The sequence below is a fragment of the Megascapheus bottae genome, chromosome 3, assembly GCF_031878675.1.
Source record: "Megascapheus bottae isolate mThoBot1 chromosome 3, mThoBot2.hap1, whole genome shotgun sequence".
Taxonomy (NCBI): domain Eukaryota; kingdom Metazoa; phylum Chordata; class Mammalia; order Rodentia; family Geomyidae; genus Megascapheus; species Megascapheus bottae.
In genome coordinates this window covers 14,909,961-14,982,049 of record NC_143511.1, presented here as the reverse complement: position 1 = coordinate 14,982,049, position 72,089 = coordinate 14,909,961, and the positions used below count along the sequence as shown (strand labels likewise).

General features: G+C 40.8%; 1 protein-coding gene across 4 annotated transcripts; it reads left to right on the top strand.

Moving 5' to 3' along the window:
• Positions 1–28,921: 28,921 nt before the first annotated feature.
• Positions 28,922–61,739, top strand: LOC150065003 (spermatogenesis-associated protein 31D4-like). Of its 4 annotated transcripts, none has more exons than XM_090329579.1 (5): positions 28,922–29,081; positions 31,010–31,121; positions 56,772–56,814; positions 57,213–57,273; positions 57,524–61,739. In XM_090329579.1, exons 2-5 carry the CDS (start codon positions 31,092–31,094, stop codon positions 61,686–61,688), a joined length of 4,299 nt encoding a protein of 1,432 aa, XP_090185705.1. In that variant the 5' UTR covers positions 28,922–29,081; positions 31,010–31,091; the 3' UTR covers positions 61,689–61,739. The 4 variants fall into 4 exon arrangements, with proteins under 4 accessions (XP_090185705.1, XP_090185704.1, XP_090185702.1 ...); XM_090329578.1 differs by having other exon boundaries at positions 31,010–31,130; XM_090329576.1 differs by lacking the exons at positions 28,922–29,081; positions 31,010–31,121 and adding an exon at positions 53,589–53,807.
• Positions 61,740–72,089: the final 10,350 nt, after the last annotated feature.

The following is a 72,089-nucleotide window of genomic DNA, read 5'->3' as shown; positions in this document are numbered from 1 at the left end:
GCTTACTTTGAAGTGTATTGTTTGCTAAGAATTTACAATAGCAACAACTTAAACATAGAAAAAGACTATTTGATGGTTAGATATTGACTGGGCAAGCAACACTGTGGCTTAATACTTTTGACCTAGAAAAACAAGAGCACCTATTGGATAACAATGGGATTAAAATGAAGTAGAAGAAATGAGAAGACTCAGAAATACAAAATTAGAACCTCTTCCTTCCTGCCTTCCACACATTAGTAGACGGCTGATAAGGTTTCAGAAGAATATGAGAAAGGACATGTAACAAAAAATCTATGTTGCAGAAGGAATGGCAAATGTGTGCAATTCAGGAAAGATAAATCTGATAAGACAAAATGTTAAGGGAAAAATATTAGCATGAACACTGATTTCATTCTGGGTGTCAGGTTTCCCATCTGTAGAATGGGGAGACCATTTCTGACACTCCTCATTATTAAGAGTCTGAGACTTAATGGACACAGGAAATGAGATTGGATATTGACTCTGCACAAGTTGAGATAACACTCTACTAGAGTAAAGAGCTATGCTGAGGATGCATGGCAAATGCAGATCAGCTTGGGGCTGGTATTTTTATGTTTGCTCTGAGGCTTATTTAAACTTAACGTTCGGCAGAGCTTTGCAGAGTTACTGCCTTCCAGAGGTCCTTTATTCATCATGGTGCTAGGTAGTAGAATAAACTAAATCTATGAGGTCTGGCTCAAAAACAGCCAAGCAACATGGTCCCCACCAGCCTGGTTCATAGGATCAAGTTGGTCGGGGCTATGTTTGGAGGCTCTACCCTGTAGATGAGCCATCGACTGTGAAGGGCACACACACCTGCCCAGCAGTTCGTCTTTAAGCAAGGCCACAGTGTGCATGTGAACAGCAATATTAGAATGCTGTTGCTAGGTGAGGTTCTTGCCTATTCCCAGGTCTTTCATGTGCAGAAGGATGTGGGCTCTCCCAGGAACCTGCTGCTGGTGAACCTCACTGCACAAATGTGGTCACCAAAGCGCAAGGGACCCAGTCACCTGTCATCGATACACAACTAATAAACATTGGAGGGACCGAGTCCAGGAAGCTGGTCTGCAGCAGCTCTGCCTGCAGTACTGTGCTCTAAGCAGGGCCAAACCCCAGGTGGAATTTCACTGTGATTGAAGGTCAAGCTTTGATTTGAAAACAAGTCCATTTTTAGTTTGGATCACAAAACATATAGACCCTTGCAAAGAGTCTAAGAACCTGCCTTCTTTGACAGAGGATATCAACGAGTTACAGGGCTGTGGTCAGAGAACTATTTCTACTAGGCAATTTGGGTCACTGAAGAGAAGCAGAGGCCCTTTGCTCCATTACAATAATGTCTGTATTTCCAAGTAAAGCCACCAACAAGGACAGTTTTCAAGTGCTAATAAGATCCTTGTGCCAAGGAAAAACCATTTTCAAAATACCAAGCCCTTTTCCAATATATACACATACATATACGTGTGTGTGTGTGTGTGTGTGTGTGTGTGTGTGTGTGTGTGTGCGTGGTCAGTCCTGGGGCTTGAAATCAGGGCCTAGGCACTATCTCTGACCTTTTGTTGTTCAAGGCTAGTATTCTACAACCTGAGCATAGCTCCATGTCTGGCTCTTTTGGGTAGTTAATTGGAGTTAAGGGTCTCATGGACTTTCCTTCCTAGCCTGGCTTCAAGCTGTGAATCTCAGATCTCAGCTTCCTAAGCCAGTGGCTCCTGGCTCCAGGATGTTTTATTGCATGTTATTGCATCCTAATTGCTCTTCATTCAGTTCATCTCTGCAGTCAGTAAACCAGAGGCGTGGTTGGACTGGAAAGCTTACTGGTATACCTAGAAAATGACTGAGGAAAGGCTGTGTCACACAGGGGGAAGAGAAATCAACCAGGGAACATAAATATTCTTTCATTTAGGAATAATGGAAGGAACTGGATACCTCTATGTTAGTCTCACCATGAGTCATTTTAATAGTGCAAAGATCCCATTTAATTAAATATAACACACACACACACACACACACACACACACACATCATCTTCCTTCTCAGATATTTTGTTGTCAGCTTAAGTCCTGAGATAATGAGTCTTCCAAATAGAAGTCTATTAACTGCACCCATTGGGCTGCATCTGATATGACAGTATCTATGCAGGGGTTTGATATGGTACCAGTCTAGGTTACATTCCCAGTCTCTTTATCTATCAGCTGTAAGAACAAGTATATTGCCTGAGGTCATCCGCATGCAAAATCAATTCAACAATTCCTTTTTTCACAGGGCTGCTGGGAGATTCCAGTGTGATTCTATGTCTAAAGTAGCTAGCCCAGAACTCACCACATTGGATTAAAATAGTGATTTTTCGAATAACCTAACAAAGTTATTGACATTCTGTCAACAACTCTGATTTTGCTGAATTTAATTGGGATATAACGCTGTATAAACATACTTCCCAAGACATGGTAGTAGACTCAACAAATAGAAAGGTATTTAGAGTTAATGAAATTGGCCGTTATCTTGCCAGTTTTATGGGCCAGTTCAACAGGAATTACTTTCATCATGAGAATGAAGCAGTGCTAGACATGGGTAAAATCCTAGCTACTCAGGAGGCTGAGCTCTGAGGATCAAGTTTGAAGTCCTCCAGGGTAGGAAATTCTGTGATTCTTATTTTCAGTTAACCAAGCAAGAGCTCCAGGCCTTGAGTTCAAGCCCAGTGCTCTCACAAATATAAATAAATAAAAAAGAACAAACGGGTACAGGCAACTCCCCTAAACTGTGGTTGTATTGTCCCCCAAACCCAGACTTTCCTTTGCCCCATTTACTTCCTCTATTTCTGTAGATGAAGCCAAATCTATGTATGTTTTCATTCTCAGTGTCCTTATATTTTGACTTTTTCTCCCAACTACTCCAAACGTAATGAGCTTAAGAAAAGTTCAATTAAAGTGAAGCATAAATATTTTCTTTCTTCCTGTGTCATTAAAAACTCTCTCCTCACTCTCCAAAGGTGGTTGGCACCCACTCAAAGGAAACATTTTCTCCTTATGCCCCGCAGTGTTTAAAGTATAGAGGAAACAGATCTGCTTAGTCTGTCTCAATAGGATCCTGACATAGAGGCAGGACAAAAGAGATTTCAAAGGACTGGAACACAAAGTGCAAAGTAGAAAAGTAAGTGAAAGGAGAAAAGATGAGGATGAAAGCTGAAGCAGAGAGAGGTAAGAAAATGACATGGAAGAAGCCAGAATGGACAATTCAATGGTCAATGGCATTGACCCTGGATTTTAACGCATCAAGAAATGCTCCCTGGTTAGGTATGACCTATTGTTTCAAAACAGAGTCTTATTCTGGCTGTTTCTCATCTATTTCCACATTATTTCCCAGCTTGTACTTCAAAGGTTTATCTTAACTTGTGGAGGTCATTTTCACTGGGAATGAATGTTTACTAAGTATTTACAGGATGCTGTGTTGATAAGATAGATAGAGACAGTCAGACAGACATGATCTTCTTCTGTATTTCAGATTGGATGGGAATTTATGATTCTCCTGCCTTAGACTCCTGAGGGCTGGGATTACAGGTATGCAATATCATGCTCATTTAAGATCTTGATTCCACCAAAAAATAATCATGCAAAGTAGATACTATTGTATTCCTTGTGTGTGTGTGTGTGTGTGTGTGTGTGTGTGTGTGTGTGTGTGTCTTTCTGTCTATCTGACTGTTTGTACTGGGGCTTGAACTCAGGATCTTGAGCTTTTGTTCAGCCTTTATACTCATGGCTGGAACTCTGTCATATGAGCCATTCCTCCAGTTTTGGCCTTTTGCTGGTGAATTGGTGAGAAACGTCACAAAGATTTGTCTATCAGCCTGGCTTCAAACTGAGATTCTCAGATCTCCTCCTTCAAGCAGCTAAAGTTATAGACGTGATCCAGCTATAATGCCATTTTTTTTAAGATAGGAAACAGAAAATTTAAAGAGGTAACAACTTGTAGGTTATTGACCTTGGATTTAAACCCCAGCAGTTGGATCCTGGAGCTCATGCCCTCTTTTATATTTTACTATAGATCCCTAATTTTTGGGCACCTAATATTCTGCTTTAACTCATTCTCCTCCTTTTGTCCTTCCTCCTCTGCTCACTCTTGTCTGCCTTCCTCTCTACATAGATCTTGCTCAGAGTCGATTTCATTTTGTGAATGCAGTTCATAGTAGTTGGATTTTGCACCATTCAGTTCTGTTTCTATCACTGGACTAATGTCTTCCTACCAGACAGTTTTCCAGCAGTTGTTAATCCAGGGTCCCAGTCACCTTTGAAAATTCAAATACAGGGAACTGCTCCATCTAGAGTTTCTTTGTGCGCATAAATTGCCTTTTCCATTCAGTGTCCTTCTTACTTCCAGTATCCCTCAGGAGACCCTATCTTGTCTGAATCTCTACAATTTGACTTCCTACTCCAGCTTGGGCTTCAAACAATCCCATGTGTGGTGACAAGCACCAAAGGGCATCCTGTACTTTGGGGAGAAGATATTGCTTTCCATCTTCTTTCAGCCTTTCTTCCTAGGAAAAGGGCTCTTCTCTTCTTTCCACACTCTGAGTTCTCTTTCTTTCTCTTCCTTTTCTTTTTTCCAGTTCAGCTGGTCTCTTAGTTTCATGGATAGCTGACATGATCATTTGAAAACAATGAGGTGAAGATGGAGCAGGGTTTACATGATGCTCAGCCAATCCTTTTGTTCATGAAAAAATTGCATCTTGAAAGTGTGAAACACATGTCACCGAAATACAGATAACTCTCTCTCTCTCTCTGTCTCTCTCTCTCTCTGACAACCACATTAATAAACAAGACATAGAATTTCCTACTTTCAAAGCCCAATGATAAACAAGATAAATCCCCAACCCTTAAAGGTGCTTGTAGGTAAAACTTTGAAAAGCAGATGGGTTAAAAGTTTTCCAGAGTAGATGGGCTGCTTGTGGTATAACACTCATAATACCTCTACAAGGGTAGGTTTTTTCCTTAAGAAAATTATCTTTAAGTAGTTGTTCAAAGGAGTTGCCATTTAACAAATGTTTATGAATATATCTTGACCAATGTCACACCTTTCAGCATTCTCCATTCTCAACCATCCTGCCCCAACTCACCTGTTCCTCATTCTTATTTTGTAGGATATACATTGGATTCTTTTTCATTCAATTGTATTTTATTGTCAGGGTGATATGTAGAGGGGTTACAGCTACATTAGTCAGGTAGTGGGTACATTACTTCTTGAACATACCCCTTCCAATGTTTTTTTCCAGTTTTCCTCCCCCCACCCCTCCCAATCATCTTGTTTCCCCCCTTCTCTTTCCTATTTCAAACAAACAATAAATGTATATGTAATACACCAGATTAAAAGTCAGATACAGTGACAAAATGAAATAAACCATGAGGAGCGAGACCAAAACAAAGAGGGAGGGAGAGAGAAAGAAAGGGGAGGGGGAAATAACCTCACACAGTAGGTTGAGGACAACACAAAAATAAAGCTATTACTTCCATAACTTGGAGTTCATTTCACTTATCCTCATCTTAGGCATTTTCCCTCTCTTCTCCTTTTCATTTTATTCACCTTTGTCGCTTGACCATACCCCATTCATTTTGAGGAATTCTAAGAAATTACACTAAATGAGTTCTCCATTGAATCTACTGTATTTCAGTTAATACATTTGTATACACTTGCATACCACTCAACCCATATACTTATAATTATATAAGCTACATCTAGCTTCCACATATAAGGAAAAACATGCAACCTCTGTCTCTCTGGGCCTGCTAGTCAAGGCATTTTGCATTTCCATTTGTGAGCTTTTGAGTGATCATTTTGTGGCTCATTTTCTTCATCCATGAAGTGGGAATAATAAAAATAATTACCTTATAGAACTGATGTGTGAAATAAATTAGTATGTATGTATGTCTGTTCACATCTATCTTAGAATAGCACCTAACACTGTAAGTCACCTATTATTATCATCCATTTAAGAGTCTACCTCTTCAGTTGTATTTTTAGCAATTTCAATTTGTCACTAAATTTATTCATTAATTTTTCATTCTAAATGTATTTATTTAATACCTAACAAGTGCCACTATCCTCACTTCTGGGATACAGTGATGGTGCAAAACTACAGCCTCCACTTGTGAGGAGTTTACAGTCTAATAAGTAGAGATCACAGGTAAATATATTAGGGCACATTCTCTGAAGGGCTCACAATCAAGACCTAATTGAAGTTGTGAAAGCAGTTTATACAAGATGATTTGGCTAAGTCTAGGAGCAGAGAAAGAAATACTTTCAGAATGGAAGAATAAGTAGCCAAGGAGGAGGCGTGGTGAAGACTGGAGGGAGGATAGCTCTAGGCAAGGAATGTGGTTGTAAGGGTAGGAGGGGAGGGAGAGGAAGGACGATGGAGACACAGAAGAAAGGAGTGACTGAATGGTATAGAGCCTCTTGGCAATGCCATCAAAGTCTGTGGAGCAGTGGAGAATTCAAAACAAGTTGAAGTTAAGTTTTTATTTTATTTTTATCTCAGTCCAGGGGTTTGAACTCAGAGCCTGAGCACTGTCCCTTAGCTTTGCCCTCAAGGCTGACTCTACCATTTGATTCACAGCTCCACTCTGAGGTTTTTACTGGTTAACTGAAGAGTTTTATAGACTTTCCTGCCTGTGCTAGCTCCAAACTGGGATCCTCAGATCTCAGTCTCGTGAGTAGCAAGGATGATAGGGATAAGCTACCGGTACCTGGCAAAGTTAGGTTGTATGTGTGGGTATGCGTATAGGTGGGGAGTCAGAGTTTTATTAGTAGTATTTGAATTTCTTAAATTTTAGTGTAGCTTCAGTGCAAAGATTGTGTTTTGGTGACTAAGAGGACACCAGGATATAGGTTAGATACAGTAATATGGGGACGGAATAGTGTCAGCCATGGAGAGGGCAGGATGGTATCTGGAGAGGAGTGAAGCTGAGGATGAGACTCAACCCATTTCTTTTCTTTCTCTCCATCATTTTACAGATCTGTAAGTTGGCACGTGGGGTCTTTTACCAAATCAAAACAATCAACATTGCCAGAACTATTTGCATTACTGTACTTGCTTAGGCATGCTGATGACCAAAATCAAAGCAGGAAGTTTACCTCCACTCCATGTCTTTGCTTTGCTTCAGCTGCAGAAATGGTTTCATGTTGTTGTGTGATCCGGGTCAACACTGTCTCTCTCTCTTATTCCTTGGAGGGCCGGCTCCAACTGCCTATATTTTCACTTGGACACGATTCTCCCTGACACTAGAAAGTTCAGCACCCAGACCAGCAGCTGTGAAAATACTTGCTCCTCTCCAGAGCTATTAGTACTCCTGGGAATCATGACACAGTGCCAACCACTCGCTAGTCCTGAAGTGACCCTGTTATTTTGGGAGGTAGTAAAGGAAATAGCATTTTAAAAACCCCATGTGGCCCTTGGTTTGGGCACTGGAAGCTGTAAGTGATAAAATGCTCACTGTGCTTCTAGACCAGAGTACAGACAGAAATAGGATCTCCAGAGACATACCAAGACACTCTCTCTCTCTCTCTCTCTCTCTCTCTCTCTCTCTCTCTCTCTCTCTCTCTCTCTCTCTCTCTCTCTCTCTCTCTCTCTCTCTCTCTCTCTCTCTCTCTCTCTCTCTCTCTCTCTCTCTCTTTCTCTCTCTCTTCTTCTCCCCTCCCCCCGTTGATGATTCCATAAACCATATATTCTCTTCAGTTGAATAATCAAGCAACTGAAGTGGTCGGTGTAAAACAGTTATGTTTCTCTGCCTGCTTGTGGGTTCTGGTTACAAAGCCAGCAACAATCCCCAGGCCAATTTGAGGATAAGACAGCTAGATTTTAAACGGCTGTGAGCAGAACCTATATTTTATTCGTCTCGGTACCCTGAGCACATCCACAGGGTCTGTCATGTAGTTGCAACTCAACAGATGATGGTTGAATAAATGATTCATCTATATTTTCATGGGATATTTATATGGCATGGTGAGTTAAGCATTTTCTTTTGCCTCATTCAATAGAGATGGACACCTCCCGTGATCCTTATTCATATTGAACTTGACTATAAAGGTATTTTCAAGTGAAATAATAGGGAAATCATTTTTTTTCTTGCTGTTTTATATTGTTTTACATCTATAGGCAGATACATTTGCAGTCTGGATGCAGATGAAGATGCTGTTGAAATCTAAATTGTACTGGAAGGATTATTGGTGTGGGAGGAGGCAAACTAACATAAACTCAGTTTATTTTCTAGGCAAGATTGCTGTGTGTGTGTGTGTGTGTGTGTGTGTGTGTGTGTGTGTGTGTGTGTGTGTGTGTTCTGAGGCTTGAACTCAGGGCACAGGCACTGTTTCTGAGCTTTTGTGTAAAAGGATAGTGCTTTACCACTTGAGCCATAGCTTCACTTGCAGCTTTTTACTTTTATTTTTGGCAGTTATGTAGCTTGAATTCAGGGCCTGGACGCTTTCTCTGAGCTTGAATTCAGGGTCTGGACGCTGCTCAAGGCTAGTGCTCTATCACTTTGAGTTACAGCTCCATTTCTAGTGTTTTCCAGTGGTGAATTGTAGGTAAGAGTCTCACAGACACTGGGCCAGGAGATTGGCCTAGTGGTTAACTTGCCTAGCATGCACCAAGACCAGGGTTCGATTCCTTGGTACCACATATAAAGAAAAAGCCGCAAGTGCTTCTATGACTCAAGTAGGAGAGCTCTAGCCTTGAGAAAGCTCAAGGCCAGTGCTCAGACCCCGAGTTCAAGCCAAGACTGTCAAAAAAAAAGTCTCACAGATTTTCCTGCTTGGGCTGGCTTTGAACTACAATCCTCAGAGCTCAGCCTCCTGAGTCACAAAGATTCCAAGTGTGGATCACCATTGCCTGGCCAGGATTGCTATTTTGAAAATGAATTTCAAGTGCATCTTGTGAGCCTGGCACAGACACTGTGGGACTGAAAAGTAATTTTTAATAAGCCAGAACATTGTATACTACCCTGTAGTCATTTGGTCTGTGCTCTTGGGTTCTGGTTTGTGTGTGCATCAAATCATGGTTCTCCTCTTGTGGTCTATCTTGTTGGGACAATATCTTTACCTCCATGTTTCCCCTCTCTAGTCTCCAGTTCTGTGGCTAGATTATTTTTTGTTAGTGCTTTACCATTTCTATCCCCAGCCCAGCATTGTTAGCACCACCTGGAACTGTATTAGAAGTGCAAATCCTCACTATCCCATGTGAACCTAGAAAGCCATTTTTGTCCATGAGGATTCAGCAATTAGGTTTTTTCCATATATTTTTATTGTAATTAATAGAAGGGTTACATTATATTCACCAGATAGAAGGTGTATTACTTCAAAAACATTGATACCGTTTCTCATGTCTTGGTCTCCATTTCCTTTCCCCCCCCCCTCATCTTGTTTTTCCCCCTTCCCTATCCTAATTCAAATAATCAAATAAACATACATACGATATAGCAGATAACAAGGTGAAATACTGTAACAATATGAGATAACCAAGTGACAGCAAGAGACATGAGAAATAACATAGTAATCAAGGACTACAGTCACTCATTATATGGCTTTTGTTTCTATATCCTGGAGGTCCTTACATTTATCATACTATATGGCCTTATGTATGTAGATTTTGTCTATTGTGGATCTCTGCTAGGAGAGCCCAAGGTTTCTACTGATTATGACAAATGAGTGAAACCATTGAGCCCATGTTCGAGTCTTTCTTACTTCACTTAATATGATTTTTTCTAAGTCTTTCCATTTCCTTACGAATGGAGGGATGTCATTCTTTCTGACAGCAGCATAGAATTCCATTGTGTATAAATACCACATCTTGTTGATCCAGTCATCAACTGAGGGGCATCTGGGTTGTTCCATATCTTTGCTATGGTAAATAGTGCTGCAATGAAGATCATTGTGCTAGTGGATTTAGTATGTCCTTGTTTCTGGACGATTGGGTAAATGCCAAGTGGTGGAATTGCTGGGTCATAGGGGAGCTCTATGCTTAATCTTTTGAGGACCTGCCATACTGCTTTCCATAGTGGTTGAATGAGTTTACACTCCCACCAACAATGTAGTAGTGATCCCTTCTGGCCACATCCCTGCCAGCATCTGTTGTTAGATTTCTTGACCATGGCCATTCTAACTGGAGTGAAGTGGAATCTCAGTGTTGTTTTGATTTTCATTTCTTTTTTGGCCAGAGATGTTGAGCATTTCTTCATGTGTTTATAGGCCATTCTTATTTCTTCTTCAGAGAAGTCTCTCTTTAAGTCTTTGGCCCATCTTTGGTTGTTTCTTTGGAGATTAGTTTGGAGTGATTCAATTTTTTGAGTTGTTGATATATTTTAGATGTGAGGCCTTTGTCCGTTGTGTGGTTAGTGAAGATCTTCTCCCACTCTGTAGGCTTTCTAGTTAGTTTGCTAACTATGTCTTTTGCCATACAGAAGCTCTGCAGTTTAATGCAGTTCTACTTATCCAGACTTTCTCTGATTTGTTGTTTCTGGGTCCTCATTAAGAAAGTTTTGACCTGTGCCAGCCAAGGAGACCTAGTGTATCTCTGATTCCTTCTTGTAAAGTTTTCAGTGTATCTGCTTTTACCTCAAGGTCTTTGATCCATTTGGAGTTAATCCTGGTGCAGGGTGACAAAGAAGGATCCAACTTTAGTTTTCTGCAGGTGCTTAACCAGTTCTTCCAGCACCACTTGTTGAAGAGTCTTTCTTCCATTCTATTCTTTTTTTTTTGCTCCCTTATCAAAGATTAGGTGGCCATAGATCTGTGGGTTGATTTCTGGGTCTTCAGCTCTTTTCCATAGGTCCTCAGGCCTGTTCTTGTGCCAGTACCAAGCTGCTTTGGTTACTATAGCTATGTAACAGAATCTAAAGTTTGGTATTGAAATTCCTCCTGCACTGTTCTTTCTGCTAAGAATTGTTTTTGCTCTACACAGAATATGTTTGGATACTACCTTTTTCCTGGCTGTATTATGGTTTGCGTGTCTTCATTAGCAGATACCCTCATCCTTGTGCTATATCTTTTGGATGAACTAGATAAATGGTAAGAGTCCAGACAGTGGAACCTGTATTTTACTTTCTCTGCATCTTCCCAGAGATGTGCACAGAGCCTGAAGCCCAGTGTCTGTAAGTCAAGGGGAGGGGGTGTGCATTTAATAAAGTAAAACATTTCCCCAAATTTGAAGTCCCATGGTATTACCACAGAATTATGCACTTGTAATTCCTTTGCTATGTGCTTTCTGACACCATTGTGGAGAACCGAGACCCTGAAGCCAAGATTAGACTAGCCAATGTCCTGGATGAGCTCTTCTGAGACCTTCAGAAAGACACTTACTGGCTTGGCTTTCCTTTTTTTCTTATTCATAAAATGGTGACAATGATATCAGAGGACATTGTTGTCCCAAAGATTAAATACAGCAATACATGTTAGAAATGTAATTATTAGGTTGATTTCTTATCATTGAAAAACAAAAAGGCTGTCTACTTTCTGATTATACACAAGAGTATAAAGAACATTAAAAACAATCTTTAGCCGGGAGCTGGTGGTTCGTGCCTGTTAATCCTACTTACTTAGGAGACTGAAAAGTCCGTGAAATTCTTTTTTTTTTTCGGTGGGTCATAGGGCTTGGGCTCAGCCTAGGTGTTGTCCCTGAGCTCTTCAGCTCAAGGCTACCACCCTATCCTTGAGCCAAGCCCTACTTCTTGTTTTCTAGAGGTTAATTGTAGATAAGAGTCTCAGGTCCTTTTGTGCTCAGACTAGCTTTGAACCTTGATTCTCAGATCATAGCCTCCTGAGTATCTAGGATTATAGGTGTGAGCCACCAGAACCTTGCAAAGTATGTGAAATTCTTATCTCCCATTAATATGCCAAAAGCCCACAGGTAGAGATGTGAAACAGGTGGCAGAGTTCTAGCCTTGAGCAGAAAAAAGCCAAAGGAGAACAGGAGGACCCTAAGGTCAAGCTCCAGCACCAGCACAAACTAAACGAAAACCACCTTTAAATAATAAGAATAATAAAAAATTATATTTTTGAGGAGGTTTTTCTTCCAAAAACAACTGAATTAATCCCCCCCCCTCCAAGGGAGAATTATATTCTCATTGTCTGAAATATGAAGCCTGGAATTCAAATGTTTATTACCATTACCCTTTTTAACTTGTTGACAAAATAATTACCACTAACCTGTCCGTCGTTGACTACATCTCAAACTTAATCTTGATTTGATGGAAAAAAAAAAATAACCAAAGGTAAGTTTTCTTTGGTTGGTTTTTTTTAAGTTTGTATTTTTATCGTATTTATTTTTTGCATGTTTTTTTATGTACAGAGGAGTTACAGTTACAAAAGTCTGATAATGAGTACATTTCTTTTTGAAAAATGTCACCTCTTCCATTATTTTCTCCAAGCTTTTTCCTTCCTGACTGGCAAAGTGTCTAGTACACCTCACTTCTGAATTTGCTCACCATTTGTCTCACTGTTTCTGGACTTCCCTTTTCTCTTCCCAAATTAGGTAAACTTACATACAAGACAAAGGGTACAGAAATTTAAAAAAAAAAAGTGACAAAGGGGGAAAAACAGAAAAAGAAACAAAAAACTTAAAATAGAAACCTGTTGTTTTCATTTCTTCTAGTTCATTTTGAGAAGCATCATTTTATATCATCATATCAAAGGCAAGTTTTCTTAAGCCCTGTCTAGGCATACCTATTAGAAAAAGTCTGAGCTCCTATTCTATCGAAACTAATTAAACCTTAAATGTATAACCAACTTTCAATTACTAAGGTTAATGGGACTACATGCATACATAATTATATCTTACATTTATCCAGTGCTTTTAACTTCTTCAAAGCCCTTTTCAAGGCACTGCATAATAAAACACATGTTTTTTTTTTAATTCCACAAATAAGGTGGAAAAGGAATTCTGGAATCAATCATTTCAACTGAGCTATTAGAGAGAGTGAAATTGCTTAAAAGGAGATCCACTGCTCTCTTCTCTTTCTTGCTTCTCTCAATATAAGGCAAGAAATGAGTGGAAGATCTGGCTCAAGAAGGAGAGGAAGCCAAAGGAACCTGAGCCTTCCATAAACTAGGTAGTTAGCTCTGAGTTCATTAAGAATAAATGATTTGGCTCAGTGTTGGTGGCCCACACCTGTCATCCTAGCTACCCAGGAAGCTGAGATCTAAGGATCAAAGTTCAAAGCAAGCCTGGGCAGGAAAGTCCATAAGATTCTGATCTCCAATTTCCACCAGAAAACTGAAAGTGGCACTGTGGCTCAAAGTGATAGAGCACTATCCTTGAGGGAAAAATCTCAGAGGCAGCACCCAGGTCCTGAGTTCAAGCCCCAGAATCAACCAAAAAAGAAAGAAAAGCGAAAAAAAAAAATCGACGATGTGGGAATGTACTTGGAAAAGGCCAAAGAGATGGTAAATCACATGAAATGGGTGAATAACTGTAGTTACAGGACTCTTGTTAATGTTATGCACTCAGCATATCATTGTTGAGCATCTGGCATGCACAGGGTCAAATAGATTAGTGAACAACTCAGGCAAGTGGATCACCACTACTATCATTGAAATGAGCTGTGAAGACAGAAAATAATCAAGAGCACAGATACTCGAACAACATAATCCCCAGTAATGTAATATATCATGGAGTCCGTAGAAAGGAGAGAGATATCCATGAATGCCTTGGGGGAGGGACTGCTGTTGTTTTATTTTATATCTTTCACTTCACTTTATTTTAAATAATAATAATGTTTTTATGCCAGTACCAAGGCTTGAACTCAGAGCCTCATGCTCTTACTTTTACTCAGAGTTGGCACTTTACCACTTGAACCACACCTCCATTTCCAGCTTTTTGAAAGTGAATCAGAGATAGGGGTCTCTTGGATTTGTCTGTCCAGGCTGGCTTCGAAACTATGATCCTCAGCTCTCCGCCTCCTGAGTAGCCAGGATTACAGGTGTGCGCTACCAGCTTGGTGGGACTTCTATTTTTCAACAGGGGTTTCAGGAAGGTCTCTCCGGGGAGGTGATAGGTGGACTGCAATCCACCAGGGAAGGGCTGTTCACTGGACTGAAGGAAAAATGTGAACCAGCCAATAGCCTAGGAGAGCCTAGGTCTGGTTATTCATCCTGTCCTTCTGTCGAGATTTCTGAACCCACCTGTCAAGATTTCAGGACCCCTGAGTGATTGCCTCCGTAGTGGGCACTCCTAATGCAGATACAGGGGCACTCTGAGGAATAAGAGGTAAATAAGTGTGCAGAGCTATAACCATGCTAAAGAACGAGCATGGTAATATCCTTTTATTCCAGTCAGTCCTGTGATAGGCAGCTCACATTCGGATGCGTTGGCAAATGTAGAAATCGACACAGCAGCTCCCCACACAACACAGCAGCATCCTTTAACATAGAAAAGAAAATGAGCCAGTAATCACGACATTCAGAGTGCTTAGTGATCAAATGGGTATCTTGAGGGAAGGTGGGTGTGTGAGGTGGGAGCGGGAAGCAGCGAGCTCAGGGCAGCTGGCAGCAGGTAAAAGAGGACTAGTTAGAAGAGCACACCTAGATGCTTGTTGCTGGGGATGGGAGCAAGAGAAGGGCCAAGGCCTTCCCCCAAACAGGCGCTGTCATCCCTCCCCTCCACCACAGCACTGGCAGAGGGAAAGTGGGAGGGGAAAGGAAGAGCTGGATCAGCAGTGCCTTTGCCAGCAGCCCCATCTGGCCCTCTTGGCCTGGCTAAGTCTCCCCTGGGTGAGGACTGAGCAGCCAGTACCAAGGGCCCTTCCTTGGAAGGACACCAGGGAAGTGGAGAGCAAGTGGGAAGATGGGAGTAAGTTTTCTGGAATGAAACATCCCAACGCTTAGAAACACTTCCCAGCAGAGCCTCCCTATCAGGTCCCCATGTGAGCCCTCCTTCTGTGCCTCCTTTTTCCTTTCAAGTCTCCCCAGAATACACAGCAACAAAATAACATATTCTTTTTTCATCTTTCCTATCTCTTTGATCTTAACACTCAAAATTCTCTCCTATCTCCTGTTTAGCCATGTGTAGGGACACACACACACACACACACACACACACACACACACACACGCACAGGAAAGAAAAGAATGTACTTTATGAAATTGTTTTCAATCGAATTGAGGTGAATTAAGATCTTTAAAATATATGACTCCACAAGGGGTGTAATTTTAAAATGTTAAATAGGCTAAGATGCTGTATTTAGAATTCTTGAAGCTAGCATGATGCAAGGAATGTATTAAGTTATCAGAAAACTTTCTGATGGTTACAGGCATGGTCTTAGTTTCAGTATCCCAGGATGATGGGCTACTTAAACTTGGTTGTTCACATCCTTTTCCCCTCCAATTTGTTAAAGAAGGAATCTGCGAGAAATTGGATAGTACCTTGTATCTCACTCAGGTCCTTTTTCTCTAAAGAATTATGGGGCAAGAGACATGGGAGCAGAGGCAACATTTCTCTAAGAGTGAGTATAAGGCACAGAAAATATATAAATTGTTGGTTAGCTGTTGGCAGATTCACAGCTGGAAGGGTCACTTTATGCCATGTGAAGGCTGGTTTACCATCTTTTCTGTGGAGGAGATGGAAGAGGAGGAGGAGGAGGAGGCAGAGATTGAGAGTACAGACTTCTCAAAGCAAGAGAGAAATAAGTGGGGCTTGGAAATCGGTAGCCCTGTGGTAGAAGTTGGTAGATTTGTGGGATCCCTTTGGACAAGTCTTGGCTGCTCTGGCACCTGACTGGGTCACTACCTGCCTCACACCAAAGAAGGGGCATTTGTTCCCTGTGTGAGTCTACTCAAGGGTGGCCAGGAGCTTTGCTTCTGTCCAAGCCATTATCTTGGTTTTCTATGGTCTTTAGATTGTGTCCACTGAGCTGTTGTCTCCGTTTTCTTGTCTGCAGGAAAGTCAGTCGCAAATCCATCTCAGGAGATGCCATTATCATCATGGTCAGCTTCATGTGAATGAGCTACCAGATGTGCCTAAATGGCTTCCAGATTTTGTTTGGTGTTTGGGTTTGGTCCATGACCTGTCGATAAGGTGGGAAGGAACCATAAATAAAGAGAAAGGTCTCTACCAAGATCCCATGCTTTTAAATTAAGATAAACCAGACCCAATAAACTATGGTACTGCATCCCAAGGAATGATTTCCAAGGATTGTCTTGGCTCCTTTAGCTCATCTTGATCTTACCTCTTCTTTTTTTCCTTCTCCCAAGTTTCTGTGTCTCTTATTGATCTGGTGCTGGGCTGAACATACCTGGCTCCCATTAGCTCCTCAGCCTCTGACTGTCCTCTATCCTGGACTAAATGACTAATTGTGATTGTTCTGCTTTTCATCTTTGATTCCTTGAAAATGGGTTGTGTCTATATTCTTGCTTCATAGAAGCTTGGCCCTACTCTGTAAAGTTTTTATCACAAAACCTGCCTCTGTGGCATCCATCTGGGGCTCAGCTCTGACAAATTGGAGAAGAGGGGACCAGAGGGCTGGTCAAGTGAGAGAACAGGAAGACCATTTGGCTCAATGTGGAATCTGCAGAACTGAGAGTGTACCTCTTGTTCTTGCTCTGTTTCTTCTCTTCCTACCACTGACTTATCTTTCTCTTTCAAATTTTGGATTTTGTTATACCTTACTAACAAATTTATCCTTTTCCAGCATCCTAGTGAGTCAGTGATATCCATTAGCCAAAATAATTTTTCCCCAAATAAATTTTAGAATTGAGAGCTCATTGCTAGTATTAGTGTTTTTAGATTGACTTCATTCTTTAGAATTCATTTAGTGGTTGGTTATTCATTTATAACTGAGACACTATGGGAGACTTTTTTGATAATACCTAAGGGTAAGGCTATTAAAGTTAGAGCTTGGCCTTGGTAGCTCACATCTGTAATTCTAGCTACTCAGGAAGTTGAGATCTGAGGATCACAGTTCAAATCCAACCCTGGCAAGACAAAGCTGAGAAATTTTTATGTCCAATTAGCCACCAAGAAGCTGGAAGTGGAGGTGTGGTTCAAGTGATAGAGTACCAGCCTTGAGTTAAAAAAAGTTAAGCCAGAGTGTTAGGCCCTGAGTTCAAGGCCCAACATTGGCACACAGAAGGAAAGAGAGAAAAAGAGAAGATAGAAGAGAGAGAGAGAGAGAGAGAGAGAGAGAGAGAGAGAGAGAGAGAGAGAGAGAGAGAGAGAGAGAGAGAGAGAGGGAGGGAGAGGGAGGGAGGGAGGGACGGAGGGAGGGAGGGAGGGAGGGAGGGAGGGAAGAGGAGGAGGAGGAGGAGGAGGAAGAGGAAGAGGAAGAAGAAGAAGAAGAAGAAGAAGAAGAAGAAGAAGAAGAAGAAGAAGAAGAAGAAGAAGAAGAAGAAGAAAAGAAAAAGGAAAAGGAAAACACAAGTTTGGACCTGGCTGTCAGTGATGGTAATGAATGAGAAAGGGATGGACTCAGTTAACATTATGAGGAAACTTGGCTTTCTTGCCCTGTCACTTCAGCACTTAGATCTGATGCTTTTCTCACTTCCTGGTCTATTATTTTTCCCGTTTACATTGCCCTCTTCCTTCAAAGCCAGCTCCTCTCACTCCCATTCTCCCCTCTTCTCTCTGTGTGCATTAAAGACAACTTCTCTTATTATTTTCCTGTATAGGAGGATGACTGAATCCATTAGAGAGTTTTCAGATGGAAGCAGTGGGTGGAAATTCATTAACCATGAGATTTAACAACTAATTAGAATATGTTGCTGCTTTTAAAAGTGATACATAAAAATTGTACATATTTATGGGGAACACAGTGTTATTTCAATACATGTTGCTGCTTTTTGTTAAAAGCCAATTTTTTCCCCCTTCCATTAGTAAGAAAGAGAAAGTAAAAGGGAGAAAAAAAAAGAATAGGATGAACAAGGGAGGGGGCAGATATTCATTTATTCACTCATTCATTTATTCATTCATACCTTTATTTATTCACTCGAGAAATGCTGGGCTCTCTTTCAGAGAAAAAGACAAAACTAAGGACACAAAGCAAATGAAACAAGGTAAGTCTATTGCAATCTTATTATGTATCTTTCCTCCTGACATAGTTGTATAGACAGAGGGAGGATGGGAGATGATAGGATAAGGAGTGGTGGGTCATTGCTTCCTTTCCCTTTCTCTATGCACAGTTGTTTCTCCTGGAAAAGATGGAGTCAGACCTCCAACCCCTATGATAAAGTGGCTCAGCCAATAGAAAGCAGTTCCTCTGACCCAGAAAACCGGTGAGTTATCTGAGGCTGTATTGTAAGATGTCTGGGTTGTTTTCTTTTAATGTTTACTTTGGTTATGCTCCCTTCTGAAACCCAGTCACCCCACTGCAGCAAGCCAAGTCACACGGAAGTACTCTAGGACGTGTGGTCATACTGGCCCCTCAAAGTAGATAATTGCCAGCATCCTCTCTGCCCACCCTGGCATATGTTTTCATGACAAGCAGCCTGATTTTAGCCTTTAGATCACTACTGGTCCAAAAGATACTTAACTTCTGGAAGACCTTAAGCAAAGAACAGCCTAGCCAATCCCAGTCAACCTCTAGAATAAGATATAGGTAAGAGATAGGAATAAATTACTATTTGAAATTTCTGGGGTTTTTTGTTTGTTTCTTTTTCTTTTTTGCCAGTCCCAGGCTTGAACTCAGAGCCTAAGCACTGTCCTTGGGTTTTTCTCAAGTCAAGAACTCTACCACTTGAGCCTCAACACCACTTCTGGCTTGTTTCTATGTATGTGGTACTGAGGAATTGAACCTGGGTCTTTGTGCCTGCTAGGCAAGCACTCTACCACTAGGCCAAACTCCTAGCCCACTATTTGAAATTTCTATGCTTTAGTGAGACTTGTTTCAGAGGAAACATAACTAGAATATTTTGCATTTTTATCTCTTCTTCCCTCCCCTCCTCCCTCCCCTCCCCTTCCCTTCCCTACTCTTCTCTTCTCTCCTCCCCCCTACTTCTCTTTATGTGCCAGTACTGGGGCTTTGAACTCAAGGCCTTACACTCTTGTTTGGCTTTATCAAAGCTCAAAGTTGCCACTCTAATATTTGAGCCCTGACTCTACTTCTGACTCTTTACTGGTTAATTGGAGATAAAAGTCTCATGGACTTTTCTGCCAGGGTTGGTTTCAAATCACGATCCTTGGATCTCAGCCTCCTGAGTAGCTAGAATTACAGATGTTAGCTACCAGTAGTCAACTTCAAATTAGTCCATTTGTGAGCAGAAATCTTCCCAAGAGTTAAGCAAACATTACAAGCACTGTCATACTTTGAGAGTGGTTAAGGATAAAACATCAGAAGATAGGTTAAAAATCCCTGTTTAAATTTCAGAATATTTATCACTGTCTGACATAGGGCAAATCAGTTAACATCTCTGATTCCTAGTTTCCAATGCTTTCATGAATTTTAAAGTATTTAGCAATGCCACGTAAAATGTTAATTTATTCCCTTTTTATGAATCCTGAAATGCTTAAATGCAGCCATGTTGAGACTGAACATATTATCATACAGCTTTGTAAAATGAATGTCATTATTTTTCAAATATTTCCCTTGATAAATTTTCCTTGAGCTTCCACTGTACTGTCAGTGCTAAGCATTGTGTATTCTTTTCCTCTGGGGATGACTTACACAGTGGGTTTGGGGTACTGACTGTTGCTATAATCTCACTAAGGCATTTCTGTGACAACTTCCTTTGACTTTCAAGGTCATGACCCTGTTTAACTTTCTGAAACACAATCCCTACCTTAGTGCAAATGGTAATAACTTAAGTGCATATCGAATAAGAATTTTAATTCAGTTCATCATATGTTTATGTATTTAAATTTAAGAGTCAAATTGATATAATTGGTAACATTACCCATTTGCTTTGATTTGAGATGCCAAGTGATTGAAAAAATTTTTAATTTAGAAGCGAATTACTTTGCTTATTTGAATTTATCATTTTTGCATAATTAGGATGAACTAATTTAATTTGCAGTTATCCTTTTAAATGACTCAAATGATGTCTACTGAGATACTCAAGGCCCTGTGATTAGTGGAATCATGCTGCATATTTCTCTGTTCTCACAGGGTTAGAAAGTGTTTAAGTACAACACGTGGAGTTTAGAAATGGAAACTGCAAGCTCAAGCCTTTTCTCCATCCATATCCTTGTCTCTTTTTGCTCTGTACCTCACTCTAGACTACTTGGCATCTTCCAGGAGAACTACACTTTGCTTTGGGTAATGAAATGCCCTTCGCTCCCTCTGTTTTCATATGATACCATTTTTGGTTAATGCTTAGCTCAGTTCTGCAAAGGGAAGGCAGTTTATTCATTTGGTGAATCACAGAATCATCATAAGATGATAGGGTCTGAAGTTCCTTTGGATGTGTGTGTGTGTGTGTGTGTGTGTGTGTGTGTGTGTGTGTGTGTGTGTGTGCATGTAGGCATACACACACTAGTCCTAGGGATTGAACTTAGGGCCTTGGCACTGACCTTGAGCTTTTGTGCTTAAGGATAGTGCTTTACCACTTCGAGTCACAGCTCTACTTCTGGCTTTTTTGGTAGTTAATTGTTGTTAAAAGTTTCATAGTCTTTCCTATCTGGTCAGGCTTGAACTTAATTCTCAGACCTCAAGCTCCTAAGTAGCTGGGATTATAGGCATAAACCACCAGTGCCTGGCAAATACTGCTTTAAAAATACTGTTATTACAGAAATGATGTACAGAGGGGTTACAGTTATATAAGTCAGGTAAAATGCTACTTTTTGATAATGAATTTAACTAGCTGGCTAGAGTAGCTGGAGAACGTATAATTTTAGGATAATATTCTTCAAATTTCAGGTTTGACTTTAGATTATGAAATAATTCTGGAGGTTGTGATAAACACTTAAGAATAATGAAGTAAATTGGAATAGATATAGCCAGATGTATAACATATAATAAGAGTAAGTAAAATTTAAGAAAAAGTTTTGTATATATTGGGTGTGTGTGCCCATATGAATACACATGAAGTAAATACACATGGGTATTTCCATGATTTGTTGAGTTTGAGAGGTTTGAAATGACCACATAGTTGAAATATTATGATATAGATAATTTATAATTCCATATTTTAAAAGGATAGATGGGCTGGGTACCAATGACTTACAACTGCCATCCTAGCTACTCAGAAAGCTGAGATCGGAGGCTCAAGGTTCAAAGCCAGTCTATGAAAAAAATTCTGTGGGACTCTTACCTGCAATTAATCAGCAGAAAGCTGGAAGTGGAACTGTGTCTAATGAGGTAGACCGCTAACCTTTAGGGAAAACTCTGAGATGCAGTGCCTAGCTTCTGAGTTGTAGGAAGAACTGGGACAACCGATTACTCATTCAGTCTGTGACTTTGCATCATTCTGCTGCTGCTGGTTAATTGACAGCACCAGGGTCTTACCTAAGAACCCGAGGATCTGGTTTACCTGACATCTTCCTTTGCCTGGAAGATGGTATCATCTCATCAATGGGACCACTATTTTGCTAGGGGGGCTGAGAAGTTTCAATTCTTTAACCTCCCCCTTAATCCTCTCCTTTCTTTCCTCCTGGGTCTTAGGAAGATGAGAGGCAGGATGAAAGGTTACTTCTGTTTCATTCGCAGCATGTGAGTGCATGCTTTTGTGTAAAGGTCCACTCATGTAGGGAAAAGTTCCTTGCCAGGAATTAGAAATAATACCCTTAATCAGACCAGTGCACGCTTTCAGTCCAGGACTGGGCTTTAGAGGGGAATGGCAATCTTTCTCTAGTCAGAAGAGGCTCTTTTAGAAGACTTCTGATATCCTCACCCAACGTTCACTCACATGGTGGTGGTGTGTTTGGCAGCTTTTTGTTACTATAACAAACATACAAGATGGTCAACTTAGGAAGAGAAAAGAGTATGTGGCCTCACAATTTTTAGAAGTTTCACTTCATGCATCTTTGACTATCACTACTGCTTTGGGAATGTGACAAGGTGCCTAATCATGGTGGAATATATGGTACGGTTGGATGAGAGAGAGAGAGAGAGAGAGAGAGAGAAGAGAGAGAGAGAGAGAGAGAGAGAGAGAGAGAGAGAGAGAGAGAGAGAGAGAGAGAGAGAGAGAGAGAGAGAGAGAGAGAGAGAGAGAGAGAGAGAGAGAGAGAGAGAGAGAAGAGACAGACAGAGAGACAGAGAGCGCACACAGACAGAGAGACAGAGAGCGCACACAGTTACCATGGTATCTTCTTTGAGAGCATGCTCCAATCACCTAAAATCTCCCAAAATTCCATCTATAAAAATTCTACCAACTCATACTAATACCATAGGCTGGAACCAAGAATTTAACACATAGGCCTCTGGGAATAGTCTAACAACAAACCATAGCAGAGGGATAACAAAATAGAACCAAACAATCCTTAGAGCAGGAAGTGCTCCTTGCTTTTCCGGCTCTTACTTTTAAGTTTCTCCAGAATTTCTTCATTTTCCCATCTATCTATTCAAATGGCTGCCTATTGGACTCTTTAGCAGAATTTGTCTTATTGCGTCAATTAAACCTTTCTGTTTATAGTTTTCAATGTTATTCATAGAATAAGTCCTGACTTATTCTTAAGCTTATTACTTAAGCTTATTACTAGGGGAAAATCAACAAAACTGTCAAGTTTTGTCCCTCAAGTCTTGTTCTCGTAGTTTCTACCAACCTTTCCCGTTAGCAAGATTTTTATAGATCCACTTTAATTGGCAGCCAACAGAGACTCAGGGCCTGGGCACTGTCTCGGACACTTTGTGTTCAAGGCTAGCACTCTGACTCTGCTACTTGAGCCATAGCACTACTTGCAGCTTTTCCTGTGTATGTGATACCCAGGAATTGAACCCAGGACTTCGTGCATGCTAGGCAAGCACTAGGCTACACTCCCGGCCCCCAGTCTGAATCTTTATCTTTTTCACATTTGCACATTTTCAAGGATAGCTATCCCTTCTTTCATTTAAGCAATAAGAATATAATTTATTTTTTATTAGTGCACATTCATTATAGAGTTTAAAAGGTTTCGGTGTGACATTTTCACACACACATAGAACATGTGTATAGTGATGCAATACGTATGTGTGTGAAATTCTCTATAGTATATGTCAGCTTCTATTCCTTTGAGTGTATACCAGGAACTCATCGCCTATACCTGTATCTATTTTAAAGTGCTTACCCTTCTGTTTTCCTTTAGCACTTTCCAAGTTTCAGCTTGTACATTAAAGTTTCATCCATTTGGGGTGAGAGACCAGAAATGGGTTTAAATTTTCTGCATTTGCATCATCAGTTTTCCAGTAACATTTGCTGAAAAGACCATCTTTTCTACAAATTTTGGTTTGGCTCTTTTGTTAATAATTAGATGGCTATAGTTGAGAATATTGTTTTTTTTTTCCTTTATCCTCTACTCCATCAGTCCGTGTTTGTTTTTATGCAAGTCCATGCTGTTTTTTTGTTACTGTGGCTTTGATGACCTCTTTTCTTAGATGAGTCTTCAGGCAAATTAAGGAGGCAAAGCAGATAAATTTGTTAATGGTATTAGAATCTCAATCGCAAATATTCAGTTCAAAATATTGCATAAGGACCTCTTTAAAAAGAAAGGCCTTTCCAGGCACTAGAGACTAAAAACTGTAATCCTAGCTTTTCAGAAGGCTAAAATTTGAGGATCACAATTCAAAGCCAGTCTGGGAAGGAATGTCTATGAGACTCTTATCTTCAATTAGCCAGATAGAAGCCAGAAGTAGAGCTGTGGCTCAAGTATTAGAGCACCAGCCTTGAGCAAAACGAACAAACAAAAACAGGCAAAAGACATCCTCTAGGGCCAGAGTTCAAGACCCAGATCTGCACAAAAACAAAATAAAACAAAATGAAAATGAGGCAGGACACTGGTATCTCTTAACTCTAATCATAGCTTTTCAGGAGACTGAGACCTGAGGACTGTGGTTGGAAGCCAGCTAGGGGCAGAAAAGTCCATGAGACCCTAATCTCTAATTCATCATTACAAAGCCAGAAGTAGAGCTTTGGCTCAATGAGTAGAACACCAGCCTTGAGCAACAACAACAACAAAATACTCAGGAACAGAGCCTAGGATGTGAGTTCAAATCTCAGGACCAGCAAAAAAAAAAGAGAGAGAGAAGGAAAGAAGGAAGGAAGGAAGAAGGAAACCAACGGGAATGGTTTTATAAGATGTGTGGAGTTTTCGGTTGTTCTGCAGAGCAGTCCAGTAGTGAGGCTTTAATGTTCTGCAGAGCAGTCCAGTAGTGAGGCTTTAATGCACAATTTTGGTCCTGAGGAATTTAGTGGGGAAGTGAAATGGCTTCCCAAAGCACTGAAATTAGCCCTGAGCTCAATTTCCCCCAAAGCATCTTGGGTTATAAAGCCTTGTAATGACAGAGTACAGGGAAGAAGGAAATTTGGTGTTCATTCTACCTCTTTGATTTTACATGCCAGAAAACGGAGGCTCAGAAATAGGAAGTCATTAAGATTATCAAATAATTTAGTTAGCTACATGGATTAAAGTGGTTTCAGAAGGGATGCAGACAAGTAGTATTTGAGAAATAATTAGAGGCTCTAATAGTCCATGCTGATTGGCTGGTTGATGATGGGCTAAGGGACGGGGAACTGAGGAAAAGGGAAAGTCAGAGATGCAGCTAGGACTTTAGCACTTAGCATTTCTCTTGATCACTGCACAAGCGGAGGTGTTCATTTTGAAATGTCACATAGGAAAAGGAGAGAAAGATTGGGAGTTTTGCATGCTGGATGCCTTTCAGGAATCTAAGACAAATGTGTTATAGTTGAATATACCCTGGAGGAAATCCACAAAAAGAATATTAAGTCCTGAGAGTTAAGAGGAAGTCATACCCTGTGTGGAGCCAAGTAAGATGAGGATGGAAAAGGTTCATTCTAAGGAAGTTGTCATTTGCCTTGGTCAATGAGAATTTGATAGTGGTGTGGTGCTAGATGCCAGCCTGCAGTGAGCTGAGAAATGAGTGGGAGGGAAGGAAGTGGCAAAGGAAGTATAAACCACCATCAACAAGTGTGGATACCAAGGGTAAGTGGGAGTAGGGTACTGGTAGAAGATGAAGCACTGTTGTATTGACATGACAAGGTGTTGGTTATGTTTCATTGTTGATGATAAATGGTTGGTTTTTACTTCTGCAAAGGTTTCTCTATCCTGGATCATGCTGTCTGTCTAAAAGTCTTTGTAGTCATTGGAGATTGTGGAGTGGAGTGAATCTTTTAGGAGCTCCTGTGTTTCTCTCTCTCTCTCTCTCTCTCTCTCTCTCTCTCTCTCTCTCTCTCTCTCTCTCTCTCTTTCTGCACTGATACTGAGACTTAAATTTTAAACTCAGAAAGCTTGGGCACTATCCCCTAGCTCTTTTTTTTTCTGCTGGTTAAATGGATATAGGAGTCTCATGGACTTTTTCTGCTGTGGCTAGGTTTGTACCATACTCCTCAAACCTCAGCCTCCATCTACTGACTTACTTTTGTTTGGTTTCCTGTGGATTATTTTCAATAGATTCACATTTAACTAGAAAAAGAGCATCTCGAATTCGTTAGAGGTAAGAGTGCAAAACTGATTGGTTTACATTTTGATTTGCATTGTATGTAGGCAAGCTGGAGAACAGCCATTTTGGACTTTTAGGAGAAATCACACTTGGCATGACATGGTGGTGAACACGTAATCTTAGCACTAAGGAGACTGAAGTAGGAATACAGAGATCATCTAGGTGGGTCTGTGATACACTTGAGAATTGTAGGCCATCCTGAACCTATCAGTGAGGCTCTGTCTCTGAGTAAAATATAATCAATGTCAACCCTATCTATTTACTTCATTCTTATTGATCACCTACCGGGTAAGCAGACACTTCTATGAAACACCTAAAATTACTTGAATCTTGATTTTTAAATGCATTAGAGTTTGAAGGGAAATCTCTGGGCATTACATGATTTTCTAGATTGCTGATATGTTCTTTAAATGGCAGTTGAAAATAATGGTACATCTTAATTCCCTTCCCATTTCATTTTTTAAAGCTCTGATACATGATTCTGTTTCTGTGGTAGTTTGCTGCTAAGCAAACTCTCTACCACTTGAGCCTTACCCCAAAGCCCCTACTGTGTGATTCCCACCCCCCCTCTTTTTTTCTCTCTCTCTCAAAGCTAGCATTCTTTCACAAGCCACAGCTCCACTTTTGGCTTTTTGCTGATTAACTGGAGATAAGAGGGTTAATTGGAGATAAGAGTCTCATGGACCTTCCTTCCCTTGCTGACTTCAAACTACAATCCTGATTCTCAGAACTCAGCCTTCTGAACTCTATGAACTAAGTATGATGCTTCATAGAAAGAAAGTAGGCATTGTTTCCTTAAGAAAAATTGTCTAAAAACTAAACCAGTACTCCATCTAGGGTGTGGCACCCTGAGAAGTGTACAGTCTCAGAGCCGCTGGGAACCTCCCAGGCTAGGCAACAGAGTTGGGTGTCTACAGCGTTTCCCCCCGCCACCCCCCAGACTCCTCTGAGGGCCAGCCCTGCTGTGTCCTTAGCTGTCTGGGCTCTCCTGGTTCCTGTTGACACTCCATGTCTCTGAGATCCTGCTTAGATTGAGGAATCAGAGTCACTGGGGAATGATAAAGCAACGAGAAAAAACATTTAAAGTCTGCTAATATTTGTGGATTACAAGTATTGTGCTAGATGCTTTAAATAAATGATGTTACCATGTCTCCAGACTGGCCCAAGGCCTTGAATTTAAGGAGCTTTGCACTCTCTCGCTTGGCTGTTTTCTTGCTCAAGGCTGGCTGTCTACCACTTGAGCCACTCTTCCATTTCTGTTATTTTGCTGGTTAAAAAATGAAGACAGAGTCTCAGGACTTTTCTGCCTAGGCTGACTTTGAATCTCTATCCTGACTGGAATCTGGACTCCTGAGTAGCTATACAGATAGAAGCTACTGGTATACATACAGTTGTATGTATTTGTGTCTTGTACAGACGATGGAATGGCTTTTTCTAAAAATCAATCAATCAATATATATACACATACATATTAATTTATAAAACATAAAAGTATAAATATAATGTAATGTACAAAGTATAAATACAATGCAATATATTATTATATAATTTGCAATATAACTGTATACTGGGTATAATATTGTATATGATTTCCTTCCTTCCTTCCTTCCTTCCTTCCTTCCTTCCTTCCTTCCTTCCTTCCTTCCGTCCTTCCTTCCTCTTTCCTTTTTTTTTTTTTGTGAGTCATGAGGCTTGAACTCAGGGCCTGGGAGCTGTCTTTGAGTTTCTTTGCAAGTCTGGTACTCTACCACTTTGAGCCATAGCACCACTTCTGGTTTTCTGGTGGTTAATGAATTTTCCTGCCTGGGCTGGGTTTGAATTTCAGTCCTCATATCTCAGCCTCCTGAGTAGCTAGGATTGCAAGTGTGAACCACTAGTGCCTAGCTGATTTTACTTTCTTGAAAGTTAGTAAGATCTTAATAGGTGTCAGATACTATATTTAGTATTTTAATCCTATTATCCTCTATTATTTTCATCAGAAGTCTTTGACTTGGATTTATTCTCTAATTTACAAAAGAAGAAATGGGAACGAGAAAAGTTACACTTTTTCAAGATAAACTTATGAATTGCAGTGTTTAGATTTGAGCCTTTGACTTGCCTTTCATTTGATTTGCTCTGTGTGTGTGTGTGTGTGTGTGTGTGTGTGTGTGTGTGTGTGTGTGTGTGTTCATCTTAGGCCTTGAACTCAGGGATTGGGTGCTCTCCCTGAGAATTATTTTTGCTATGGGACTTTCCTATCTGGGCTGGCTTCAAACTGTGATCCTCAGAACTTAGCCTCTTGAGTAGCTAGGATTACAGATGTGAGCCACCAGTGTGTGGTTTGACTTACTATTCAATCGGTACCTCTGCTTTTAAGGGTTTGCTAAGTACCCTCATTAAATCATTGAACTGTTGTTCCCCTCTGGGCTGGACAGAGTTCATGGTTGTACTTTTTTTTTTCTTCAGTTGTTTAGGAGAGAGGCTAAATCAATTATTTATGCCTATTCACCTATTTCCATGCCCACTACAGATATTCCAGAAATCCATTTCCTGTATTCCACAGGAAGTCTCTCCTAATTGGTTAGAGATAAATCCTATTTACTATTCCTGACCTAGAACAATGCCTTTAAATAACTCTGGAAATAGTTAATGTATTGGTATTTCCTCCATTTTTTTTTTCAGATGAAAAACTGATTATTAGAGAATAAAGATAATAAGCTCCTTTCTAGAGATAAGAGCATCTACTTTGAGTTATTGTGAGATTTAAATCAATTCATATGAAACTCTTCAAATGGGAGTCTTGGAACAAGCTAGTTATTCAGTATTATGTAAACCGCATAGGTTTTGTTTCATTGAGACAAGATTTTTGCTGATTTCCCTACATGGAAGAGGAAAGTGAATGGAAAGTGACTGTTAAGTAAATACGGAGGTTATTATTACTATGACGATGATGACGATTAGCGAGGTGAGGTATTTGATGAAATTTTGGAGTGAAAAAACTCCAATGAACCAGGGAAAAGATGCTGGAACTGGAAATGCGGCATAAGTGGTAAAGCCAAAAGCTTAGGGGCAGCTCCCAGGTCCTGAGTTCAACCTCCAGAACTGGCATTAAAACAGAACAAAACAAAAGAACTGCTCCCCTCCCTAAAAAAATATCCCCCTCAAAAACAAGCAAACAAACAACAACAACAACAACAGCCCAGGAGTCTTTCCTTCCCTTTTCTTTCCTGTGAATGCTCATCTCAGCCACTGGACAAGCTGCGCATGCGCACACGAGAAGTCCCGCCCTCATTTGCCCCGGAAACAGTTCTTCAGCCGGCCATGTTTGCCTGTGCCTGTGCCCGGAAGGCCTTGGCTGTGAGGCCTCTGGCCCAGGCTGCGGATGTCACTCTCCACCACCGCTCCATGCCTGCCTGCCTGTGGGCCGGGCACTGAGCCTTGGCGCCCCATGCTGGCTGTGTCCACCCATGGCCTATGCTGTGTCCTACAGGGAGGCTGACCCTCGCCTTCCCGGTGTCCATCAGACAGGAGGCAAGTTCTGGACCCACGGTTTTCCCTCCAGTTCCACTTCAAGATGGAGAAGCCTCCTGTACCACCCAGAGGCCCTGCAGGACCCCCAGATGGGAAGAGATCCGCACCTCCACTGAGCAACCGCTTTCTCTCTAGGCCTCCATTACCAGAGACTTTGCTTTTATTCACACCAGGAGGCTTTGCCCACCCCTCCACCGCTTCCCTCCCTCAACCCCCGACTAGATCTGTACCATCTGCGCTCCTGGACTTCTCCAGGTGTACCATCTGCGCTCCTGGACCTCTCCAGGTGTACCTTCTGTGCTCTCTGGACCTCTCCAGGTGTACCATCTGCGCTCCTGGACCTCTCCTGGACCAGCTCATGGGGTGCACACACCCATTCTTCCCAACCCCAGTGGTCCAGCCTTCCACATCTGGGGACTACTCACTTGCTCTCGGGAGCCCATCCCCAGCCCCTGGGGTCTATTTTCCCACCGGTGGGGTTCAGCTCACCCATCAGCCCCTGGGGTCCACCCACAAGCTCTGGAGACCATCCTCCTACCCCAGGGGTTCACCCTCTCCCGTCAGCTGGAGTTCACCTGTAGGCTTCTGGTATGCCCACCTCCCCACCGAAGCCCCTGGAGTGTCCCCATCAGCTCAGGCACCTGGGATTAGTGCTGCAGCTCCTGAGTATACCCTCCCCCTCCTCTTGTAACCCTTCAATTCCTGAGGTGCAGCTCCCAACACCTACACCCCCATGACGAGGGGGCCTTCAATCTCCACTGAAGGTCCTGGAATGAACATTCCCTCTCTTGGCCAGGGGAAAATGGGAGTCTGATTTTCTGTTTCCTTATTTTCCTATGGAGTATTTTCCCATGGAGGCCGGGCAAGCTTTCGTGTTTTGTTCATCCCTGGAGCCCAGTAAACAGCCTCACCCAGCGAGGGAAAGGAGGAGCCAAGGAGATTGTAATAGAGGAGGGCAGAACTGTGCAGACCCTGGGAGTCTTGAGGGTGGCCTTAAGTTTTGCACTGTAAACACTTCAACCTCTTTACCCTGTCCCTACCCTTGGCATTGCAGCCAGAATTTAAATCTAAGCCTTTAGTGCTTCAAAGTGCTCCTTTTGTTTTCACACGTTACTTTAGAGCTCAGGGAAAGCCCATCCTCTCTGGTGGGTAGTTGTGTAAATGTGCATCAATAATTACTAATGGAGAAGAGTATCCACACCTCAGGCTGGAAAGCAAGCTGGGTGCTGGCGGTTTATGGCTGTAATCCTAACTACTCAAGAAGCTGAAATCTAACAATTGAAGTTCTAAGCCATCTGAGCAGAAGAGTCCATGAGAATGAATGAATATGTGTGTGTGTGTGTGTGTGTGTATGGGGGGGGGTTGGTCGGTCCTGGGGATTGAACTCACGGCCTGGTTGCTGTCCCTGAGTGATTTTTGCTCAAAGCTAGTGCTCTACCACTTTGAGCCACAGCACCACTCATGGTTTTTTGGTGGCTAACTGGAGGTAAGAGTCTCATGGACTTTCCAGCCTTCTGGGTAGCTAGAATTACAGGTATGAGATACCATGAAACTCTTATCTCCAATTTATCAGAAAAAAGCTAGAAATGAAGCTGTATCTCAAAACACCAGCTTTGAGCAGAAAAGCTAAGGGGAAATACCTAGGTCCCAGAACCCGCACAAAAAAGGGGGGAAGGAAGTGAGGAGAGAGAGAGAGAGAGAGAGAGAGAGAGAGAGAGAGAGAGAGAGAAGAGAGAGAGAGAGAGAGAGAGAGAGAGAGGCAGAGAGAGAGAGAGAGAGAGAGAGAGAGAGAGAGAGAGAGAGAGAGAGAGAGAGAGAGAGAGAGAGAGAGAGAGACAGAAAGAGAGAGAGAGACAGAGACAGAGAGAGACATCCTGCTCTCCAGGCAAGAAATGAAAGTTAAAGGCTTGTTCTTTTCTTTCTTTCAGCATAAATTATGTACCTTCTGGTTCTACTTCTGAGGATAAAATGACAGCTGGCACCATTTCTGCCTCTAGGAGATAAAGTCTAATGTGGAATATACAGTATCAACAACTGACTGTGAGTCAGGTAATATGGCCCATTCTAAAGTTGCAGACTAAGGATCAGATGACAGATGAGTGAGCGGATGTTTATGCTGGTCAGACTAGGGGTGCTGAGTATGTAGGGGAAATGAGATTAGTAATTAAGAGATGATAAGGTTTAAATTGTATCTTGAAAGGTTTTCTTAGAATGTAAGGGTGTGTGGGGGGGTGTTGGAGGGGAGCTAGGGAAGAAGTTTGCCACAGCCATAGAAGAACACAGAACTCTAAACAGTGTTGAGTTAGAAAGAGGAAAATGAAGTCAGGGGCTAGTAGCTTATCCCTGTAATCCTAAGAAGGGTGAGATGTGAGGATCACATTTCAAAGTGAGCCCAGACATGAAAGCCCATGAGACTCTTATCTCCACTTAAACACTAAAAAGCTGAAAATAGAGCGGTTTCTCAAGTGGTAGAGGGCCAGTCTTGAGTGAAAAAGCTGAGGGACAACACCCAGACCCTGTGTTGAAGCCCTAATTCTGCCCTCCCCCTCCCCCTTTCCCCCCCCTCCCAGCAGAGTGCAGTGTATAGAGGACCAGAGAGAAGCTTAGTGGTGCAGCTCTACCCAACAGAAAAAAGAATCATCTAGAAAGTTTAGGGTCCTGTGTTCCAAGTTCACTAATATAAGAATGATGCCAAAGGGAAAATGATCTATTGAGATGCTAAGAAGGAAAAATCTTCCTGGTTTTCTTTCCCTCATTCTGTATTGATATATATTATTTGTACAAAAGAATGGTTCCCATTTTACATTTTTATACATGTATATAATATACTTTAGTCGTATTCACCATGCCCCATGATTTCTACTCACCTGGAAGTATGGATCATCCACATTAACACCAAGATGTTAGAAAATATACTATGGAAGGCCTGATAGACACAGCAAAATAGTTTAAGGATGGAAACTTTACTGGTAGGCAACTATCCCCTTTTAGTTGTGGGGTGAAGTGAGCCTGAAGTTTGTAGCCTGTAGTTGTAGTTTATATTGTTTCCATTCTCAGCCTTCTGTTTTGAGATTTGTCTTGGTTGCTATTTCCTATTATATATTTATCCATAATCATTTTACTTACAAATCATTTGTATTTAAATACATTTCTGCACTTTCAACACTGATCTCCTTGACCTGAGGGTTTTTTTCTTCATATATTTTTATTGTAATTAATAGAAGGGTTACATTATATTTGCCAGATAGAAGGTGCATTAATTCACATACATTGATACCCTTGTTTTTTTTTTTTCTTGAAGGGAATTTTTTTCCCAAGGGATTCATTGGGAAAATTCTATATTCTAAACATAATGGTTACATTTTCTAGAACATACAAATTTGTCATATGTGTGTGCTGAACATTTACTATTTACTACTATTTCTAAAGAGTTGTAGCCTATTTCTATCTCCTGTGTCTTCTCTTCATTGTCTACCAGTGTCCAGGGTTCCAGCTCTATTTTCTTTGAGTGGGAGAACTACTCCTTCCCCTTTCTCTGCAGACCTAGGGATGGAAAGGTGATAAAGACCACCTGATCTTCTGCTTCTGTCATCTTTGGCTGCATTGGTACCCCTTAGTCCCACCCATGGCTTTGTAAACAGTCGCTTCATTTACCTTAGACATTTACTTGAAGCAGTGAGCTTCCTCCTGCCCTTTCTTCTCTTTCCTTTCCTTCCCCTTCCTTTTCTTCCTCCCTTTATAAATTTTCAAACTTAACATTTCATTGTAATGGGTTGCATTTAACAGTACAGGTTTTTTTGGGGACTGTCCCTGAGCTCTTCAGCTCAAGGCCAACACCCTACCCTTGAGCCAAGTCTCACTTCCCATTTTCTAGAGGTTAATTGGAGATAAGAATCTCAGGTCCTTTTGTACCAGGGCTGGCTTTGAACCTTTGTCCTCAGATCTCAGCCTCCTGAGTAGCTAGGATTATAGGTGTGAGCCACCATGCTTGGCTAAATGGTACAGTTTTTAATGAAACAGTAAATATGTTAAGTCTATTGGAAATTGGCTTTAAGATTTAAAGCAGAGATAGAGTGTTTTTTTTTCTTTCAAAAATGCAACTAAGAATTTCAGAGTGCAATATTTAAAAAGTGTTGGATTGTCAGTCACAAATAAGATTCATGTAAACAGAGTAGGGAAACCCCATTAATCCATGGTGGTTTACAAGGCTTCTCACACACATTAAAAATAGAGGAAAGGTTTCAGGTGCATCACAGTTAAGCACAATCTGATTTTCAAAAATTCATTGCTCCCTCAAATGCAATCAGGATGTGAAGCCCAGGTTAAGACTGTCACGGTCCCCTCCATTATAGTAAGAAAGATGCTCATCACCAGTGTCCCAAGCAGCAACAGTGGCCTTGGAGAAAGCTTGCACTCTCACTTTTCAGTGTGGAAAGATGAGCTCTGGTTGAACTCATCATTTACATCTGCCTAAATAAGAAGCATCTATGCTGTCTGAGACTACCACTCGCCATCTGCTTCAGGTCACTCCGAAGTGGATCTCCTTCCGTTTTTCTTTCTTCTCTCATTCGCCACCTACTACTTCTCCTTTTCCTTCTCCCTTTTCTTTTCTTTTCCTTTCTATTCTTTCTTTCTTTCTCTCTCTGTTCCTCTTTTTTTCCCTCCTTTTCTTTGTTTCTTTCTTCCTTTCTTTCTTGTTTTGGGTCTTGAACTCAGAGTCTGGGCACTGTCTTTGAGCCTTCACAAGGCTAGTGCTCTACCACTTGAACTGTAGCACCACTTCTGTTTTTTTTTTTTTTTTCTGTGCACGTAGTAACAAGGAATAGATTAAATGGGATCAAACTCAGGATCTCATTTTAGAAAGCACCTTGGCACTTGAGATTCTGGAGTACTGAGCTTCTTATTTTGGTATTTTCAGAGTCATAAACACATGGAATGCTTAAGATTCACATATTAAGTTTGTGAAATAAACAAAAATAGACTATGAATATGAAACTACTTTTCTTTTCATGTTAAAAATGCAATGCAAGCCAGGCACTGGTGGCTCAATGGCTCTAATCCTATCTGTTGAGGAATCTGAAATCCAGAGCATTGCAATTCAAAGTCAGCCAACATAGAAAAGTCATGGAGATTCTGTTTCCATTTAATCAGCACAAAGCCTGGCTAGAGGCATGGCTCAAATAGTAGCTTGCCAGTTTTGAGCAAGTGAGCTTCTTGAGAGTGTAAAACTCACACACACACACACACACACACACACACACACAAATGCAATATAAAATGTTAAGAGATATTTTTACAACTAATTTTAAAACAATGTTATCTTAAACTTTTCTTTCTCATTTTTTGAAATCCGCATAGTAAGGATATTTTTGGATAATGTTAAGAATTATATTTCTAGGTATTAGGAAGCCTAATTAAAAAATGAAAACCCTTGCCATCCTGCATATATGTTAAAGGTTTTCTTCAAGCCCTCTCTGTCCCCTAACTCAACTTTGACCCAAAGCTTAGGGTTCAGCAGTGGAAAGGTGCAGTCTTTTTATTCTTTTCTTCCTAATTCCTACAGACTCGGAGACTGTAGACCTTGGTATTGCCCAGCTTGGGATTAAGATACCAACCTCCTCTTTTGACATGTGGAACCTGAGTGAACAAATTCTAAGCCTGTCTCAGTGAGAGTATCCCACTTATCTCTGCATATGAATTAACCCATGGAAAAATTTCCATCCAGCTTTCTCTCCTGGGGGATGAGTGATGATAGGTGAGCGTGGCTGCAATTTACCATGCTTGTGTCTCTGGGAAGGCATTTTCACCTCCACCAAAATGGGAAATATCAAGGAATGCCTCATGGTGGCATTCTGTTATATTTGTATATATTAAGGACATTGAGAGGAGAAAAAGAAGAAAATGAAAGGAAGGATAAAGTAAGAAAAAGAAATCAAGCATTTGGCAGAATGGCTCAAGTTGGCAGTTTTAGCTACTTGGGAGGCAGAAATTGCAGTTCATGGTTCAAGGCCAGCCTCAGACATAAAAGTTCACCAGACTCCATCTCAACCAATTTCTGGACTCGGTGGCATATTCCTATTATCCCAGCAGCAAAAGGAAATACAACTAGGAGGACTGCAGTGCAGACTTGTCCAAGAATAATTAGAGACCCTATCAGAAAAATAATCAACACAGAAAAGTGGTAAATCACCTGTTTAGCAAGTATGAGGCCCTGATTTTAATGCCTAATATAGCCAAACAACAAAACTACCACCACCACCACTAACAACAACAAAACAAAGTTTATCAGGAAATACAGGGGAGAAAAAAATAAGAGCAAATATAAATAGAGAGCAAACAAATACCTTTAACTTACATTTTTGGTAATAAATTGATTCTCCGTCCTTTGATGCTAAAGAATGTTAGTTTATCAGGAAAGAAATTTTGAAATTTTTGAAAAAGTACGTAGGAACACACTGCACTAAGTTGCTAAAAAGTATTTTTAATCATAGCAGGATTTAGAGTTGCTTAACATCTAATTCAGTTGTGTGAGACTCAAGGTTATTTAGGAGTTGCACTTGATCTTCAGACCTGCAGTTGAGGGTCTGATTTCTCTGAACCACTAAAAATAATCATTTCCTTGTCACAATGACTGATACAGATTTAAACCAGAGAATGGCATTTCCCCCAGTTACAGACATTGTGCACTCTGGTCCAATCAGAGTTCACTTGAAGATTTTGCATGGTGGTTCTTAGCCTTTCATTTACTGCTGCTTGAATACAAAACCACTATGAGTGTGGCTAACAATAAGTTTGTAGGGCCATACTAAGGAGAACACTTATAGATAGGAAAACTGGAAGAACTGCAGAAAATATAGAGCCAGAACCTGAACTCTTATCATGCCTGGATTAAACCATGAAATTTCTAATGGATTCTTCAGTTACAAGCCACAGTAAATTCCTCTAATTGTTTAAGCCAGTTGAGTAGCTTTTCTATTATTTGCTACAGAAATAATCTCAGCCAATACTACCTTTGTTGAACTTGAGTAACTTAGGTTTAATTAAAGTGACCAAGCCTCATTACAAAATGATACAGTCCAGGTTTGTGACTATCAAACACCAATGGTCCCTGACACGGTGGCTTGACTTGTGACTTTTTTAACTTTCAAAATCATATGAAAACACATTCATTTAACTGTTTTGCCTTTTCACCTTCACTACAGTAGTCAGTAAACTACATGAAATACATATTACTTTATTATAAAATGACTTTGTTATAAAATCTATTATAAAATAGATTTTTTAAACTTGTGATGATTTATCACTACTCAACCCCATGGTAACCTCAAAAAGCATCTCTTTCCCCCACACTTTCTTCCTCTCATATATACACACATGAATATACGTATATATACATGCATACACATATACATATATATAGATATATGAAAAGGATAGCTGAAAATTTGAGGAAAATAAGCTTTATGATTAAGTGGCTTGGTGATAAAGGGAAAAAAATGATGAACTAGGGCCGGGAGTTTGGCCTAGTGGTAGAGTGCTTGCCTAGCATGCATGAAGACCCGGGTTCGATTCCTCGGTACCACATACATAGAAAAAAAAAGCCAGAAATGGTGCTGAGGCTCAAGTGGTAGAGCTCTAGCCTTGAGAAAGTCCAAGGACAGTGCTCAGGCCCTGAGCTCAAGCCCAGGACTGGCAAAAAAAAAATGATGAACTAGCTAAAGTGAAAGCAGAGATGGCAATTTTTGAACTTCTGGCATAATAGAAATGAAGAAAATGGGATCCTAATTCAAGATCTAACTTTACCAGTTACCCAGTTACTTTCATGCATATAATCACATTGCATTTTTATGATATCCTTTGAGTTTTCCATTGTCCTTTCTTCAATGCCACCCCCTCCACTTTACATTTGGAGAAAGAGGATCAGTAAGAGAAGTTCATTTGTCCAGGATCATATAAGTTATTTAGTATGAGAGAAAAATGTTGAGGCAAGAGTATGTTCCTCCTGCAACTTTACTGGGTTTCTGACAGATAGCTGGAAACTAGAGTGATCCTTAGTGCCAGGCAGGGTTGAAATATCTTAAAGGATGCATGACGCCAATTTCAAAATGCATTAAACATTTGCTTTGTTTGCTGGGAGTATCTCAGGTGCAGCCAACACGTTAGGGTTTATTATTATTAAATTCACAAAGAAGCCTGGTGATACTTTGCCTTGGGAAAAGCAGACACAGCTGAAGAATCAGATTCAGTAGTGTTTGCCACTACATAACCTAATCAAACCTAGGATTTCTGATTCCCATGCACTGCCTCATTTCCCTCATTAAAAAAAATTCCACTAACCCTCTGCCAATGTGCTAAGTGTTGGGGAAATAAGTTTCTCAATTGTCATTCTAGGAATTGCCTTTTGCAGCTGAAACTTCACCACTTAGTTAAGCCCTCCCCTGCCATCTGCTCAGCTCCAAAACTGCAACAGAGGTTGCAAAGAGCTGCTAAAATCACAGGCACCCATATCTGTGGTAGAAATTCTATGGCATGAAGTCTTCTCTCCTGTTCATCAACCTGAACACACAGCTTCGGAGTGCAATTTTAAGGTCTCCAGGTTACTATGATGCAGTGTGGGGTTTTCAGAGCCAGCCTTCTCACCAATAGATGATAGGTAGCCAAAGTGCACCTGAACCAAACTCTTAACCCTTGCTCCTGGGTCCCATCATGTTGGAGAGAATCTAAAGAAACATGATCCATTGTTGAGGGCTGTATGTTCTCTTAGGCTAATGGAGCCTATGGATCTGATTTACACAGTGCTGGACTAAGTCTAACTGCTTTAGACTCTCCAACGTTTTCATGACCAAATACACTTTCCTGTGTCCCTACCATTTCTCCCTGTACTCAAGGCTTTTGTTTATCAAGGAATGAGATTCCCTTTTTTAAAAAATTAGTTCATCCCTTGTAAACATCTGCCTAGGTCTTTGATACCTGCATCAATGTTTCTGTAACATCTACTCTATTCAGTCAGTCAGTTCCTCTAGGATTATTAGAGAAACTTTGCTAGGATTTAATGACCTTCATGGAGGTTTGAAGGGTCTTGGATCATGCTTCCTAGTCACAGAAGGTGAATTGGGAATTCATAGACAAGTGTCATAGCAAGGGAATGTCATAAGATAGGACACAAACAGAAAAGGGCAGGTGAAGAAATAAGGCAATGATGTGATTTCCTGGGAGCCCTGCGGGGAGTGAATTGCACCATACAGGTCATTCTTGCCATGGGCAGATGGGGATTGGGGCTGATGCCTCCATTGCTAACTCAGTGACCTGGGGTCCATCCTGGGAGCCAAGAGGTATGGAAGGTATCTGAAGCTTTCTCGGATCAGGCATTCATTCTTAGGCAAGGCTATTTCCTCTGGGAGACTTGAGGGATAAGCCATTCACGACAACACCCAGGGCATCTGGGAGGTGAGAACTGTAGAATGACTCAGGGACATAAGTGGTGCAGCAACAGCATCTGCTGACCTGTTGTACCAGATATCTAGACTCTGAGTGAAAGCAGCTCACCAGAAGGACTTCACAGAGAGACAGTTACAAAGCAATATGGTGGAGCCATGCACATGAGTACTTAGGAGGAGGCACCTCAGCCTGGTTGGGCTGGGAGATGGAATGGAGGCCTGATGGGAGGAATTGTCCAGGGAAGTTTCCCCAAGGGACTAAGTCATACATTGAGTCCTAGGATATAGCAGACAAAGGCAGAAAAGAGGGATTTCAGGTAGATAGTGCCAATTGAGTCCCCATTAGGAAACAGAAAAGATTAATTTTCCAGTCTCCATTTTCTTTGCTTTCTTCCTTCTTTCCTTCTTTCCTTCTTTCCTTCCTTCCTTCCTTCCTTCCTTTCTTTCTTTCTTTCTTTCTTTCTTTCTTTCTTTCTTTCTTTCTTTCTTTCTTTCTTTCTTTCTTTCTTTCTTTCTTTCTTTCTTTCTTGCCAGTCCTGGGGCTTGAACTCAGTACCTGTGCACTGTCCTTGGGCTTTCTCAAGGCTAGCACTCTACTACTTGTGGCACAGTGCCACTTCCAGCTTTTACTGTGTGTGTGGTACTGACGAATTGAAGCCAGAGTTTCCTGCATGCTAGGCAAGCACTTTACCACTAGGTCATGCTCCCGGCCCCCAGTCTCATTACCTTCCTCTTCCAAAATACAGTTTGTCAGATCATTAGATTTTTAGAAAATGACACTTATTCCAAGGCTGCTGTTCTATTTCATTCACAGTACTTCTATACCTGGCTTTTTGTTGTTTAATTAGAGAGAAGAGACTGCCTAAGCTGGTTTCAAACTAGGATCCTCAGATCTGAGCTATTCAGCTTCCTGAGTAGCTAGGATTATAGTAAGCCATCAGTGCCCAGGTAATACTTGTTTTCATAAGAGCATTGTATCTACCATTAGGAAAGAAAGATGCAATAGATTCATAGTAATACTTGCTTTTCAGGTGTTGTGGTTTTGACAGAACTTCCCCTCCTAGTAAATTGCTTCTGCCCCAACTAAGGATCTTGTAAATATAGCTGAGGTAAATCAGATATGAAAATGTGGAAGAAGCCAGATTATTCTTATACCTATTTGTCCCTTAGAACAAGAAGCTTCAATTAAAATGTAGGTTGATACCAGCAACATAATTTTGGTATACTGTGAAGCCAAGTTTTATAAACATATACAAACAAGGTTAACAAGCTGGATCCTGATGGCTCACTCATGTAATCCTAGCTACTTGGGAGGCTGAGATCTGAGGATTGCAGTTTGAACCCCAGCCCAGGCAAGAAAGTCCCTAAAACTGTGATCTCCAATTAATCTCCAGAAAACCAGAAGAGTAGCTGTGGCTCAAAGTAGTAGAGAGAGCCACAAAGTAGTAGAGCCTTAAGCAGTAAAGCTCAGGGACAGGCTCAGAGCATGAGTTCAAGCTTAAGGACTGGCTTTAAAAAAAGGCTACAAAGATAGCACTTATGATGAATTATAGGTGTGAAAACTGAGATAGGATTATGTGAAGCTATTTTCCTTGGACTATGGAGGCAATAAAAACAGCTGCAGATTCTACCAAAGGGCTTTGCCTTGATTTCTACAGTTGGAGGCGGTGCCCAGCTGGATTTTCAGAAAGGGTAAAGGCTCCCATTAGACATATCCCAACTTTGCACCACCCACATTTCCATTTCTGTCTTCAATTGTGGATAGTGATGTGCAGACCCAGCTGGTCCCAAGAAAAGTGAGTGGGTTAAATGCAGGGCCGCTCTCCAACACCACAGCATGGTCACTTCAGGATCAGATGCACTAATAGCACAGAAAAGGTCCTGATTGTTGTTGTTTCCAAGATTGGGGGTGTAATGCTTTCAGATGGGGGTTACGTATGTTATATGTACACCCCCCACACACATATGTTACATTGCTTATATTCTGTATTTTCTAGCAATGAAAAGCCCACCAACTAAGTACTGAAAGAATTTCAGTTGTTCTGTAGCCAGATTCAAGTCTCAAGACCTCAGTCACTGCTTTCACTAATAGAGACCTGGGAAAAGCATATGGGTTTTATCCAAGGAAATCACCGTAGCCACGCTGTGAATGGAAGAAGTGCACAGAATTTCTTTCTTCTTTACATAGAGAGTCTAGTTCCTCTCTCTGTTCACTATGATTCTGGAATTTCCCTTCTGTCATGTGCTCAATTCCTCTAATGATCTGCTGACTATACTGCTTCATTCCCTGAGCTAGCCTACTCATATTTTACTCTTATATTGGAAATAAAGGTCATGCTGTACATTTTTCTGGGGCAGCCATAATCCCTTGACAGGTAAGTAGACAATGCTGGGAAGAGGATGAGGAGTTCTACCTCCAAGTGGAATAGAAATTCCCATTAGCCATATTTTTGAAAATACAAGCCTTGATTTGGGTAATGGTTAAACATGCAAACACCCAGGCTTCTCTTTTGTGTTGGGTGATTTAATGGCTGGCTCTCTATCCAGCCATTTATATTTTGTCTGTCTGTCTGTCTTTTATTCTATCTATCTGTCTGTCTGTCTGTCTGTCTGTCTGTCTGTCTGTCTATCTATCTATCTATCTATACACAATCTCCCTGTCTCTGTCCCTGTCTCTGTCTCTCTCATCTATCTTTTAGTTGAGTGATTGTTATTAATAATGACATAAGGGAAATCCTATATTCTATGTATAATTTTAAAAAGTTGTTTAGAACCTGGACATCTCTAATGCCTCAATAACCTCCATCATTGCTTAGAAGGCATTTTTTTTCTTCCCATTTTCTAAACCTCTATTCTCTAGCTCTTCTTAATTGCATTCAGTCTCAATTGTTTTTTTCTGTTAAGTTTTTAGCAAGGATTTGTTTTAGTATAATAAAGGAAGAAAAGGAGAAGAGTAAGAGAAACATTTCCTGCTTCCCATGCAGGAAATGGGAGTTGAAAACTTGTTTTGTTCCTAACTTGAATAGATTATACCCCAAATAGTTAACTACAGCTTATAATTTCCATCCTATTTCAAGTCATTCCCATTCCACAAACTGTGGTTCACACTAGTACCAAATAGTTTGCTATTCTGCGCACTAGTAAGCTCTTCAAGCTTTTACAGTTCATTTTCACATACCATGTCCTTCATGGAATACCTTTTCTCATTAGTTTGTCATGTATATTTCCATTTTATTTCAAAAGTTCACAGGACATCTCCTTAAAAGTTGCTTTTAATTCCTCTAGGCATTGGTAAGTCTTGCTTCATCTTTCAGCATTTCAGCTTTCTCATAGCTATACTGCATGTGATGTTGCAAAAATTTGTTAACTCATCTGTCTCAGTAGATGTATATGGGGACAATGTCCTCATTCCCTATTATAATTCCTAGCATACATTGTAGTCGGAATTTGCAAAGTGAATTTCACTTTTAATAACTTTATTAAAGGTTACTACCAAGGAATATGGATTTATAGAAATCCAGCTATTCATTCATTCATTAATCTATCTATTTAGACACAAATTTAGTGAACTGTTATTAATTGTATCTAAGCATAAAAGTATAGAGAAACATTCATACAATAATTATACACTGAAACAAAGATTGAATACTAGGTAAAGGGTAGCAAATAGCAGGAACATGAGGAGGGAAAGCATGTGAGTGATGACACCTGGGCTGTGTGCTGCTGATGTAAAAGATTATCTAGAGTAGGAGGAAAGAAGAGGCCCACAGCGAAGGGAAGAGCCAGTTCAAAGGCCTGAGGGAGTGAGATAGTGGGACCAGAGCCTGAAAGATAAGATGTGTGCTCTGAGCAGAAAGGATAAGGGGACTTAGGGCTGGAGTACAGTCTGTGTTATGGAGTACACAGATAAAGTATGTTATGGGATATTTTGATAGGCTACAAATATTATAGGGCACTTTATCTTTGTCCTGATTGGAGTGGATATCTAGTGACATGTGGACTTGGGTCAGTATGCTGTTATAAGTGTGTGGGGATTTATACTGGCCAGGTAGATAGTTTATTATTAAGGCTGTGCGAGTATCTTCGGAACAACACATCATTTGTCATTGTTCTCAGTGTCTAGCACTAGACGATAAGTAGAATGGGTGACCAAAAGTTGCATATTGCCTGCTTTATTTTGCATTCTTGAAATTGAGGCTGTTTTAGACAAAAACAATTACCCAAATTCGTTGGAGAGCTTGTAATGATTCCCAACTAATGCTAATGTGAGAAATGTAGATAGTGAAGTGACTGCTACTTTCCCACTCTACTCAAGTGTTTAAAAAGATCATCCTTAAGGGTCTGCAAAGCTAATTGACAGCGTTAGAACCTGTTTTCTCTTGTTCTCTAACATTAGTTTTATTGCTCATGATAATATCTAAAAGTCTCTCTATTACTAAATTATGATTGGGGCCTCAATGGATTCTTTGGTCCCTAGAAGTCCTCCTAAAAGAAAGTAAGAAAAATTAAACTTGTCTCTTGACAATTTGGAGATATATTGATGGGCTCCAACTTTTAGGAAATGTATATTCTGTGGGCAGAACAGGAGTATCTATGGCATAGGGTCTCTAGTTCTACCTCTGTGCTGGACTGGTTTTCCAGTGAACCAGAACATATTTTTCTTCATAACCTCTAGGACACTATGAGGTTTAAAAATAACACGGAAAAGTGGGATGGATGTTGGGAGGTGATTTGCTTTGTCCTGTGGGCAGACCGCACAGCCTTAGACTATGGAGTTTCAATAGATTTCTCTAATCACTTCTTAGAAATGATTTCTTTTCCTAAGGCCAAGATTTCATTTGAACCATTAGTGTAGTTAATATCAAAATCAGAGCTTTCTGTGCACAGTGGTAGAATGTGTGATTTGCCTGTGCAAATGAAGTCCTAGGTTTGATCTCCAGAAACACACACACACAAACACACACACACACACACACACACACACACACCCCAAAACTAAAAAACAAATACTGAGATAAAGAAGTGATTTCTGAATTCCATCATAATTTCTGAAGTTCTTTACTTGTCTCACTGATTAATAAGTTGCTAGTTGTTGCGGAGGAAAGGAAAAGGAAGGGGAGTCTTTGTTGAGGTTTTGGGATGAGAGTAGTTGTTTTGTTTTTGTTTTTTTTTTTCAGAATATTCCATGATTTAAAATATTAAAAACTGTGTGTGATACTGGCACATTTCCACTGTGTACTTTCATAACTCTCTGGGTTCTCTTTAATCTATCCTCTGGATAGACTTCTCCAATGCAATTTTCGATTATGCCAGTAGTACATCATTGGGTGAATAAGAACCATGGCAACTTTCTACTGAACTTTATTTAAAAATGACTAACGGGGGAGAGTGGTAGAAGGGGCAATAGTTTACGAAGATGCATTGTACTCATATATTGACATCTACTTAAAGTACAACTGACTGTACAACCACTTAAAGATAATAAATAGAATAACTGAGACCATTCTACTAGAAAATGCAATTACTTTATTTTCTTCAAATATCACGAGATGCTATTTATGTTATATTTCATGGTGGAATGGTACTAAGTTTGAACAGAAAGCTACATGCTTGTGAGACAGGCACTCTATAACTGAAGTCATACCCTCAGCTCTTGTCTGTAGCTTTAAATTTAAAAAGTGTCACAACTTAAGAATAATAATCTGATTTTTTTCAACTCCCACAGTAACCGAAGACTGATTGGCCCATGGCTTACCTCTTTCTCTGAGAGATAGTCATCTTGGGTCCTCTGATTCATCTAACAGAGTTTTAAGTCAGGGGTCAGCAAACTATAGGCCAAATATGGCCAACAGCCTTCCTGTACACTAGGTTTTATTGAAGCTTTACTGGGCCATGTTTATAAGTGCTGTGGCTGCTTTTGTGCAACTTTTGCCTCCCCAAGAGAATTTGCATACAATTTGGTGATTCCCAAAAGGGATTCATAGGGATGCCTAGTCTTTGGAACTGGCAGAATGGCCAAGGAATGGCTAAACCAGAATACTGGGGACCCACTCACCTCAGTTCTGCTTTAATTTCCTTTTATAGGATTTTAAAGTTTTCATCATAAAGATTCTTTACATTCTTAGTTAATTCCAAGGTACTTAATTTTCTTTGAGGCTCTTGTAAAAGGAGTTGCTTTCCTGATTGCTGCCTCTTTCCTCTCATTGTTGGCATATAGGAAAGCAGTTGATTTCTGAGGGTTAATTTTATACCCTGCTACCCTGCCAAAGTTTCTAATCATCTAGGCCCTCATTCTATAAAACTATTTTATCATATATTCTGATCATAATTATCATGATCTAATGTTCCTTTTAAAAAATATTGCATGTGCAATATTTTCAAAAACTAATACAATTTAACTTTTTATGCTATCCGAGCAGTTAGTCTTTTGCTTTACAATTTCTTTAAAAGTTCTTAAGCTCTGGAACTGAGTTTTTGGTTTATAGTTAACAGAATTAACACCTTTTTTGAGAAATGGATGTTTAAAAAATCTTTTATTTTTACTTGGGTCTGAGGGAATTGGAAGAAACAGGGTCTACGTTTCCCAATGTTACTTACAATACTGTCCTGTAGAGATCTGACCCTGCCTTGCCTGAGGACTACTTAGGGTCCCCTTAACTGTCCACTTCATGACCATGAACAAGTATTGTTAAAAGTTCCAAAGGCCAGAGAGATTTGCTCCCTCAGCGAAAAGAAAATTCTTAATTGTCCTTAAGTAGACTTTTGAGTGAAACTCTTGCTAAATACCTCATTTATATGCACTGCATATCATTAACATCACAATATCAGAAGGCATTATGGGAATGGACATGCACAGTTGGGAAACCATCATATCAGTACTACCTGCCACATAAAACTGTCAATAATGATGGGCCTTTTCTGTGGTAGGTATCCTCCCTCTGCTCAAATCCTGTCAGCCTTAAATTGTGTCAGACATCATTCATTGTGGCCTTGAAACTTTCTCTTTTAAGTGAAGATGGCTTTGGGAACCACTGCTGGAATTCATGTACATTTGTATCTTCATCCTAGGCTATTCTCTAACAGACAATTTTGGTACTTCAAGGAAGCATTTGAGAATAGCCTAGGATGAAGATACAAATGTACAAGTCATCAAGGGATGTTGACTTTGCATTCTGTTTAGCATATTGCAGAAGGCATGTAGTGATATACTGCAGTTCAGTTATAGCCTCACTAAAAAAAAAATTAAAGGCTGGAAGTTTGGCCTACTGGTCGAGTGCTTTCCTAGCATGCACAAAGACCCAGGTTTGATTCCTCAGTACCACATACATAAAAAAGCCAGAAGTGGTACTGTGTCCCAAGTGGTAGGGCTAGCCTTGAGGAAGTTCAAGGACAGTGCTTAGGCCCTGAGTTCAAGCCCCAGGATTGGCAAAAATGTTTCAAAAAAAATTAAAAAAATTATTTTTGTAGGTTGTTGGACAAAACTTACATTTTCCAAGGCAGCACTGAGCAAAGTTTGATGCTTGCTGATCTTTTGTCTTTTAGTGTTGGATGTGTTTTAGGGCCATGGACAGAAAGTCTCATATTGTTTGTCTAATTTGTGTTAAAACTTTGCAGATGCCATTTCCATGATTCCTTATAGAAACACACACACACACACACACACACACACACACACACACACACACACACTGGATTAAGATACAGAGAAATAAACATGTCTTGGCCTCAGTTTCTAAATTGCAAAATGAGAAAGCCAGACTAGCTTTCTTAGTCAGACTGAAAGTTTCTCCAAGATCACTTTCAGCAACAAGCGTGAGAGACTTCTCACTTCCTGTCGCCTCTATTATTCCTTCATGGACCGTGACATTAAAAACATAGGCTTCTCTCCAGCAAAACTTTAATTTCAGAGCTTTAATTACAAAAGGAATCAAAATACTTTCACATTATGTTTTTTAATTTTATTTTTAATTATGTTTTTGTCTGCATTTTGTTTCAAAGAAATGAAGGCCTTGATTTGCCAAATTGCTACATGTTTCCTTACCATACAACTGTCCTAGAAAGTCAACCTAAAACCATTTTCTAAAAATGCATTTTTAACAAGAAAATTTGTGTTGAACCTTTTTTCCTTTAACCTCACTCAGACCTCTTATAGAACTCTAGAGTTTCCATACCTTAGTGCCAAAGGCACACCAAAGAAATTCAGCTTGGTTTAGTAATTACTTGTATTAGTCTAGCTCAGAGTTGTTTTATTCTTAATGGCTTAGGAGAATGATTTGAACACTTTGATTTTAGCAATAAAAGTTCTAATGGGAAAAGTAGGTGAATGTCTATGTAATGTTTAGCCTATTAAAGCAGCCATATTCAAAGCATTTGCAGAGTAAATTCTTGCCAGGGACTCCAGGAAGGTTCAGGCCAATGAAGAGAATGGCGTGAGAAAATAGGGAAGCTGAAGTCAGTCTGAGGGAGACATTTCCTTCTCCAAATGAGGCTCTATGATTAGAGTGGAGATTTGTTTTTATCCCTTCTCATGGCAGGAATGCGGGAGAGGTTTCTCCATAGTCTCTCCTACAGTTTCCCCAGGATTTCCAGGTTGTGGATTTGTTCCTAGTATATTAATCAGGACTCCCCAGATATACAGAACTAATGACTCTGACAAACACCCACACTCAACCCCTCACCTACTCCCCCCACACAATAAAAAGACATCCTGAGTTAAAGGATCTCTTCCAATTATGGAGACAAAGAAGTCCCATGATCTGCCATGTACAAGCTGGAGATCCAGAAAGTTGGTTGCATTATTCAGGCTTATTCCAAAGCTTCAGCTTCATGCAGTCCCTAAGTTAAGGCTCTCATTCGGAGACTAAGAGAAGGCAGCTATCTTTGCTCTTGAAGGTAGCCTGAAAAAGGGGGGCAACTTCGTTCCTTATCCTTCTGTTGAGGTCCTCAAGAGCTTAGATGATGCTTACCACTACTGGAAAGGGCCAAATGCTTCACTGAATATTTAATTCAAATGTTAATCTCATTTGGAAACATTTTCAGAGGCATACTTATATCTGGAAACCCCATGATCGAATCAGATTTACAAATAAAATGAGCTACCACACCAAGGCTTCTTCCTGGAGCATATACAGTTGACTACAGTTTCTTAAACTATCTATGGAAAACAGCTAAGTTGTTTTCCTCTCCTCCACTGTCAATGGATACTTGTGTAGAATAAGTATCAGCCCAGTTAGGCCATTGGAAAAATGGCATAAAGCAGAGCTATCCACAGTAGAAGTTTCAAGTTTTTATTACTATGTTTAACTATTCTGTCAATTTGTGACAAAAGTTCCCATTCCTTTCACCTTCTACACTTGTGTGGTAGATAGTAACAGAACAATGTACACAGGTATCAGTCTCAGCACTTAGGACAATTGCTTTCTTCCACTACCAATAATTATTTCAATAGTGTTCTTAGGATGTAAAGCTGGTTCCATATAACTGAACGATGACACTAAAGCAATGATTTCTTTCCTAGCTGGATGTTGTGCTGGACCTGCCCTGAGGATGAGTAATGGCTGAAAAATGAAACTTTATTCAGGGAATAAGGTGTTAGATTCTCATCACTGTGGCAAAACAACAACTTAAGGGAGAGGCAATTTATTGTAGCTCTGGTTTTAAGGGGTTCATTCTACAGTCTTAGGCCTTACTGAGACTGGTGAGGCAGAACACCATAGTGGCCACGCATGTGGCAGTGGAGGCCCACAGCATGGTGGACAGGAAGTAGAAAGAGCTAGAGACAAGAAACAGCCTCAAATCTGCCCTCAGGGACCTATGTTCTCCAGCTAGCTAGTTTCTGAAACGGGGTCCAAGCCTTTAATGTGTGAGTCTTTTGGGGGAGAGAGATCTCATATCTAACCCATACCATATGGTGAGAGAGATGCTAGATCTACTCCTGTAGTAGAAATAGCAGGCTATAAATGAAAGTTTTTGTCTTAAGCCACAATTCATGTGGTTTTCTATCCTCTGTAAGAAGAAAAGAACTCCATCTGGTGAATTTGTATGCTGATTCATTCTAAGAATATTAATCACAGAAACAGAACCAATAGAGCAAAGAATCAATACTTTATTTCCCCATGAACTCTCGTCAGCCTCCTTGTTAGTCTGAAATCAGACTGTACTCATACAGGTTTTTGGTTTGCTTAGGTTCATTCTTTCTAGATCTTACTAAGAATTGAACTTAGCTGGGCACTGGAAGCTCATACCTGTAATCCTAGCTACCAGCAGTCTGAGAACTGAGGATCACAGTTTGAGGGCAGCTTGGGCAGAAAAGTTAGTGAAACTCTGATCTCTAATTATCCAGCAAAAAGCAAGAAGTAAAGGGGTGTCTTAAATGGTAGAATGCTACCTTTGATTCAAAAAGACAAATGACAACCAGAACCCAGAGTTCAAGCCCCAGTACTAAAGGGGGGGGAGGTGCAAGAAAATATTTAGAATCTTGAGAATGTAAGGTGTTAGTACTTTATTATTCTTAAGTACATTTAGAACCCAAATTTTTTATTTCATGAGATTTAAGTATGATTATACAACAAACCCTCAGAGAGACGTATAATAGTCACAGCAAGTTATTGCAAAAGCAAACAAGAAATAACAGCAACTATCTACACAAAACATGTCCAGTGTTCATAGTATTCTTTGTAATAGTCAATAAGTGGACCCAACTCAAATATCATCAGCTGATTAAGAGAAATCAAAATGTGGCATGCAATGGAATATGATTTAGACATAAAAATGTAACATTACCACCTGTTACCTATATATACAGTTATATATATGTTACTTATATGCATATTTATTTTACAAATTATTTGTTATTACTGAAAATAGGTACATTGATTATGTAGGAGAATTGTTAATGTATTCTTTCTATAGGATTTAGAAAAGTCACTCTGTCCACTGAGAAACTGGGTCTGTTTATGCACAGAGGTATACACTTGCTTGTTTATTGCAGTAGGAGGATATTGAAAATTGATTGAGGTTCCTGGAAGTACAATATGTCATAAATTGGAAAAGAATGTGTTATACAGCATGGTTGATGTTAGTGTAGGAAGGAGAGACACTCAGGACTCTCACACAGTACTTCCAGAGTTCATGGCTAATATGATACTGAGAAGAAGAAAGGATACTAAGAAGGAGAAAAATGAGGAAGAAGAAGAAAAGAAGGAGTAGAGGGAGAAAGGGGAGTGAAAAAGAGAAATATAAAGATATCTAAGCCAATGTCAAGATCTTAAAAGAGAACAGCTAAGGATTGGGATATAACTCAGTGCTAGAGAACTTGCTTAGAATGTGTGAGAGTCTGGATTCCATCATTAGAAACACAAGAAAATAAGAGAGAACAGCAGTTTTTTTGGTCTTATTTTCAAAGACTGGTCATCCATAGAGAAAAACAGTACAGACAGGCAAGGAAGGCTTTCTAAGAGCATGCTGTGTTTCACCAGTTATGGTTTTGGCTGCTCCACAAATTGCTTGGCAATTCAGCAACACTGTGGGTTGGTGGACTCTCCTTTGCATGTGTGCAGCCCTTGACTCATGTGGGACTTCTCTCTACAGCCTCCCCATGAGCTCAGGGCAGGGACTGGGACTACAGGTATCTGTGATTCTAGGCTCCAGCAGTAAGTATTTGTTAAATAAAACCCTGGTTGAGGTGAGGGAACCTGACCTGCAGGCAGGGCACTTGGTCCTGCATAACTGATAGAGGTTTATCTGTGTTGAAGAGGGTCTTACTCCATCATGGGTGATCAAGTAAGAGTTCCAGGCCATAGGAACAAATGAAGAGCTTCAGAGTGGGTATTGTAATTCACACTTGTAGTCTTAAAATGCTGAAGGCAGAAACATGAGTTTGAGGATAGCCTGAGTTAGGTAGTGGGAATTGGTTTCAAAAAACAAAACAAATGAAATAGAACTGAAGACTCAGAAATCAACCCACAGATGTATGGCCACCTAATCTTTGATAAGGGAGCAAAAAAAAAATAGAATGGAAGAAAGACAGACTCTTCAACAAGTGGTGCTGGAAGAACTGGTTAAGCATCTACAGAAAACAAAAGTTGGATCCTTCTATGTCACCCTGCACCAGGATTAACTCAAAAGGATCAAAGACCTCGAGGCAAAAGCAGATATACAGAATACTTAACAAAAAGAAATTGAAGATACACTAGGTCTCCTTGGCACAGGCTGAAAATTTCTGAATAAAGAGCTAGAAATACAAAAATTAAAGAAAGTTTGGATAAATGGGACTGCATTTAATTGCAGAGCTTCTGTATGGCAAAGGACATAGGTAGCAAGCTAAATAGAAAACCCACAGAGTGGGAGAAGGTCTTCACTAACCATACAACAGACAAAGGCCTCATATCTAAAATATAACAACAGCTAAAAACATTGAATCACTCCAAAACTAATCTTCAAAGAAACAACCATCCCATTAAGGGATGGGCCAAAGACTTAGAGACTTGTCTGAAGAAGAAATAAGAATGGCCTATAGACACATGAAGAAATGCTCCACATCTCTGGCCATAAAAGAAATGCAAATCAAAACAACTCTGAGATTCCACCTCACTTCCATTAGGATGGCCATGATCAAGAAAACTAATAACAGATGCTGGAGGGGATGTGGCCAGGAGGGATCACTACTACACTGTTGGTGGGAGTGAAAACTCGTTCAGCCTCTATGGAAAGCAGTATGGCTGTTCCTCAAACATAGAGCTCCCCTATGACCCAGAAATTCCACAACTTGGCATTTACCCAATCATCCAGAAACAAGGACATACTAAATCCACGAGCACAGTGATGTCCATTGCAGCACTCTTTACCCTAGCAAAGATATGGAACCAACCCAGATGCCCCTCAGTAGATGATTGGATCAACAAGATGTGGTACTTATGCACAATGGAATTCTATGCTGCCATCAGGAAGAACGACATCGCCCCATTTGTAAGGAAATGGAAAAAATCATATTAAGTGAAGTAAGCCAGACTCAAAGGAGCATAGGCTCAATGGTTTCCCTCATTTGTAATAATTAATACAAACCTTGGACTCTCCTACCAGAGGATTACAGTAGCTCAAAACCTAGATACATAAGGCCATATAGGATGAAAGGACCTCCAGGGTATGGAAACAAGAGCCATGTAATGTGTGATTATTGTTCTTAATGTACTATGTTATTTTTCATCTCTTTTGTTGTCCCTTGGTTAGTCTCCTATTATACATTATCTTACCTTATTATCTGTTATATTGTATACATAATTATTTGTTTGAAATAGGAAAGGGAAGGGGGGCAAGATAAGGGGAGGGTGTGGGGGGGGAGGGAAATGGGAACAAAAACATGAGAAGGGGTATCAATGTGTGTGAAATAATGAACCTTCTATCTGGCGAATATAACTGTAACCCCTCTATTAATTACAATAAAGATATGAAAAAAAAACAAATGAAAGAGGTAGGTACTAGTGTCTCACAGCTATGATTCTGAGGTTCAAAGCCATTCAGGATAGCTAAATCTTTGAGACTCTTATTTCCAATAAGCCAGCAAAAAATCCAGAAATAGAGGTATTTCAAATAGTAAAACACCCTACCAGCAGTGAGCTGAAAAAGCTCAGCAAGAGAGAGACGCCTAGAGTTCAGGCACCTGTTCTGCTATAGAAAAGAAGTGCTATTGGGAGTACCTGCCAGCTCGAAAACTGTTCCTGAAACAGCTCACATGACGATTAAATGTTTAGAAAGAAAGCCTTGAGAAAGGAGTGCGTGTTGTTATTTGGAATTGTTGAAAAGTAACTGGTGGGACTGGGTGTAGCTAGCTAACACTTGTCAGCGACTGAGGAGGCTGAAATCTGAGGATCATGGTTCAAAGTCAGCCTGGGCAGGAAAGTCCAAGAGACTCTTATCTCCAATTAATCACCAAGCAAAGCCAGAGGTGGAGTTATAGCTCAAGTGGTAGAGACTAGCCTTAGCATAAAACCTCAGGTACAGCACTCAGGCCATGATTTCAAGCCCCAGGACTGGCACAAAACAAACAAATTTCCCCCCAACCTAACAAGTAGGATCTAAATAGTATGACAGACAACTTTTGGACATGTGCAGAGTGATTACATAGCCGATGTTCCCAAGCTATTGATACGACAAAAAAGATACTCAGGCCAGATGCTAGTGGCTCACACCTGTAATACTAGCTACTCCAGAGGCTGAGATTTGAGGACTATGGTTCAAAGCCAGCCCGGGCCCGAAAGTCCAAGAGACTCATCTTCAATTATGCACCAGAAAACTGGAAGTGGCACTGTGGCTCAAGTGATAGAGCATTAACCTTCAGCTGAAGAACTCAGGGACAGCTCGCAAGCTCAGAGTTCAAGCCCCACCTCAGGAAAGGATGTTACACCGTGGGGCAGAAGCTGCTCAAGCCTACATTCTGCCCAAGGCTTTGGCTTTTGTACCCACGGGCATCCCTGAGCCCTTTTTCAAGGTCTGAGTGGTCCATTCCTTAGTACTCTATTACTGACCCTTGGAAAAACTGTTATGAACTTGCAGTTGAGGCCCAGACTGTCTCTAGTTTAGGTAATTAGATGAAACTAGCCAAAATATCAAAACTTGAAATCAAAGCAGGCAATAATTGACTCTTGAACCTGAGGGGGGGGGGAGAGAGAGAGAGAGAGAGAGAGAGAGAGAGAGAGAGAGAGAGAGAGAGAGAGAGAGAGAGAGAGAGAGAGAGAGAGAGAGAACACAAGAGAAAGTGAAAGATTACAATCATGTTAAAGTTTCAATAACTTCACAAAAATAGGTGCTGTAAGCATCCCCCAAATCATGTGAAATTTTAATTTTTAACACTACTTTACAGTTAAAGGATCTCAGACAATAGCCTGGTCTAACAAATAGGAAGGGAAGGGAAGAGTGGGAAATGGACAGAAGAGTTGGCCTGGCAGGTAGGGGCAGGACTGTGGGCAGGCCCTCTTCAGAGTGCCCCTCCCCCACCCACAGAACCCCTCTATGACTCTCCTCTGCTCTGTGATGCAGGCCTCAGTTATAAAGCCAAGCCCCTACCTCCTCAGAACTCAGTTGCTTCTGGCAGCTTTGCGATTTAGACTATGGAGAAGAGTCTCCCTTTTCTGAATAGCAGTACTAAATCATGGATGAATTTAGCTTAGATTTTTTGGATATTGACCCCTCATACACCTTTCCAGGTGCCTTGGGGTTACTAATTCTGTATTTGTGTTACTGTGTTTTCTTACAAATTTATTCAACTCTTTGGAAAAATGCATACATTCAAAAGGTAAGTGTGAACCTCAATGTGTGAAAACATTTTATCATGGTTTCTTATTACTCTCATATTATATGAGGCTGGGGTCTCACATGACTATCAGACATGGCATGAGGAGGAGATGAAACATCGCTGTAGTGGGGCATGAGGGCTGGCATGGGTGGCTGGAATCAAAGTTGGGGGAGTAATTGGTTCTTGTAGTGGAAAACGCTAGGTTGATTTGTTAGAGAGGGAGCGGGAGGGAGAGTATAAACATAGTATGTTTAAAATTAATTCCATAAAAATAGTGCAACCCCAAATCAAGTGAGGTTTTAATTTTTCATTTATACTGTTTTAAATTTTCTTTTGTCAGTCCCAGGGCTTGAACTCAGGACCTGGGTGCTCTCAGACACTTTCTACCCAAGGCTAGCACTCTGCCACTTGAGCCACAGTGCCACTTGCAGCTTTTTCTAAGTGTGTGGTACTGAGGAATCGAACCCAGGGCTTCATGCATGCTAGGCACGCATGTTACCACTAGGTTATGCTCCCAGCCCTACTGTTTTGAATTTGTTGAAAAATGAATTACTTTTTTTTTAGTCAGTCCCTCTGAACACATTACAGGCTAACTGAACAAGACCAACAAAGGGCAAAATCCAACATTCACAAAGCTAAAGGAGGGGAAAAGAACCTAGAAATTATTTTTATGATTATAAAGGTGAAGTTACATAAGTCAGGTAATGAATAAATTTTTGGATGTCACCCCTTCCCTTCTTCTAGTGGGGAAATGAGTTTTAAGTTTTATATCTGAGTTTTAAGTAGACATATTCTGTTGATCAGATAGATTTGAGGACATACTTGACTGAGTGTAAATGTCTGAAGAGAAGTAAAAATTTCAGGTGCTGTCAGCAAGCAAGTAAGAGTATATGGACCCTAAATAGTGCAAGGGGCATAAGGTGTGGTCACAGATGAACAAAAAGGGGAGCTCTCTGGGATAAGTACACAACATGAGGAAAAGGTAAAAGTGGGAAATGGACAGCAGAGTCGGACAGAGCATAGCTCAGGGCTGGCCTGGTAGGTGAGGACAAGGCTGAGGGGCCAGACTGCCCCGCCCTCCACCCTCTCCCCCAAGAACCCCTCTATGACTCTCCTCTCCTCTGTGATGCAGGCCTGGGGTTATAAATCCAAGCCCCTTCCCTCTCAGAACTCAGTTGCTTCAGGCAACCTTGTGATTCAGACTATGGAGAAGTCTCCCTTTTCTGAATAACAGTACTAAATCATGGATGAATTTAGCTTAGATTTTTTGGATATTGACCCCTCATACACCTTTCCGGGTGCCTTGGGGGTCCTGATTTTGTATTTGTGTTACCAACTGTTCCTACACATTTACTCAACTCTTTGGATCCATGCGTACATTCAAAAGGTAAGGGAGTGTGGGTAAACCAAGAGATTTTGTCATGGTTTCTTATTACTGTTCCTCATGTTATTAAATGAGGCTGGTGGTCTCAGACCTCTGACATTAGAAGTTAGACAAGATGAAGCATCGCTGTAGTATGTGAAGGCTGGCAGGGGAGGTTGAAATCAAAGGGGGCAGTAATTGGTTTTTATTGTAGAAAATGCTGGGGTGATTTGTCAGAATGTCTATATGTATTTGAATAAATAAAACATGTTTTAGCTTCATTAGCTCCATAAGAATGTGTGCTCTAAAACTCCCCTGGATCAAGTGAAATTTTAATTTTGCATTCATTTATTTGAAACTTTTTGAATTCATTTGTTGAACAATGACTTGTTTTAATTTGACTCAGTTCTGTGTATTGAAGATAATACAGGCTAAACAAAGAAAAGGGGGTAAAATCTTAAGTCACAAAAGTAAATTAAGAACTTGGTTTTATATCTAAGTTTGAGTAATCAAAAACAGGCTCAAGTATGTTTCAAATCATCTACAGAATGTTTCTTGAGTTTGAGTGTAAATGTCAAAATTCTAGGTCATACAGTCCAGATTCTTAATATAGTAACCCTAAGACATGGACCTCAAACAGTACTCCAGACTGCCCCACCCTCCACCTCCTCCCCCAAGAACCCCTCTATGACTCTCCTCTCCTCTGTGATGCAGGCCTGGGGTTATAAATCCAAGCCCCTTCCCTCTCAGAACTCAGTTGCTTCAGGCAACCTTGTGATTCAGACTATGGAGAAGTCTCCCTTTTCTGAATAACAGTACTAAATCATGGATGAATTTAGCTTAGATTTTTTGGATATTGACCCCTCATACACCTTTCCGGGTGCCTTGGGGGTCCTGATTTTGTATTTGTGTTACCAACTGTTCCTACACATTTACTCAACTCTTTGGATCCATGCGTACATTCAAAAGGTAAGGGAGTGCGGGTAAACCAAGAGATTTTGTTATGGTTTCTTATTACTGTTCATGTTATTAAATGAGGCTGGTGGTCTCAGACCTCTAACATGGGAAGTTAGACAAGATGAAGCATCGCTGTAGTAGAACATGAGGGCCAACATGGGAGGGCTAAGGTTTCTATCTGAAGGAAAAGACAGTGACATAATGTGAGCAGGTGTAAGAACAAGTCACTCTGACAGGTAATCTTGAGTTCTATCCCTAAGTCAGCTATCCTATCACAAGCTTTCCTCCCAGCAGAGATGCATATGAGAGCAGTGCTGACCTCTGAGGTCTTCTGAGCACAGCCTCGTTTGTTCTATTCTCAGTGGGCTGTCCTCTGAGGGACACAGATGAGGCTGGGGGCCACAGATGTAGCAGAGAACCTCTGAGTGAAAACCCATGTGCATTGTCACAGGCAAAAACCTTTTTTGGGGGTTTTCAAATAATTGAAAATATTTGACCATGTTTCACAGTAAAATGACAGAGCAAATTTCTGTTAATTAAAATGAATCATTTAATTCCTAGCTATAATATCTTAGCTTGCTGGAGAAAGGAGAAATGAAATCAATTGAAACCCAGCCTCTCATTCTTTTTCTTTTTATTCTCAGAATCAAGGCAGAATTACAAGGAAGAGGAGAGGAGCATTTAGAGGTATGTTTTGTCCTGGCTGTTGCTCATTAATGGTGACCCTTTTCCTTGCATGAGGTGCTAAGGTCCATGGTCTTAGAGAAGTCAGTTGCTACACATTGTCTCAAAAAATGAGCCCTCAGAGGAGAGGCTCGCAGATAGACAATCAGGCCTGAGCAGTTTCCTTCAGGGTTTGTGTTCTGCCAGCTATGGGCACGTGACAGTGATAGACCTGAGCAGTGGGTTACTACTTACTAAGGGGCCAGGTGAGGCATCAAGCCACAACTTCAGTGTCCTGGCATCGTGTTAAGGAGCGGTATTCAGACACATGTCCAAGATAACCATTCAGACATGCTTCCTATAAAGAGACTCCTGTCTGATCTTTATATTTCCACTTTTATTAAGCTGTTCTGGTTTTCCAGGTCGGAAAAGTTGCCAGAGAGACATTGAAGAGGGGAAGAAGCTTCTTTCTATTTTGAAAAGGTAATTAGCCATTGTTCTTTTTCGGTCTCCATTTCATGTTATAAGCATGGATTCAGTACAGGTGGCTAGTTTTCAGAGGGGTAGCCATAGCAATGGGTATGTGAAAGGAAACAGTACTATGAGGTCACAGATGTGTGAGAACACAAAGGGGTATAATGACTGCAGGTGCCCTTTCCCTCCCCTCCAGACTAGCTGGTACTCTGTTCCCCATATTAGTTAGCTACAGCCTTGCACTTTTTGTCTCCTGCAGCCCACTGAATCATTATGATGACATCCCCCCTTTTCGGAAATTGCTGTGCCCAGACCCCCTCTGTCACGTATGTAATAGAACCACAGCTAAGGTCAGTCGTCTACTCTCTAGGGCATCCCTTCAAAATGATGCTCTCTCAGTGGCCGGTTTGGCTTCCACAACTTCTTTGAAAAAGTCACCATTCACTTCTTCGACAAACCTTCCAGGACATTCACCTCCAGCCACTTCACCCGAACCTTGCCTCTCATCCTCTTCCAATGTGTCTCTTAACAAAGTCACCCCCTTAAAGGGCTTATCTCCATCTCCACCACCTAGAGACAATCTATCATCATCTGTTTCTCCCATGGATTCCCAATTCTGGGTGGACCCATTGCTACCCGGAATTTCTCCTTGCCCATGTGATACTCCAGAAACAGGACTCATACTCAGACAAGATACCTCCTTGTGTCTGGTGGACAGACTTGATTCGTTGCCCACTTATGACCCAATAATCACTTATGACTCAACCACCAGGAACACTGGCAGTTTAAGCCCCTCTATGTTCAAACTTCCCATGCTGCAGCCCCATGCCGAGAACTCGCCTCCACCCAGCTTGGCACAGTATCACAGGGACGAAGAGCTTCCTGACCTTGATAGTGTTTCAGGTTCTTTCCAGGGAGACACCACATCCTACATTATAAATTCTGAAACTCCCTCATTTGTCTGCTCTGATGTCCTGAAGCTGCTGGAGAGACAGATCCAAAAGAGAGGTGATTTCTTGATGTCAGAGGACAAGGAAGATAAAATACCATTTTTCTCCAAACAGTCAATGCCGGAGTGCCAGCCCAGTGATTCAGGGGAACTCTTGCAGTCTGTTGCCAATCAATATGACTCAACAACCCCTCTCTCATTTGCGAGCAGCACAGGCAAACTGGGAAATTTTCACATGCACCAGCAGCAGCCCCCACATCCAAATGTCTTTGAGGATCCTTCACAGAAAAAGTCTACCCAGTTGTTCTGGGGTCTCCCATCTCTACACTGTGAGTCCCTGAGCTCTATTGTCCCTGCCTCAGGTGACTGCCCCTTAACTTGCTTCAACCGAATTATTCATGCGTGCAGTACCCATAAGCCCACTGTAATTTCTTGCGGAACAACTCTGACCTCGCCCCAGATTCAACTTCAAGCATTATCTGAAGTCATTATGCAGTCTCCATCTCAGCCTCTCCTTTCTGACCAATTTCAGGCCCAGCTTGAATCCCCACTCCCAGGTGGACCGCTTCCTGGCTCTCAGCTGTGCTCCTGCGGAGTGTGTTTTCACATGCCTGAGAGTGAGGCACAGCTTCTTACACCATCTCAAATTGATTGTCTAGAATATAATATATTACAGAAAGTTCAGAAAACCATATGGGGTTTACCGCCTGTCGTCCAAAAGTCCCAGGAAGACTTTTGTCCTCCAGCTCCCCAATTTTCATTTGCTAAACAGGCCTACAAGGCCCGTAATTCTCCAGTCTCCATACTTCCTGGAGACTTTCCTCTTGACAATGAGCTCAGGAAAAAACTAGAGCATCACCTTCGAAAGAGGCTCATCCAGCACCGCTGGGGCCTTCCCGAAAGGATCATTTCTTCTCTATCATCGATGTACCCTCTCACAGAAATCTCCCAAAACACTGAGAAGCAGTGCCAGGGACTGGCACGGATTCCTATTTTTACAGGTCATAGCACCAAACACTTAAACAAGATTGACTTGAAACAGTTAGAAAAGCACCATGAGCAGCTTCCTGAGGGGAGCTCAGTGACACCTCCTCTAGAGGAGGTTGTGAAGGAACAAGGCCACAGTTCACAGACGGGACAAAATGACCATTCGTTGAGTCATGCAAAAGTGGCTCCAGATGATCCCCCGGTACCTGACTCTCGCACAGACCAGGAGAGACTGATAGACAGGCCCTCAGCGTATAATCCAAGCACCTTAGAGGCAAGTCGACAACGGAAGGAGGCCCTGGAAGTACATTTGAGCAAGAAATTCGATGAAATCAGTAAGGGTCAGATCCCAGAAACTGTACAGAGTTCAAGGCTTTCTGTCATAAATTCTTCTAAGAATTTCCCCTGCCAGGTGAAAGAGAAAGATTTGGTGCCATTGGGGAGAAAGGGAAGCAGCTTGAGTTCTTTCCCTTATGGCAATAGGCAGAAAATTTTGGAGGATCATATTAAAATTTTTCACTGGAGAATGGTGAACGGCCTTCCACAGAAGGTTCAAGAGTCTATACAAATCTTCAATGTGAAAGAGTTTCAAACACAGTCTAATTTACAAATTCCATCCTCAGTCATTTCTGGGGTGAATTCTAAAATTGAGGCTTCTGAGGGTGCAACGAAAACATCAAATATCCCTGTTGTAGATAATTCCCTTTCTGCCACTTTACCTATGGGCAAGAAAGGACAAGAAATTCTAAAGAAATCATCCTTACATACCAATCATCAATATACAGACAAGTCGACAGTTGAGGATGGCAAACCTACAGTTTTGTACCACACAAATAACAGCATAGATAAAGCTGGTCACAAAGATTCTGTGGACAGCTCAATGCCATCAACAAGACAAGCCGAAACTGACCCTGAAACCCTAGCTAAGAGCAAGGGTTCTAGCAATAATGCAAAAAAGTTGCAAAGAAAAATGAAGAATTTAGAGCCTTTTCCTATGACTGACAAGTCTACGGAGCTAGTCAAAGCAGAAAAAGACAATGTTCAATCAGAACTAGATATTGAGATGACCAAGGAGTCAGGGAGTTCCCCAGAGGCAAACGTGAATTCTCATGAAGTAGAAACTACCCTGATTTCCCCAGCAAGAACCTCAGTTCCTGATCCTGTATCAGCAGAACTTAAAAACCACCTGATTAGTGAATTGAAGTTAAAATTGGAGAACAGGAAGCAGAGGCAGGTTCAGGAAGCTCCTCCTGAGGTCGCACCCCAGACTTCAGATCAGGGGACAATCCAGACATTGCTGACTCATCACCAGGGTGTCCCCAGTGGGGATACAGCAGCCTTGCAGGTATTTCATGTTCAATCGTGCAACAGAGGGAACAGGGTGCTCCAGCAGCAGCAGCAGCAGCCATGGGTCCCTAGCCACATGATTCCCAAAGACCAGGACAAGAATCCCCCCTCAACAATCCAGACGTCGCTCGCTCATCACCAGGTGGTCTCCAGTGGTGACACAGCAGCCTCCCAGGTACTTCACATTCAGTCGCACAGCAGAGGGACTGGCATGCAGCAAAGGGAGCCCTGGGTCCCTAGTCACATGATTCCCAAATGCCAGGACACAAATTCCCCTTCAACTACGAAGAAAGTCAAGTTTAACGCATCCAAACCACACGAACTTGGTGGAGGGGATGCAGGGCTGGAGAAATCCCCACTGAGAAGGAAGAGCCAGCCTCTTCCAGACAGGTCAGAGAAGACACGTCAGAGAAAATCTTCCCCTGCCCTGTCACAGAAGGGGCAGCCTCCTCCTGAAAATAGTTTCAGAAACCAGATTAAACAATTTTTTCAATGGCTTAGCCCTGGTACAAAACTCAAAGAGCAGGAAAGTTCTCTAGGGAAGGATAGCTCTTCATCTCTGCAAGACAGAGGCCTGGGTAAAGCTGCTTTTTCTAGAAACATAAAATCCCCCAAAGTCACAACAGATGTTGACCAAGCCCTGTTGGAGAAAAGGAGGTGTAATAAGCACGCAATAGATGCCACCTGCCCCAAAGGGCCACCTCCTTCCTTGATGAAGTTTGAAAAGACCCAAGAAAAGGTAGAACTAACAATCCAAACAGAGAAGCTCCAGAGACATTCCTCAAATTACAAGGCTACCTACTCTAAAGTAATCGATAATTCTTCTAGTCAAGAAGCTGCCACTGTGGCTCAGAATAATCCTATAAGAAATAGATGTATCAAAGACAGGGGTAGACTGCCCGCCAAAAATGTGCCATTGCGAGACAAGGCATTACATCCAAACTTTCCAGAATCTGTGCCGTACAAGGAGCCCGTACCCACACACACACCGACGACTCTCCGTAAGCGTCAACTTGGTCAAGTATCTCCAGCTGTCCCTATCTTCACAGAAGGTACCATATTGGGAGATTTGTCCCTCTTATTCAAACAGAAAAGGCTTTTCCAGAATTTTCAGAGGGGGCACTTTATTCCTCCCAAATAAACCAACTCCTTGAGAATATTGATTTCACTCAATAAATGTTCTGATAAAGTGTTTCTGTGTTTAACTGTGTTGAGGATGTGGCATTTGGGTTTAGTACAGGACTTGTCATTTAGGAAAGAGAAATGGGTTCAGTTCTGATTATCCTCTGATTTGTACTTGTAAAGACCAGAGTCATTGTGAGAATGAGCAGAGAATCACATAGGCTGTGGGGTGACTAGGCAGTGGGATAGAGTCAGGGAAGAGTTCAGGGAAGCCTGAACTTTTGGGGGCTTGGGGTTTTGCTACAGAGGGTTTTAGGTGATTTGGGGATAGAGCAGAACAGTAAGAGGCTTAATGTGTTTCAGAAGCACATGTGACCTTGCCACAGATTTCTCTGCAGAAAATCACCTAACTGATGATTCCCTTTCACGGTGTTTTCTTCAGGCTGCCAGGGCTTAGTAGCTGTTGTTTCTGGGCATTGAACTCAGGGTGTCACACTTGTTAAGAAGACACTGTCATTTGAACTATGCCTTCAGCCCCCTTTGGGGCTGCTCACTGAGCTGCTGAGCATATGACTGAGTCACAGCTCTACTTGTTGTGTCCTTAAATGGAAGTTGAGTCTCTTGCATTTTCTTGCTTAGGTTGGCTTTGAATCTTAATCCTCCAAGATCTGGTGCCATGAGCCACCAGGGCTTGGGGGCTTGATCTCAGAGCCTAGGCATTGTATTTGAGCTCCCCCCCACCATTTTCCATTTTTTAAATTCAGGGCTAGGGCACTGTCTCTGAGTCACTGAATTGAGCCACAAATCACTTCCGGCTTTTTGGTGTAAATTGAAGAGTTTTCACAGACTTTCATTCTCCAGGCTCAGTTTGAACTCAGATCTGGTTTCATGAGTAGCTAGGAGTTGTTGGTGCCCTGAAACATTTTTTTCTTTAAACCTAATCCTTGGGCTTCAACTCAGTCTCATCAGATTTCCTTTCTAGGCTCCTGAGTAGCTAGGATTACAGCGGCAAGATGTCTGTGCCTAACAAGTTGGAGATCCTGAGTTCAATCCCCAGTACAGCACAGACTGTGCAGTTGCATAATTCACCATCAGAATGGAGTTGCAGCCTTTAAATCTGCCTGGCCTGGGTAAAGCCAGAAGAGATCACACTCAGAAAGGAATTCTGGCCTATGAAACTAGGTCACAGATATTTAATTACACTTCTTGATATGTAGATTTGAGCCAATGAATCCTTAGTAGCCCTCCTTTACTGGCAACATCTTTCATATTTTTTGCCATATATTTTTAAATGTTGAGTCTCAGACTTTCTTGCTCAGGCTGGCTTTGAACTGATTATAGGCCTGAGTCACTGGTGCCTGACTCTTAACACCCCCTCCACATGTTTTTATTTTTAATGTTCTTTTTAAATTGTAATTAATAGAAGGCTTACATTATATTCACCAGATAGAACATGCATTACTTCACATTGATACCCCTTCTCATGTTTTTGTCCCCATTTCCCTCTGCCCACCCCCTCCCTTCATCTTCTTTTCCCCCCTTCCCTATCCTATTTCAAACATGTATACAGTATGCTAGATAACAAGGTAAGATACTGTAACAATATGAGTTAACCAAGGGACAACAAAAGAGATGAGAAATAAAATAGTACATTAACAATCACATTACATGGCTCTTGTTTCCAGGATATGGAAGGTCCTTTCAATTTTTTCTTTATATTTGGTCATAGGATTGGAACTCCAGGCCTAAGCACTATCCCTGAACATCTCTGCTCATGGCTAAATCTCTTTAAACCATAGCTCCACTTCCAAATGTTTTGATGGTCAATTGGAGATAAGAATCAAGGACTTTACTCACTGATTTTGAACTATCATATCTCAGCCTTCTGAACAGATAGGATTAGGGGAAATTTAAATTCACCATAAGATACTATTTCATACCCACTAGGGTAACTACAATCAGAAAGTGGTTAAGACAGTTTGGAGAAATTGGAAGCCTCATAAATGAGCATGTCAGCAGAATGTATAGTGGTGTGGCTGTTTCTCAAATTGTTACAGATTTCCCATAACACTCATCAGTTTTCACAGGAGAAATGAAAACAAGTCCATGCAGAAACTTATTTCTAATATCCCCTTTGGGGAAACGATTCATCTGGCCATTGACCAATAAGGTAGTATATCCATCAAGTGAAGTAGTATTCAAGCATAAAAAGGACTATTGAACCTGGTACTGGTTGCTCATGCTTGTCATCCTAGCTGCTCAGGAGACAGATCTGAGGATCAGGATTCAAAGCCAGCTTGGTTAGGAAAATCTGTGAGACTCTTATTTCCAATAAAATCCAAAAGAGCTGGAAATAGAGCTATGGCTCTAGTAATCAAGCACTAGCCTTGAGCAAAGAGAACTCAGGGGCAGCATCTAGGCCCTGAGTTGAAACCTTTAGGACCAGCATACACACACACACACACACACACACACACACACACACACACACAAGAGTACACACAGGAATATTAACACATACTACAACATAAGATCTTGATAAAATACTTGTAATATTAAATGTAAGAAAGTTACAAATGACTATATGATTCCATTCTAGACAAGGGAAATTATGAAGGACATATAGTCAGTAGTTATCTAGAGTTGGTGGGTTGAAAGGATGAGATATGTAATAAGTTTTATTTTGAACCAGTTCAGGGGCTTGGTCTCAGAGCCTGGGTGCTGTTTCTGTGCTTCACAACTTGAGCCACAGCTCTGCTTTTGGCTTTTTAGTAGTTTATTGAAGATGAGTCCTGTGGACTTTTCTGTCCAGGCTAGCTTTAAACCACAATGCTCAAGTTTCAGCCTCCTGAGTAGCTAGAATTACAGCCATGAACCACAAGCCCCTGGCCTAAAAGCTTGATTTTTTTGAGCCATTAAAATGTTTTAAAATAGACTAGAGATGTATGCACAATGGTGTGAATATTCTAAAACTCCTTTTATGAACTTGCATTGGAAGAACTACATGGTATGTGAATGGTATCTCTATAAAACTTTTAGAAGTAAAAGAGTCAGAAAATATATGAGCCCAAGTGTCAACAATAGGAGAGAATAAGACAAAAATGGAAGAGGAAGCCGGGCCTCAGAGGCTTAGCCACTCAGGAAGTTAATCTTGAAGCCTACCCAGGCAGAAGAATTTGCATGATGTCATCTCTAAACATAACCAGCAACAAAGTTTGAGGTATGGCTTGTGGTAGAGCACTGAGAAATTTCAAATCCCTGAGTTCCAAGCTCAGTATGGGAATAATATATGGAAAATGGAAATTGAGTGGAGGAAAGAGAAGTAACTTGCAAAGCAGAGCAAGTAACTTCAGGAGACACATGACATGTTGGCACCAAATTAGGAAGCAATAAGGAATGGCACGCTGTAAAACATGTTTCCTTGAAATTCTGCTTTAAAAAAATTAGGGGCCAGGAGTTTGGCCTAGTGGTAGAGTGCTTTCCTAGCATGCACAAAGACACGGGTTACATTCCCCGGTACCACATACATAGAAAAAACCAGAAGAGGTGCTGTGGCTCAAGTGGTAGAGTTCTAGCCTTGAGAAAGCTCAAGGACAGTGCTCAGGTCCTGAGTTCAAGCCCCAGGACTGGCAAAAGAAAAAACCAACAAGAACAAACTAGAAATTGAGTGCCAGTCAGTGGCCCACACCTGTAATCCTAGCTCCTCAGAAACTGAGATCTGAGGATTGTGGTTCAAACCTAGCCCAGGCAAGAAAGTCTGACTCAATCTCCAATAAACTACTCAGAAAAGCTGCATGTGGCATTGTGGCTTAGGTCGTAGAATGCTAGCTTTGAGCCACGAAGCAGCTCAGGGACTGCACCCAGGCCCTGAGATCAAAACCACAGGATAGGCCAAAACAGAAAAGGAGGGAGGAAAGAAGGAATGAAGGAATGAAGGAAAGAAGGAAAGAAGGAAGAAGGGGGGAAGGGAGGGGAAGGAAGGAAGGAAGGAAGGAAGGAAGGAAGGAAGGAAGGAAGGAAGGAGAGAATGAATTAGGCCTAGCTACTTGGGAAACAGATATTGTGGGGGATCACAAATTAAAGCCAGCCAGGTCATAAAAGTTTTCGAGACTTCATCTCAACCAAAGATTGAGTGTGGTAGCATGCTCCTGTCATCCCAAGCTACAGGGGCCTGCATCTCATCTTAATGACAAAATGAAGCCCAAATAGACTATAGTCCAGGCCGGGGGGTGAGAAGGCAGTGGTGGAGGGGATAAAGTGACCCCTAGGGACTGTCAGAGTGACTCAAATGGTAAAGGATTGCTTGGCACACATGATGCCCTACTCCAGAATTCAGTGTTGGAAAAAAATTGTGTGTGGGGTGATGGGATACTTGCTCTTTTTGTATCTTTTCTAAAAGTCTGCTGAAATGATAGTTTTAAATGCAAAAGAAGATATTGGGTTCTCTCCTAGGTCAGAACTCAAGAATTTATTAATTGATAATAGTACTGGGAATTGACCTCAAGTTGGCATTGTTGACAGATACTTTTATTTTATGGAAGATGGAAATTCAGTGGAGGTAAGAGAAATAACTTGCAAAGCAGAAGAAGAAACTTCAGGAGACATATTACATGTTAGCACCAAATTAGGAAGAAATATTTATATTTTGCCAGTCCTGAGATTTGAACTCAGGGCCTGACCACTGTCCTTTTGCTTAAGGTTAATGCTCTACCACTTGAACCACAGTGCCACTTATGGCTTTTTCTGTTTATGTGGTACTGAAGAACTGTATCCAGGGCTTCATGCATGTTAGACAAGCACTCTACCACTAAACCATATACCCAGTCCCTTTGCTTTTATTTTTATATGATCATTTTTGATGAATTTAATTCACACACACACATGTTAACATTTTGCTATGTAGTACTAGATGGTTTCAAATTCATTATATTACACAACCTGGTCTTTATCTTTTGATCCTCCTGAATGCTGGGATTATAGTCTTATATGACCACACCTGGCTCTGTATGTGTCACTTTTATAACTCTCACCTGAACTATTTTTAGTGGAATTTATCTTCTTGCTCTGACATTAAAGTCCATTTGTGCGTGCAAATCACATTAGGATGATTCAGAGCCAGATTTGTTTTTTTTCTGGGGGTGGGGGAGTGATCAATCATGAAGCCTGAACTCAACAACTGTACCTGAGCTTTTCTGAACAAGGCTAGTGCTTTACCACTTTGAATTACAGTTCCACTTCCAATTTTCTGATGATTAATTGGAGATAAGAGTCTCACAAATAGTCCCAGATAGGCTTCAAACTTCAATCCTCTGATTTCAATCTCCTGAGTAGCTAGCATTATAGGCATGGTACCTGGCTAGATTTCCTTCCTTCCCTCCTTCCTTCCATCCTTCCTTCCTTTCCTTCCCTCCTCCTTCCCTCTGTCCCTTCTTCCCTCCCCCAACAATACCAGTAAGGCAAGTTTACATGGGGTGACTTTTCTGAACATGGAGACTCCCTGGAGTCAAGGGTGGGTAGATGAGAGGCAGCTGTACCTCCTCTAGGATGAGGCACACAGAATGTGTGCTGTCTGGGGCCACTACGGATTCATCAGACTCAGCGAGGGAAGTGAAGACAACAAATGGTATGGCATAATTTCAGCAAAACTTTAAGACATTAAGGTTATACATATTAAACACATAGCTATTTTATGGAAAGATAAACATATACAAAAATACCACCAAAATGAACACCTTGTTTGAACAAGTATAGAGAAGCCAATGGGAGTTTTGTTGGAATGAAAATAGGTGAGAAGGTCTTACATGGAGGCAGTAAATATAGATATGATTGAAAATGAAAGCACTGCTATATATAATTTAACTTATGCTCCTTAGAGGTTATATGAGACTAAACAGAAGCCTAATTCCCAAATCAAAATGAGTTTGCTTGTGTGGGTTCTGGGAATCTGAAGCAGATATATATTTTTAAATACTAGGAAGAGTGTGGGTTTACAGAAAAAGGAAGCAGCAGCAGAGCACTTTGTGGGTGGAGGGGGCTCCATCTGAGTCATTTCAAAGATTATATGGGATCAAAAGGAGCTCACTGTGTGTGTGTGTGTGTGTGTGTGTGTGTGTGTGTGTGTGTGTGTGTGTGTGTGTGTGTTGGTCCTGGAGCTTGAGCTCAATACTTGAGCTTTTGGGTTCAAGGTTACCATTCTACTACTTTGAGCCACAGCTCCACTTTTGGGTTTCTGGATCAATTGGAAATGAGTCTCAGAGCTTTCCTGCCCTAGCTAGTTTTATACCTCCATCCACAGATCTCAGGCTCCAGAGCAGCTAGGATTCTAGACATGAGCCATTGGCACTGGGCTCATTTCAAGTTTTAATCCACTGAATGATTTCTATTTTATGTTGGTTAAGGTATGTTTCATGGCCCAGAAGTGTAATTTGTGTTAGCAAGCCTCAAAAAATGAATTATTTGGTAAATGTGAATGAGATAAAATTAATTGATGATGATCTTCAGATCTATCTGTCTATCCTGATTTTCTGTCTTCTGAGTTTGTCAAAGACTGACAGGAATCTGTTGAAGTCTTGAGTATTAATAGTGGATTCACTTATTTCTGAGGCTGGCCTCAAACTTAGGATCCTGGAGCCTCTGCTCCTAGGTGCTAGAATTATAGCTGTGTAAAACCAGGCTTTGCTTTTGTTCACGGTGAACATAGTACATTTTCCTATATTGCTTTACTTTGACTTGTTCTGTGTTATAAATGACATGAAACTTTTAAAACTGGTACTTATTATCTTCCCAGGCTGGCCTCAACTCCTGCCTCAGCCTTCCAAGTAGTTGAAACTATAACTGTGTTCCACTGTGCCTTGTGAAGGTCTTGTTTTCTTTTGTCCTTTCTTAATTAAGTCTATTCCAACCGTCTATCTTTTCATTGCTGAAATTAGACCATTTACTAAACATAGTTGAATTAATATGGACCCATATCTATAACTGCTCACTATTCATTGTACTTCTTTTCTTGCCATTTTTCTGCTTTCAATGACTTTAAATGACTTTACATTTTATCTAGATGGTGTTTTATCTTATTTTAATTGGATATATTTAAAGCCTACAGCATGAGTTTTTGATATAACTAGTGAAATTGTCACTATAGTTAATTAGAGTTATTGTCTCATTATTTTTCTTGGTAAATTCAACTTTCATAGCAGGTTTCTAGTGCATATTATAATATTGTTAACTACAGTCCTCATGTTTGTACACTAAGTTTCTAGACATTCATTGACCAGAGGCTTAATGAAGCAATCTTCAAGTTCTATAGAGACAGCAGGCTTACACAGCAAGTAAATACCACAGGCTGCAATATTTATTTATTAATCTATTCGATGTAGCAGTGCATCATTGCAAATTTGACTGTCACAGCTTGAATTTTAAAATGCGTTATTGAGTTGGTAAGAAAACCAGTACTAAGGAACTCAAGAGAATTTGACTCCTGTTTGGAGATAACTTGCAGGTATCCATTCTCCATGGACCCTTCATCAAGAGCTATACGTGGCCTTAAAGATGCTGAGTAACTGGCCAGAGGTCACATAAGAAGTCATGCCTGGTATCCAGATGTTGCTTCTTTTCAGAGAAACACTGGAGGAGGTAGCAAGAGAATTCGTTCTCACAGAGCATGTAGGAAGTGATCTGCCCCAAATGAGAAGGCAGCAAGAGTGGTTCTAGCAGATGATTATGTGAGTTTACTAATGCTCCACTGTGGGAGGGAGGTTGTACTGGCAATGACTGATAAGAGAGGATAATTTGCTCGCTAGGGATAATTGCTATACCTACTTATGCAACTTTAGGTAATCTTCCATTTGTGGCAGGATCATTTACCAAGCTATTGATTGCTGTTTCTACTCTTTGCCAAGGAGGCAGGGTGGAGGTGGGATGGGAGGGTGGTGGGAGGGAGACTCCCAAAGGAATCAAAAGATAACTTTGCATTTTGGTCTTCCAGGAAGTACTGAGTTCTTGGTCTCAAGGGTTCTTAATGGCTTTTATGTTTCTTGATGCAAAACAGAAGCTCTGAGGCACCCTTAGGTGCAATCTAGTTTGTCATATGAGAGGGGAATTTAGCTGGGTGTTCCTTGGAGGGAGGAGTTGAAGCACATCCTGGGTTATTAGAGAGTTGCTTGTTGGTTGCAGTTGCTTCAGTAACTTGAAAGGGAGGATGTTTCAAAGGTAGTTTTCTTAAGAGCATGGCTCCTGTGTGGGTATCCTCTAGGAGGCAGTGGGGTGCCTTAAGGGATAACATATTTACTGAACTGGATGCGAGTGGCTTATGCCTGTAATCCTAGCTCCTCAGAACGATAAGATCTGAAGATGGTGGTTTGAAACCAGCATGGGGAGGAATGTCTGTGAGACTCTTACATCCAATAAACTACCTCCCCAAATCTGGTAAGTGGAGATGAAAGTCTCAAGGACTTGGCTGACCAGGCTGGCCTTTTATAATCCTCACATCTCAAGCTCCTGAGAAGCTAGGATTACAGGCAGGAGGAACTGGCACCTAGCTTATCTTTTTTATTTATCCTTTTCTTTTTTTAAGCAATAGGATGGCATACACACATATATACAGACATATGTGTATACACACAGATACATACACACATATGGCTTGTATGAAACAGGAGAGGTTACTTGGATATTGATGACAATGAATATAACAAAACTGACTTTAATGAAAAAAGAGAGGTTTTTTGACTTAAGTCATCTGAAAAGTTTAGAAATAAGATTAGCTGCAGGCAGCCCATTTCCTGTTGGGTCACATTTTCTATCTTATCCTTGGTGCTGGTGTTTAGAGTTGGGCAAGTTCATAGTTACACCTTTAGTGTGAGTGAAGATGCTTGCCTCTCCCTTTAGACCTTCTCAGAGCTCCATTGTATATTGCCATCTTCAGTTGGGCCATGTGCCCAACAATTTCCATTTGCATGTGGTCTGAAACTAAGAAGAGGCTACTTCCCCCAGAAGGCAACAGCAGAGGTATTTCCAGAAGGTGAGTGAATAAAGTTGACTTCAAGTCGGCTCACTCTGGGGGTCTACTACAACTCTATCTTTGCTGTTTCCTTTTGTGTTCTTCTCTGGGTGTTGCTATGGACTGAAGCTTGGTGTATGGAGCTATGCTGGTTCTGTGGAGGTCTTGGGAGAAGAAGGAGATGGAACGGTGCTCATGGCAAGAGCTTAAAGTAGGGGTGATCAGTTGGAGGACATAGCCCTGTGTGTATCAGCAGTATCTAATCTCTTATTGCCTACCCAATGTATTTAGAGCTCTTTCCAGAGGGAAAGATTCTAGATTACTGCATATATCCAGTGAAATAGCATTTACATTGAGGGAGAAACAAGAATATTTCATTCCAAAGAGAAGCTATATGAATACATCCACACTAAACCAGCTTTACAAAAAATATTAATCAAGAACAAATTGCAGAACAGCAAGAACCCCTATCAAGAAGCAATCACCTGTAAGTCAGTAAACATAAAGGGGGAAAAAGAGAGAATGAAACTCAGAAGTAAAAGTGAATAATGACAAAGGACACTAATCCCTTCTCCATAATTTCCCTAAATGTGAATGGGTTGAACAACTCAATCAAAAGACACAGAACAGCAGACTGGATTAAGAAACAAGATCCATCAATATGTTGCCTCCAAGAGACCCACCTCACTGCCAAAGACAGAAACAAACTACAAGTGCAAGGACGGAAAAGAATTTTCCACTCTGGTTTTCTTTTTCAAAATTGCTTTAGCTTTTATAATTCCTTTGATTTTCCTGTCAATTGTAGTGTACTACTTCTTTTTAAAAATATTTTATTGTAATTAATAGGATTACATTGTATTTGCCAGATAGAAAGTACATTATGTTTGCATTGTACTATTTCTGTTCAAATAATGTGTTGGGAATTTGAGCATCATTGTTTTAAGTATGGTATCTATTTGGAAAGAGCTGATATCTTTAGTACATTGAATCTTCCAGTTCATGAGTAAAATATGGTTTTCCAGTTCTTTCAGTCTACATATTACTTTCATTGACATTAAATAGTTTTGAGAACACAAATCCTGCAGGTTTTTAAAGTTACACCTATCTTAATCAGTTTTTAATGGTTGTACCTGATATTACATTAAAATTTAGTTTCTATATATTTATTAAAATGTATGTATATAAACAGAGATTTTTGTTTGTTTTATATCCATTCACCATGCTGAACTCACAAGTAAGTCTCTTTTCTTTGTATGTGCATATTCTTTGATATTTTTCTATGTACAAATAGAAACTTTTATTCCATCCCTTCTAATCTTTATGCCTTTCATCCCTCTACTTTATTGAAATGGCTGGACCTTACACAATTGTGTTTAGTATTTCATAATAAGTATCATGATGTAGACTTTTTTCATAGCTTCCTTT

Excerpts from the sequence above, each read along its gene's own strand:
- LOC150065003 (XM_090329576.1), top strand. The coding sequence starts at position 53,664 with ATGGATGAATTTAGCTTAGATTTTTTGGATATTGACCCCTCATACACC. Across the intron at positions 53,808-56,771 it reads AAAATGCATACATTCAAAAG|AATCAAGGCAGAATTACAAG; the intron begins GTAAGTGTGAAC and ends TTTTATTCTCAG. Across the intron at positions 56,815-57,212 it reads GAGGAGAGGAGCATTTAGAG|GTCGGAAAAGTTGCCAGAGA; the intron begins GTATGTTTTGTC and ends CTGGTTTTCCAG.